Below are 72,089 nucleotides of genomic sequence, written 5' to 3'. Positions count from 1 at the left end.
CAGTGCTCACATCTCCATCCATGTTGTCATGCAGGGGTGGGCTGCTTACTGAAATCAAATTTATTGGATGAAAAGTCCATCTGTAGGGTTCAGAGGAGGCCAGGTGTTGCTTGTTCTGTATCTCAAGTCCAGAAAGATGAATTGATCCTGGAAGGAAATGACAGTGAACTTGCTTCAAATTCAGCTGCTGAGATCTGGCAAGTCACAGAAATTCAAAACAAGGATATAGAAAGTTTTGGGGTGGCATCTGGGTCTCTGAAAAAGGAATGATTCTGCAGCCTGATGAATAAGACCTGGGTACTATCCAGTGACACCGACAAGATGCTAGATGGTTTCTAGACTTGTTTGTGGTGTTTGAAGGGTACAGGAAAAGACCTCCTTTTGAAAAAGGGAAAAAAGAAGTGATGGGGATTCAAGATGTACATGATGGAATTTTCTAATGGGTAAAATCTAGAATGTAAAAGAAAATCAAGGATAGTTACTGTGTTTGGTCTAAGAACTGGAGGGACAATGGTATATTTATACACACGGTGCATGGTGAGGGAGGTACAATTTGGGAGGCAGAAGAGAACTGGGAGGTCTGTGGCTGTGTTAAATTTGAGATGCTTCTATAGATTTCTGTATGGAGATGTCAGGTATGCAGCTAGAAACACAAGGCAAAGTGAACTGAAGCCATGTCACAGAAGACGTCAGAGACAAGCTCTGTGCCTGGGCCTTGGGCTCACCAGCAATCAGAGGACTGAGAAGAAAGCAGTGCCCGGTGGCTGGAAAGGCCCAGAAGAGCAAGTGCCAAGTAAGGAAAGTGTCTCAGGAAGAAAAAGAAAGCATGATCGGTTCTGTCAGTGCTGGGGAACTCTGGCAGGCTGAGAACCATCATTTGGGCATGCCAAGAGGGGCCCCCAGCAGGGGACAGCAGCCTCTGTGAGGTGTTCAGGAAAGCAGGGTGGAAGGCAGGAAAGAAATTCCATGACTGTTAACAACCTTTCAAGGAGTGTGCTGTGAAAAGCAGCCAGCTGGAAATGTCTATTTCCTCAGCTTGCTTATCTGCAAGGTGAGAGGTGATAGATGACTTCTAAATTCCAGTGTATTGTGTTTCTAAGGCAAAAGAAGTAAGTCTTAGCACAAAAGCTTGAAAGGCTAAATTGCAAAAAAAAATCATGCACTGGGGTGGCGCCTGTGGCTCAGTCGGTAAGGCACCGGCCTCTTATACCGAGGGTGGCGGGTTCAAACCTGGCTCCGGCTGAACTGCAACCAAAAACTAGCCAGGCTTGTGGTGGGCGCCTGTAGTCCCAGCTACTCGGGAGGCTGAGGCAAGAGAATCGCTTAAGCCCAGGAGTTGGAGTGCCATGGCACTCTACCAAGGGTCATAAAGTGAAACTCTGTCTCTACAAAAAAAAAAAATCATGCACTGAATCACTGATGACCTGGTTATGATCATTACTGACTGGGTAGCATATTAGCACCCTTGCCTCAGATGCCCATGTGATGATTTGGAGTAAAATGGAAACTTTAAGATGTGATGTAAATATTCTGTTATGAGAATGACTTACATTTATTAGTTTACTTATTGCCATTTCTGTGATTCAGACAAGCGTCGTTATCTTTTGTTGATAGAAAGAAGTCGGTCTCAGGACAGACAAGAGGTGCCTCTGCAGGCCAGGCCTCACGAGGCGCAGGAGGGACCCGCCTGCCACTGCTGCTGATGGTAGTGAGGATTTAAGTGGTGGCAACAGTATGAGCAGGAACTGGTATCATCAGAACTTTTCACAAACATTATTTCATCATAGGGGCCATTTACAATGCACTTTCAGCTACATGCAATTCATTCTCTAACTGGGACCCTTTGAGTAAGGGTAGCTCAACTATCCTGATGGCTCCTTCCTTCCATTATTTTATTAAAAAAAAAAAAAAAAAGTTTGCAACTCATCTTTCCAGGCTCAAAAGCTGTTGCTGTGAAGAGGATTTGAGTAAGTGCCTGAAACTGTTGGCTCAGACACTGATCCAACTGGAGTGTCTGAAGCCGCCACCAGAATGCTTTTCCCGCAGATCGCAAACGAGTGTGAGGCTCTGCCTGCCCCTCATGCTGGTTCTCCTCTCCCTGACATCACTTTCTCTGCAGTGACCCCAGGTCAGGCAGCCTCTGTGAAGCATCTGCTGCTGTCACATGTGTGCTCTGTGACTGCATCGTGGCGTATAGGGTCCTCAGCATGAGTCATGCAAGTGCGGTGAGCTGTAGGCCTTCCCCGTGGATATCATTTGTTGGTATTTTAGTCTGCTTGGAAACAGTCTGAGAAACGTTAAAACCCAGCTTTCTTGAGGTTAGTCCAAACTATTTTTTTAGATTAGAGAAAAGAATATCATATCTCCCAAGGAAACTTGTAACCATGAACAGTAAATTTAAAACATTTTTGAATGTTTTTTCCCTTCTCACATCCCCCACTTGTGTATATGTGGAATCTCTCATCAGAAGATACTGCAGGTCAGTGGGCCAGGCCTGTGCAAATGGGTTTCTCAGGTCAGAAGATTGAAAACACACTTCACTTCTCTCTAGCTCTCCAGTTCAGTAATGCCCTAAGTGTTCATGTATAAATAGGTTTTTAAGGAAAGTGCGCAGTGCCCTTCGTGCGCAGAAAAGCACCTTGGTGCCTACCTGTTCAAAGTTGCAGTCTCAAGCCTTTCCTGCTGTGAGGGAAGAAGTAGTTTACTTTTTCATACGGAAATTTTTGAAGACACATTTCCATGGAATATGTTTTTCCCACAGAGTTTTCCAAAGCCCCCATCTTTGCTCTCAAGTAGAAGCATCTCTTCACCCGAGAGTTTCACCAGCGGGTCCCCATGCTCCTGAGGTCGCTGCTTCATTCCCTCATAAGATGTTGGGATTCTTTGCCTCTAGTTAAAATCCTATGCACAGGTTTTATGAATTATGATTTTACATCTGGCACTTTTCTCTATAAGGTATGTGGAAATGGACTCTAGTGTCAGCAGAGGAGGGTGGCGGGGTCTCTGTCTCTTCCATCGCTCTCCAGGGTTCCTCAAACTGCAGCCCGCGTGATTTTTATTTGTTCCCATTTTGTTTTTTTACTTCAAAATAAGATATGTGCAGTGTGCATAGGAATTTGTTCATAGTTGTTTTTTTTTTTTTTTTTTTTTTTCCAAACTGTAGTCTGGCCCTCCAACAGTCTGAGGGACAGTGAACTGGCCCCCTGTTTAAAAAGTTTGGGGACCCGGAATGGATTAACAAGCTGTGGTATATGTATACCATGGAATACCATTCAGCTATTAAAAAAAATGAAGACTTTACATCCTTCGTATTAACCTGGATGGAAGTGGAAGACATTATTCTTAGTAAAGCATCACAAGAATGGAGAAGCATGAATCCTATGTACTCAATCTTGATATGAGGACAATTAATGACAATTAAGTTTATGGGGGGGGGAAGCAGAAAGAGGGATGGAGGGAGGAGGGTGGGGCCTTAGTGTGTGTCACACTTTATGGGGGCAAGACATGATTGCAAGAGGGACTTTACCTAACAATTGCAATCAGTGTAACTGGCTTATTGTACCCTCAATGAATCCCCAACAATAAAAAAAAAAAAAAAAAAAAGTTTGGGGACCCATGGAGAGTCGGGTCTGCCTTTCTTTCCTAACAAGCCACATGCAGGAGTTTGTATTTGATCACTTATAATCTGAAATAACCTCAAGTTGTTGACTTAATGATTTTGTTCAATCAAAATAATTTAGACCCCAATTTGTACCAAGCATCACTGTCTTGTAATGCCTGAGGTAAGGAACTCCGCATTTTGGGAGGGAAAGAGGATGTGAGGACAGGGACAGACCAGGAATTCCACCCAAGAGGGCTCATGGTAACACAAGTGAGAACAGGTACTTGGGGGCGTGGGATGACCCGTAAGTAAAGCCAGCGTCATACCCTGGTACCAGCCATGTAGGGCCTTGGCCTGTATTAGCTTAGCCGCAGGTTCAGAGCCAGCTCACACTGCAGAACTGGGTTTGGGTTCTGTAGGCTGACTTCCTGCTCACTACAGGTCATAATCTCCTTCTCAAAGAACGGACACACCCAGAGCCAGAAAAGAGCTTTGAATTAATGAATTTGCTGTCTACGGTTCTCTGGCGATGAGGGAAATCCTGTACTATACATTCTTCTAAATGGATTTTCAGGATCTAGATAGGAATGGTGAGGTAAGCAATTCCGCCCTTTTCCTACGATTGTCGGCCACATAAACAGCTGAATTCCTAAAGGGCATATAGGATTTTTAAGTGTGGCGGGTGTAGGTGGAGGGAAGAGAAGCGGGTGAGTCTTTTCTTGGCATAGACCAAAGTGAATGAAAATGCTGTGAGTTTATTATTATAATCTGCTCTGAGACAGTTTCCAGGTGCAGGAAACTGTCGTGGCTCTGGTGCAGGAAACTGCTGTGGCTCTGGACACACCCATATGGACTTAGTGCCTTTCTGTGGGGACGTCACAGTTTCTAGTTGGCAGGGTAGGAACCAAAACAGAAAGGAAGCTTTGTCCCCACCCAACATGCTCCTGTCTCCTGCCACCATGAGGTGTGGGAGCGAAGCCCCAAGACGGTGGCAGCAGTGGTGACACGATGGATTCTAAAGAAACCATGAAGCTTTCCCCGCCTTCTTCTCATTCCAGTCATTGTTCCTGAATTTCTAGACTTCTCTCTAGTGAATATTAGAGCTCTACTTTCCACAGACCTAATTTTCTTTTTCTTTTTCTTTTTTTTTTTTTATTGTTGGGGATTCATTGAGGGTACAATAAGCCAGGTTACACTGATTGCAATTGTTAGGTAAAGTCCCTCTTGCAATCATGTCTTGCCCCCATAAAGTGTGACACACACCAAGGCCCCACCCACCTCCCTCCTTCCCTCTTTCTGTTTCCCCCCCCATAACCATAATTGTCATTAATTGTCCTCATATCAAAATTGAGTACATAGGATTCATGCTTCTCCATTCTTGTGATGCTTTACTAAGAATAATGTCTTCTACGTCCATCCAGGTTAATACGAAGGATGTAAAGTCTCCATTTTTTTTAATGGCTGAATAGTATTCCATGGTATACATATACCACAGCTTGTTAATCCATTCCTGGGTTGGTGGGCATTTAGGCTGTTTCCACATGTTGGCGATTGTAAATTGAGCTGCAATAAACAGTCTAGTACAAGTGTCCTTATGATAAAAGGATTTTTTTCCTTCTGGGTAGATGCCCAGTAATGGGATTGCAGGATCAAATGGGAGGTCTAGCTTGAGTGCTTTGAGGTTTCTCCATACTTCCTTCCAGAAAGGTTGTACTAGTTTGCAGTCCCACCAGCAGTGTAAAAGTGTTCCCTTCTCTCCACATCCACGCCAGCATCTGCAGTTTTGAGATTTTGTGATGTGGGCCATTCTCACTGGGGTTAGATGATATCTCAGGGTTGTTTTGATTTGCATTTCTCTAATATATAGAGATGATGAACATTTTTTCATGTGTTTGTTAGCCATTCGTCTGTCATCTTTAGAGAAAGTTCTATTCATGTCTCTTGCCCATTGATCTATGGGATTGTTGGCTTTTTTCATGTGGATTAATTTGAGTTCTCTATAGATCCTAGTTATCAAGCTTTTGTCTGATTGAAAATATGCAAATATCCTTTCCCATTGTGTAGGTTGTCTCTTTGCTTTGGTTGTTGTCTCCTTAGCTGTACAGAAGCTTTTCAGTTCAATGAAGTCCCATTTGTTTATTTTTGTTGTTGTTGCAATTGCCATGGCAGTTTTCTTCATGAAGTCTTTCCCCAGGCCAGTATCTTCCAGTGTTTTTCCTATGCTTTCTTGGCACAGACCTAATTTTCAAGTCATTCATTTAAATGGCAGCATCATAGACTGAGAGCAGCCTTAGAGACCATGCATGCCAACACCTGGCCGCCACAGACATTCCCTGGAGCATCCAGACAGGCGGTCACCTGGCCTGTGAGTGGACGTGTCCAGAGACCCACAGCCTGCTCCTGAGATGGCCACAGTGTTGCTGGGCACCTCTTGTGGCTATAGGACTTGGAGGCAGGAGGATTGGCTCACCCTTGTTCTCACACTAATCAGTCGACGGGTCTTGGGGATTAGTCACTGCTCCTTAAAATGAGTCAACTTTTATCAGCCACAAAGCTGTTGGATATTACCTCAGTGGCTTCCAGGTATAACATTGTGATTTGGGGTCGTTCTTTCTCCTACAGTTACTAGGCTAGGTGTCAGCTCTGACCATGAGGCCTATGCAGGACGGGGCTTACCTCAGCTCCAACTGTGAGGCCCGTGCAGGACGGGGCTTGCCTCAGCTCCAACTGTGAGGCCTGTGCAGGACGGAGTTCACCTCACTGGAACAGCAGCTCATCAAGCATTTAGAGGTGGTCAAAAGGACCTGTGAGTTATCTCCTCATTTTTTCAGAAAATATGATTTCAGCACATACGGTTTTCCTTACAGGCTGAGGTTGGCGTCACTCTTGCCTCTGATTTTGTTGCATCACTTCTCATCCCCAGCAGAAGCTCTCCGTCCAAGCTGATGTCTACCTCTAGCTACTGCCTGGCTGTTACCCTTCCCCACCATGGTTCAGATTTCCTTACCCCCTATAAGCGCCTAGATCTTCCCTATCTCCTCCACTTGATCTTGTGGAAAACTCCTATTCATCCTGCAAGACATAGTTCAAATGTTACCACCTCCATGAAGTCTACCAGGCTTTTTCTCCCATCATCTATCAGAACTCCCCATTTCTGTATCTCTGTTGATCTTTGACTCTGCCCTTTTGTAGCAGACAAGATTATTATCAGTTGGAAATGCCTGACCAAGATCGAGTCCTGACCTGGGAGTCAAAGTATCAACCAACAAACATTGGTCTGCTCAAACTGTAGCATCAAGAAATGGTGTCACAACAGGATGGACTCAGGCACTCCCACCTGCCGTGATGCCTCTTTTGATGTTTGCATTAGTGACCCAGTGCCTGGGACAGTCTGCTCTAAGACATGCCAGATCAGATATTAGGATAAAGGCCAAGATTAAGAGTAGAGGGAAGAAACAAAAATACTCTATTTGATAGGCCCAGAGCAATAGGTTTCAGAAAAGTTTCTTACAATTCATGTGCTTCTGTGTCTGTGGTTCATATTCCTGTGTCTGTCTGTTAAAACTGCTTTCAGTAGGCCTGGGCAGCATAGACCTGATTTATTTGGGGGGCAGCATAAGACTAAATATAGAAATGAACCTGGTCAAGGCAGCTGATTTTAATGGTGTGCATTGTATTTGAGTGTGTCTTGGTGACTTTTCCAATGAAGAACATCTATTTTTAACCCAATTATTAGAAATGAGCTTGTTCTCCTTGCTGATGTGAATCAAGCCTTTGAGCACACAGTCCTGGAATCCTGGGCATGTGGACGGACCTGCTGGCCAGTGTGAACTCAGCGGCTGCATTAAAACTGTCCTTATGGGCGGTGCATGTGACTCAAAGGAGTAGGGCGCCGGCCCCATATGCCAGAGGTGGCGGATTCAAACCCATTCTCTGCCAAAAATCGCAAAAAAAACAACAAAAAACTGTCCTTATGAGGACTGAAAAACTGAAAAATTTGCTTTGTGTTAACTCCATCTTCATGGACCAAATAAAAGAAAAGGATTGGGAGTTTCAGGCTTAAGATTCTCAAGGGGCAAAATTCTCAAGGCGGTAGCACTCGGAGCTGTGCTGTTTCAGGGTTCTGGAACGGTTTCTGTTCCAGACTGTCTGAGAGGTTCAGGGAATTCTGAAAGGAAGCCTTCTAAGTCTGTTTTTCTTAAGAATTCCAAATCTGCAAGAGTTGGCCAGATATCACCATGGGTCCCCTTTGGTGGTGACTCAGAAATCTCAAGGAGCACTAATAAGGCTGGAGGGCCGGGGGCAGAAGGGATGAAATCTGTATTTCCAATGACGGGTGATATTTTTCATTTTAAAGCTTGATGTAAAACCTTGCTAATTTTTCGTTATCTGCAGACTGGGGTTATAAACACTGCTCTTAAAGTATTTCATCTCCCCCAATGTGGTCCTGCACAAATTCCTGTCTGTGTGCAGAGTGCAGGCAGAACCCAAGACCTATTCTGTCTCAAGTGAAGCCTCGCTGTGTCTGCAGGAGACGGGCTGGGGTCAGAGCAAGGGCCGAGGGCCAATAGTGAGCTGAGGGAGAGGGAGAAACCACAGAGTAGGAAAGGCGGAGTAATTGTGCTGGTTCCTTTCTGTCACCTGCTCTGGAGTCGGCTGTGTGAAGTTAGGTCCTTTCTGCTGATACCAGACTTGGGTCACACACTAGCTCAGTTAAAATAATTTGGTCCCGAAGCACAACTTATTTGCTCATGGGGCCATGCATGCAGCTTCTCCTCCAGGCGGGACCCTGCTGTGTGCTTCTGTCTGCTCCACTCTGAGAGGTTTCCAGTCAGTGACTGTCGAGCAGCTCAGCGCTACCTGGCCAGTCGACAGGTCCTTGTAGAGATGGCCTGAGACTGTGTCATACCTTGTAGAGATGGCCTGAGACTGTGTCATAGGGGGTGTCCTCCTCAGAGCCATCCCGTGAGAGCAGAGCTAAGCTTGGCTTTTCACTTTCTGGGAGAAGGAGGCGTCTCTGAATTGCTTGGAGCTCTCACATACTTCCGGTACTCTTTTTCCTCTTCCATGGGAGCAGGTCACTCCACTTTTCTGAGAGTCAGCCCCGAAACAAGCAGTTTTCCATGACTTCCTGCGTGAACATCTCTGGAGTCCCACAGAAGCCCATAAATAGCAGACACAGCCAGAGCTGCAGGGACCAGTTAATACGTTCTGAGAATTAAAGCTTAGTCTCTGAAACTGTAATGCAAATGGATATTCCTCCCAAGCTCTCAAAATTCTTACCTTAAAATACATTTGGGACACTGATTGGCATATCCCTATGTGTGAATTTGCCTAAGTCCCTGAATGTAACCATGTAAAATACAATAAAAACAAAAATCTGTGAGCACCCCCTACTTCAGAGGCCATCAAGTCTAATACCCAAAGCACAATGCACCAAATATTTCAAAGGCAGAATTAGATCACAAACACGTGTGTCCTTCTCTGCCTGAACTTCAGAAATGCAGGGTTGTCTGGTGCCTGCAGCAGAAGTTCAGGAACTGGGCCTGGAGGCCCGAGAGGTGTGGTCCTGCCTATCCAGTCATTATAGCTTGGTAATGTTTCTTCCCAGGAGAAGCGGAAGGCAGGCATTGCACATCCACATGTGGAAATATCACCTTGTTCTCCTTAGATGCTGGCCCACACTGGTCCTCCTGTGACAGTGTGTCAGTGGTGCAGTCCGGCTGTCAGAGGGGGAATCATTTCTAACTTTGGGTGGCTGCACTCGCTGTCCCTCATCATCCCCCCCGACATGCCCAATCCCTCAGGGCCACCCTCCTTCCCTCTGCCAACTCCCCTCAGAGGTAGCCTCTGTGCCCTTGCATGCTTTAAAGTTTCATCCACCAGCTCATGCTTTAAAGTCTTGTCCTGAGAGCAGGGAAGCAGCTGAAATGCCAACTTGTCCAATTTGCCAGTTGAGAGCGAGCTCTTAAAGTAGCATTTGGGGGGGATGCAGGGGAGGGCTGTGCATATTTTTGAAAATGGAAACATATTTTCTATTAATAATTAAGTCACTTCTGATGGCAAACCCACAACATACTCCATAAGTTTGTAGCTGGCTGAAAATAGGCTTTCTTTGCCTGGCTCACAGCGGCCCAGTGATTTGGGGATGCTTTATTCCTGTTTTACAGACAAGGAAACAGACACACAAAGGAGTAATAACTTACCCAGAATTATGGAGTGAGCAAGCTACAGGTGACAACGAGGGCTAGGAATCACACCACTGCCAAGTTAACACCAGGTGGTTCCAGACAAAGGACGCTTGTTGTTTTCTCTCAATTTCCATATTATCTCTGCTCTAAGTTCATCTGTTGTGCACCTCTTATGTGCAAAGCAACTCTCTGGCTTTGCAAGATGAGGCTGATAATTACTAAACCTCCTCTAAAAAAGCACTGTTGATGGCCAAGATGTAAATGACCCTATTTAATTTGCACATTTCATGTCACCTCCCCCGCCCCCCCACATCATAGGAAAGCAGGGCAGAGAGCAGACATGAACCCAGACTCTAGAACCTCCACTCTAACCCTAATCAAATACTGGCCCAGGATGAGGTTTGTCTGGGAGATGCCGAGGCCTGTGGACTTTGCTTATTAATGTCTGTTCCTTGGCTTCCCTGGCATCTGTGGGTCCCACCCTGCCTCCCCGCCCACCTCACCGCCTGTTCTCCCAATGGTGTCGGAAAGGTCACAGGCACACACCCAACTGCAGATAGCATTTAGCTAGCTTCCCCTCAAATGTGTAGGAAATGTTCATTAAATGCTGCAACCATTTAACAAGTCTGTTTAACTTCATTTTCAGTTTAGCCACATATCATTTCAGTTTCCTCTTCCTTGGTATTGTACAGTCCTGGGAATACAAGTTGGAAGCCTGCCTATCACAAGTCCAGTCACATTGTATGTGTCCCCTCCTCTCAAGCCAGTGTTTTCTTAACTTTCTTTTTTGGTTAAAAAAATGTTTTTATTGTAAAAGCACAAATACAGAAAACTATGTTTAACAAATAATTCATTATATACTCTGCGTATATAATGAGTGAAATAAATAGAATTTTGCCACTAGACCCAGAAGCCATGAGCCCTGTCCCAGCCACAGTTAGCATTATTCTAATTTATGGTACTCTAGTTTATAGAACTCACATTTTTATTTTCTAGAGACTTATATAAATGGAATAATTTAGTACATACTTTCTTTTGATCTGACTTATTTCATTCAGCCTGATTACTTTAAAATTCATCCATGTGTATTACGTGTATAATAGTTCATTCCTTTTTATTGCTAAATGATATTCCATTATATTATACATGTGTACATGATGCATCTACACTTGTATGTCACATTCAAGGGGACTTCAAGAAGTTCATGGAAAAATGGAATTAAAAGATAAAAAAAATTATTTTTCAACATAAGCTCCTTGCCTTCATTTCTAACCTACTGTATATTTGTAAAGTAGTTTTGTTACACTGTCTGACATAGCATTTTCTCTGGCCATCTTTCTGCTTGAGGCAGAGCAGGTGCGGGGGGGGGGTCTCTTCCTCCTCACCCTGCCTCCCTGCAACCCTTGACTGTGTGACTTTAAAGTCACTCAGTCCCTGTCTGAGACTTTAAAGTCTCCTAAGTGACATTTACTTAGTTTCATTAACTAGATACATATTTTGCTATTTCTTATTCAGATTTATATTCTTCGTTATATTCTGTCTTATCAGTCTGGATCATTTTCTCTTCACACAGAATTATCCAGTTTTCTCTCCTGGCCCTCTTCATCCTTTCCTTTATCTGTGGTCAGTTGTCATGAAAAGATTAACTGATAATAGACCCTATGCTTAGCTGAGGGACTGGTCCACAGTCCGACGTCAGGGTCTGTGAGTCCCACATATGTGTGCATGTGTGCCTGTATGTGCATTTTTTAAAAGGGCTGTAGATAAGAGTCTGCATTTGAAAACAGGAAGAATGAAACATTTTTAAACGTCAATATGATAATCAGAAAAAAAGAGCCACAGTTACTTGTTGGCATTTTTTCTCTTTTTTTTAGTTGTTGTAATAATAAAATTGTTGGATTTGATTTTTGAGTAATAATCAGTTTGTCCTGTAAAAACACCAACATGGAATAAAAATTAGGAAAATGACATAGAATAAAATCAGGAACAAAATTAGGAAAATTAGGACAATGGCTTTGGCTGTGCTGATACCGGCTATGATTGCTAAGCAGTGTGGTATTTGAGATTTGTCGAGGGCTCAGGGCTAAAACTTCCGTTTGTCCAGTTTCAAGTCAGAATTAAAAAAAAGCACAGGGAAGGGCAGTGACAGCAAACTGGGACCAGGAGGGTGGCAGGCGAGCCAGCACTGGGAGGACGCTGTGGGGACCACAAGGAGCATGGTGAACAGGATGACCACAGCCCGTGGCAGGCTGTGTGGATGGTGAACAGGATGACCACAGCCCGTGGCAGGCTGTGTGGTGACTTGATGACAGGAAGCCAGGAGAGAACGAGCCCAAGGCATGGGGAGGTGAGGAACTGTCAGCAGGCGGGGCCAGTCAGCCGCTGGGCTGTGGTCAGGGCTGCTGGTCCTTGGCAGGTTCCATTATGGCAGGCCATCTGTAAGGCAGGTCACCAGGAGAGGGGCTCAGAAAGGAGGAGGAAGACAGGAGACTCAGAACTGTGGGCTTCAGAAGCCAAGAACAGCTTTCAGTAAAAGCTGAAAGTCATCATCACATTGAAAGCGTGTGATGAGAAAAGTAATCCATCCATTGGCCGATCTGTGTCATCATATGGGGCCCTGAGAAGGCCCATGCACCCTATCACTGTTCTGATAGAAAAAGCAACTCTGGTGTCTCATAGGTTCACCCAGAAGTATGAACTTCTTCACACAAGAAAGTTGTCATAGCATTTTGTAAAAGTGTTCTGTGTGGCTCTCTGTCCAGGCTGGGTGGTGAGAGTCTCAGCCATATTGTCAGACAGGAGCCTGCTGACCTTGGCGTGGCTTGAGGACATCAGCATCGACAAGCTACATGTTGTCAGCAGAAGCTAATTCACACCCTGGCGGGACTGACCTGGCTGTGCGGAGCTATTTCTCCCCTGGTTGGAGGGTCCCTGAGAATCCCCCTCAGGCGTCCAGCTGACAAGGTATGGGAACAGCGTGTGCCAGTAGCATGCGTATTACTCCCCAGAGTGTGGCCTGGAGCAGCAGGACGTGGACTCCCCACCACAGATTTTATTTTCCAGAGGAAAGAATGAAGTGCCTCAGTTCTGTGTGAAGTAAACTGGAAGCACATAAACTCTGACACTAACAGGCAGCACTCCACAGCTCAGAGCTGAGGCCTGACACCAGCTGCTTTCTCACCCCTCAGGGGAGGACTGGGAGGCCAGCTCAGGTAGGACAAACAGAATTTTTTTTGGCACAATCTCCAGGTTTTCGAGTTCAGTCTCTTTGTACACGGTGGCTTAACAGAGTGTGAGATACAAGGAGGTTTTTACCTTAAGGCAGAAGGGACTTGAGCACTGGTACTGGTTAGAAGGAAACACAGAGCTGCAAGTAGGAAAAATAAGACTATTTAAGAATTTTTTCCCCCCATTTTGGGCCTGAAGCACTTTTCTTTACTCCTTCGATCCAATGCTGAAACTTGCCTGAATTCCCTCTGGGGCTGTGTTCAGACTGTCACTGTCATGAACGTGCAGGGCTCTTGCACAAGCGCATGCTTCATGCTGGGTGTCTCTGCAAGTTGGGGTGCTCCTGCCTGTCCCGCCCCTCAAGCCCTTCCCACTTATCCCTGTGGAGGCCTCTGTGGATCCCACTTATCCCTGTGGAGGCCTCTGTGGATCCCACTTATCCCTGTGGAGGCCTCTGTGGATCCCACTTATCCCTGTGGGGAGCTTCCTTCTACCCCCTTGTCACAGGGGCAGTTGCTTTGGCCTTATCTGTTCCCTGCCTGATAAGTTACAGCATTTAGCACCTTATTATGACAGAAGATGGCCTCTCTCTGCTTTCCTAGAAGGCAGAATTCAGCTGTATGTTTCCTGCACTCAGACTAGGGGCCAGCACAACACAGTGGATGTTCGGTAAATGTCCCTTGTGTGGTCCTTTGAAATCCAGCCACCTGTCAGTCATTTTTAACATACAGAATCAGGCTACCACTCACTTATTATCATTGGTCTTAAAGGAGTAAAAATTTAATGTAGACAGCCTCCCTTCTGCTGTGAGAATTAGCCATCTAACGTAGATCATTTCTATCAAGCACTAGATTTGAAGAACATTTCTTTAAAGTAAACATTTCTTTGACATTGCTCTTATTTTCCTGGCTCTTACAGGAAGATTGGCAGTATGTGTGTCTGTGTACATGTGTGTATTTGTATAGTTGCACACACATGTAGATGCACACATACATATACACACATGTGTGTACCTATAGTCACATGTACACATGTATCTACATATAGGTGCCCACGTGTATGTATGTCTCTATACACATAGGTGTGCATGCATACACACATATATATATGTGTGCCTATACATATACACTCACACACGTGCACATTATGTACATGCCTATATGCCACGTGTATGGGTGTGTACCTATAGGTTTGTGCACACGTGCACACACACAGTTCCACATACCCTCAGCAGGTGCACGCTGAGACTACACATATGCCTGCAGCTCTTGACACTGGTGGCTGAGATGCACTTGCCCAGTGCTGACCCTCAGCAGGTAAACCCAGTGCAGGGTGGTGCCCAGTGGGATCCGAAAACAAAACCAGTTACCTTACTCTTCAGTGAGTAGAAGGAAGGGATGAGCATTAGAGGAAGAAACACAGACCGAGCAAGAGTCAGAGGAGAAAACAAGCGTGGGCCTTGCAGGGGCCAGTGAGAAAGCCGACAGGTTTGCAGAGAGAGTTGGGGCCCCGGGAAGCTGGGAGCCCCATGCTGTCCTCTGCCATGCTTGTGTTCGGGAGGCCACAGACTAATTAGGGGATATGTATAGGGGAGCCGCCCAACTCAGCAGGCGTTCTCTGTCTTTCTAACTCAGCAGGTGTAGAAAGTGTGCACAGGAGGGACACGTTCAGACGTGTTTTCTTAAAAGGGAGGTTTAAGGTTTCAAGAGCTCAAGGGCAGTGGGAAAAACAAAACGTGTCTGTAACATAACACAACTCCAGTAAGACCCTAAGAACAGAAGGGGAAATGTGTTAACATATGTGAAAACACAAGGGGTGAGAAGTGACTGTAGGCGAGTGCCACAGGAGGCACATGGGGTTCAACCAAGACTTTTTGAACCAGGCAATGAAAGGACAATAGTCTCTCCTTTCTTTAAGCACAGTGTTGTTTTTACATATCCTCAGTCTAGTAAGTCCAGTATCTGAAGTGTTTGTGGGTCTCTTTGGTCATTACTCTGCTGTTTGGTCTTGGAGTCCTTAGGGATTTTATTTTATTTATCTACTTTACTGTGAGCCATTAGTGTTTCTTAGGAAACTAATGTTTGTGAGAATTCTTGGAGGCCTGTGATGAGGGGAGAATTCACTTATTCTGCCTGAAGTCTAAAGAAATACCAGTCTGGGACTGTTCTAAACTAAATTCAAGGACTGGGGCTGGTTGTTTCTGGTTATTCGCTTGTTTAATTATCCTAAAGATGGGAAATTGGGCTGTAACTCTGTGAGTGGGTCTCTTGTCCTTCACCTTCTCGGGACAGGTTTTCTCTTCTGAACTGAGGTAACTTCCCCTGTGCCCCAGCTGTATGTGGGTGGCTTTAGCTTCGGGCCTGCCCTGCAGTGAAGAGCCCAACATTATGGGGAAGGTCTGTGATCAGACGCCTCACCCTGGCCAGCCCGCATTTCCTCTTCTAACGCTTGTCTTTGTGAAGTTGTGAAAACTGAAGCTCATTCTCTAGCTTCTGGAATGTTCCCTGAGGGCAAAGCAGCTTTCCGTGCCTTGTGTCCCTACCTTTACTTGAACTTCCCCTTATAGATACTTACTTCTTGACAGTATTTCCCTGTTTAATTCATCATGCGCTTTTTTATTCTTTCCAGTGAAGGAGCAAGACACGTAGACACCTCTACAATGTGAAACAGGAGTTATCAAACAGGGTTCATATTTTAGGGAACTAGCTCCGTATAGGAGTTAGGGGGTGAACAGAAATGAGTGAGAGAGTAATTGTAACAGTACAGATATTGAGTAGGCGTTCAGGCCAGAGCACTCGGAGTGGAATCAGGGGAAGAGGAGTTCAGTTTTGAGCTTGCGTTCAGGGTGCTGGGTGGACATACTCAGTACATGTTTAGAAAGATACTTCTGGAACTCAGCAGAAAGGTTAAGACTAAATACATATTTAGTGTTTAGTCATCCTCCTAAGGAGAAAGATCCAGTCCCTGCTTTCCTTTTGCCTTTTCATGAAGTTGGTTTGTCAAACGCTATGTACATAGAACTTACGGTGAATTACAGAGTCTGGGGCACAGAGCTGATTTGTGCGGATAGACCAGGAGGGTGGCATCTGTGATCAGAGTATGGCAGGAATTTCAGCAAGGAAGTATTGGGGACAGCAGCCAAGTCCTGCCAGATGTTGGGGGAATACAGATGACTGAGGTCACACCCTCTCTCCTGTGTGCTAGTTTGCAAAGATTTTACATCTCAGGGAACATTTCTGCAGCTCTTCTCAATGGTTTCAAAGACCTGTTAAAATGAAGATCGGGCATGTTTTAGATTAGGCCTCCTTGCTGAGCATTTAGGGTCAGAGTCAAGTTCAGGAATCAGCTTTCAGTTACACATATTCACTTGAGCTTGTAGGGTGAATGTGTGTGTCTGCATTTCTTTTTGCATTTAAAACAAATGTGGGGACACATATGGCAACCATTTCCATTCTTTCCTCATCTAAACCTGGAGTATAAATATGGACATGGAAATAATTTGAGTGAGGCCTAAGACTTGCCCTGATTCGCAACCACCCCACCACACCCCCATAGATGGACCAGTGAATGCCAGGCTCTCAGAAGGAAAGAATTGCCTGGCAGGGAGGGGCCTCCCCAGAGGAATGCAGTGCACACAGGTTCATTTCCCTGCAGTTCTTTTTTTTTTTTTTTTGTAGAGACAGAGTCTCACTGTACCGCCCTCGGGTAGAGTGCCATGGCATCACACGGCTCACAGCAACCTCCAGCTCTTGGGCTTACGCGATTCTCTTGCCTCAGCCTCCCGAGCAGCTGGGACTACAGACGCCCGCCACATCCCTGCAGTTCTTTAAGTCTGCATTTTTTTTTTTTCTTTCGAAAAAAGTAATCTGAGGCAGGCAGGTTGCTTGAGCTCATGAGTTCGAGACCAGCCTAAGCTAGAGTGAGAGCTCATCTCTAAAAATAGCTGGGCGTGGTGACAGGCACCTGTAGTCCCAGCTACTTGGGAGGCTGAGGCAAGAGAATTGCTTGAGCCCAAGAGTTTGAGGTTGCTGTGAGCTATGATGATGCCAGAGCACTTTACCCAGGGCAACAAAGTGAGACTCAGTAATCCTTTTGGAAAAAAAATGAATTAGAATCTGTTTCCTACTTCATGTATGCAGATCCAAACAATGTATTTTTTTCCTCAAATATTCTAATGCCGAGTAAAGATTCAGGCCTGTAAAAGATAAGGAAAAGAAGACATGATGAAAATATTGTCAATTTTAGTGGAATCACAGAATTTAATCTGCCTTCTCACTATCAAGTTATTGCTCTCCTCACTACTTAAGGTCCAACATTTTCCTGGGTACACAGGGATATAAAAAGAAGGTCTTTCTACGGGAAACTTTCCTGCTTCTCTGCTTCAGAGCAAGGCAGTTATAACAAAAAAGGTAATGAAGGGGCGGCGCCTGTGGCTCAGTTGGTGAGGCGCCGGCCCCATATACCGAGGGTGGTGGGTTCAAACCCGGCCCCAGCTGAACTGCAACCAAAAAATAGCTGGGCCTTGTGGTGGGCACCTGTAGTCCCAGCTACTTCGGAGGCTGAGGCAGGAGAGTCGCTTAAGCCCAGGAGTTGGAGGTTGCTGTGAGCCGTGTGATGCCATGGCACTCTACCGAGGGCCATAAAGTGAGACTCTGTCTCTACAAAAATAAAAAATTAAAAAAATTAAAAAAAAAGGTAATGCAGTGGAACCTCCATAGCTGATCACCTCCTCCAGTTGACAGAATTAATGTTCACAGACTGCACATGCACCCTGTGTACATGTCAGCACAGTAGGCCTAGTTCCTTATGTGACCACCTCTGTATGTTGACCAGTTTGTTACAGCCCCTCGAGTGGTCACCTCACAGCGGGTCTGCTGTAGTACAATCATGTATACTATATTTTAAATGGTAAACTTGATCTAGATAATATTTGGACTTCTGTCCCCCTACATCATTCCTTTAGCTTTGTAAAAGCTGTTGTCATAACCAATAGCATGTACCTCAGAGCCTGCTCCCACAGCTCAGAGACCCACCTCCCTGTGGAACCTCATAGCATCCCTCAGCTGCCCCTGAGCCGAGGGAGGAAGAGGAAGCAAAGATCCAAGTTAAAGAAAACTCCAAATTGAGTACAGTGAGAGTGGCATGAAGCAACAACAACAAAAAATGTGTTTAGAGCCTTCAATAATAGGGTTTGCATGCATTTTTGAGATGTTCCAAACCAGTCTCAGAAAGTTTGGCAGTGATCCCAAGAACACTAAGAGAAAGGTTGGGTCTGCGATTCTGGCTTAGTTTGAGAATTATTAGTATAAAAACCACAAACCAAGAACATAAGAACCAGTAACTCTCCTTCTAAGAGTTTATGAGTTTAGATTTGGGGAAATTATTTGAAACTATTTAATTTAGCTGTTCCTGATTTTTTTTTTCCCACTAAAAACTCAAATTCCAAGTCCCTCAATTCATGAACCCAGTTTGTCTCCCAGCGCAGCATGGCCAGCGAGTGTGGAAAGGCATTAAGTAGCAGCTTGAATGGTTGGTTTTGGGCAACTGCACAGTTTCTGTTAGGATTGTTGGGAATGTTGGTCACTAACCACATTGGGATTCTGATTTAAAATGAGGTCTGCACATTATAGACGTGGAAAGTAAGAGTCATAGGATGAGATGCCTTCCTCAGAAGTGGCATAGCTGGCCATGCACAGCAGCTCACACCTGTAATCCCAGCGCTTTGGGAGGTTGAAGTGAGAGGATCTCTTGGGGCCAGGAGTCAGAAGCCGGACAGAATAAGAGCAGGACAGAATAAGAGCAAGACATAGTATCTACAAAATCCCCCCCAAAACAGAACAAACACGTGTTTTGGCAGGCATCTGTAGTCCCAGCTACTCGGAAGGCTGAGGCAAGAGGATTGCTTCAGCCCAGGAATTTGATGACACCATGACACTCTAGCCTGTGTGACAGAGGAAGAGCCTGTCTCTAAAAACAAAAACAATTTTTCTTCAATAAAACAACACATTTTTAAGTTTTTTGGTGACTGCTGCCACTTTTCTTCTCAATAACAAAATGAATGAGTAAATATAAATATGTTTAAATTAACTCAGGTGGGATTTGCTCAGTTTCTCTTCTCAGATGTGCAGGGGCTGGTGACTGTGTCTCAGTTTTGCAGGCGTACATGCAGTAGCACTTGCTTTTTTTTTTTTAATTTATTGTTGGGGATTCATTGAGGGTACAAGAAACCAAGTCACACTGATTGCATTTGTTGGGTAAAGACCCTCTAACAATCCTGTCTTGCCCCCAAAAGGTGTGGCACACACCAAGGCCCCACCCCCTTGCTCCGTCCCTCTCTCTGCTCTTCCTTTCCCCACCCCTACCTCCTTCTTTCTTTCTCTGCTATCCCCTTCCCCCACCCCCACCTTGTCCTTAATTGTCCTGATATCAAAATTGAGTACATAGGATTCATGTTTCTCCATTCTTGTGATGCTATACTAAAAATAATGTCTTCCACATCCATCCAGGTTAATACAAAGGATGTAAAGTCTCCTTTTTTTTTTGCAGTTTTTGGCCACCTCTCGCATACGGCCGGTGCCCTACCCCTTTGAGCCACAGGCGCCGCCCAAGTCTCCATTTTTTTTTTTTTTTTTTACTACTACGGAATAGTATTCCATAGTGTACATATACCACAGCTTGTTAATCCATTCCTGGGTTGGTGGGCATTTAGGCTGTTCCCACATTTTGGCGATTGTAAATTGAGCTGCAATAAACAGTCTAGTACAAGTGTCCTTATGATAAAAGGATTTTTTTCCTTCTGGGTAGATGCCCAGTAATGGGATTGCAGGATCAAATGGGAGGTCTAGCTTGAGTTCTTTGAGGGTTCTCCATACTTCCTTCCAAAAAAGGTTGTACTAGTTTGCAGTCCCACCAGCAGTGTAAAAGTGTTCCCTTCTCTCCACATCCACGCCAGCATCTGCAGTTTTTTTTTTTTTTTCCAGTCAAAGTTAGCAGTGGGGGGGGTTGAATACCGACTTTATTGACACTAATGTTAATAAGCTCTGATAATCCACTACCATCGGACCAGCCTCAGAGTCTTACTTTATGGCCCTCGGTAGAGTGCCGTGGCCTCACACAGCTCACAGCAACCTCCAACTCCTGGGCTTAAGCGATTCTCTTGCCTCAGCCTCCCGAGTAGCTGGGACTACAGGCGCCTGCCACAACGCCGGGCTATTTTTTGGTTGCAGTTTGGCCGGGGCCGGGTTTGAACCCACCACCCTCGGTATATGGGGCCGGCGCCCTACTGACTGAGCCACAGGCGCCGCACCATCTGCAGTTTTAACATTTTGTTATGTGGACCATTCTCTCTGGGGTTAGATGGTATCTCAGGGTGGTTTTGATTTGCATTTCTCTAATAATTAGTGATGATGAACATTTTTCATATGTTTGTTAGCCATTCGTCTGTCTTCTTTAGAGAAGGTTCTATTCATGTCTCTTGCCCATTGATCTATGGGATTGTTGGCTTTTTTCATGTGGATTAATTTGAGTTCTCTATAGATCCTAGTTATCAAGCTTTTGTCTGATTCAAAATATGCAAATATCCTTTCCCATTCTGTAGGTTGTCTGTTTGCTTTGGTTGTTGTCTCCTTAGCTGTACAGAAGCTTTTCAGTTTAATTAAGTCCCATTTGTTTTTGTTGTTGTTGCAATTGCCACGGCAGTCTTCTTCATGAAGCCTTTCCCCAGCCTGATATCTTCCAGTGATTTTCCTATGCTTTCTTTGAGGATTTTTATTGTTTCATGCCTTAAATTCAACTCCTTTATCCATCTTGAATCAATTTTTGTGAGTGGAGAAAGGTGTGAGTCTAGTTTCAGTCTTTTACATGTGGATATCCAGTTCTCCCAGTAGCATTTATTGAATAGGGAGTCTTTCCCCCAAGGTATGTTCTTGTTTGGTTTATCGAAGATTAGGTGGTTGTAAGATGTTAGTTTCATTTCCACGTTTTCTATTAGATTCAAAATGTGTGTGTCTCTATTTTTGTGGCAGTACCATGCTGTCTTGACCACTATGGCTTTGTAGTACAGCCTAAAATCTGGTATGGTGATCCCCCAGCTTTGTTTTTATTACTAAGAACTACCTTAGCTATATGGGTTTTTTTCTGGTTCCATATAAAACGCAGAATCATTTTTTCCAAATGTTGGGATGGCATTGAATACATAGATTTCTTTGGTAAATACAGACATTTTAACCATGTTGATTCTTCCCAGCCATGAGCATGGTATGTTCTTCCATTTGTTAATATCCTCTGCTATTTCCTTTCTTAGGATTTCATAATTTTCTTTATAGAGGTGCTTCACTTCCTTTGTTAGGTATATTCCTAGGTATTTAATTTTTTTTGAAGCTACGGTAAAGGGAGTCGCGTCCTTAATTAGCCTCTCATCTTGACTGTTATTGGCATATACAAGGGCTACTGACTTGTGGACACTGATTTTATATCCTGAGACATTACTGTATTTTTTGATGACTTCCAGGACTCTTGTGGTTGAGTCTTTGGGGTTTTCTCTAAGTATAAGATCATATCGTCTCACTCAAGAGGGTGAGTTTGACCTCCTCGGCTCCCATTTGGATGCCCTTTACTTCTTTGTCTTGCCTAATTGTATTGACTAGAACTTCAAGCACTACATTGAACAGTAATGGTGATAGAGGACAATCTTGTCTGGTTCTAGTTCTAGGAGGAAACGCTTTCAATTTTACTCCATTCAGTAAAATATTAGCTGTGGATTTGTCATAAATAGCTTTGATCAGTTTCAGAAATGTGTCACCTATGCCTATTGGTCACAAGGGATCATATTGAGTATTACCCTTAACAAATATGAAGTGACCATTCTTATCCTTCCTTAAGGGGCTATTTTGGTTACAAAAAGGGGGACTGCAAGCTCTTAACAAAATGAAGTAAGTCTGGTTCACTTGCTCAAAATGGATGGAATTAGGGTATCACAGTTGGATTGCTGGAGCTCAGGATTTCAAGACCAGCCTGAGCCAAGACCAGCCCGTCTCTACTAAAAATAGATAAATTAGCTGGCGGTTGTGACTTGCACCTATAGTTCCAACTACTGGGGAGGCTGAGGCAAGAGGATTGCTTGAGCCCAGGAGTTTGGGGTTGCTGTGAGCTAGGAAGCCACAGCACGCTAGCCTGGGGCAACAGAGTCAGATTGTCTGAAAAATAAACAAACAAACGAAGTCTAAATGAGTGACCCTGTCTGCCTTTTTTGGGGGTGCTGGACAGGACCTTATCTTGGAGGTTGACTGTAGCCCACCTGACATAGAACCCTGCTCCCAAGGAGCCCCTGGGGGGTGGGCAGGCCAGGCTGAAGCCCGGCCCTAGTGTGAGAAGAGGGAAAGTGGGGGTGGTGATGGAGTGAGCATGGAGAGAGGGAGGTGCACACGGGGTGCAGGTGGGCCTGCATTGCCTGGCCCCCAGAAGGTCAGGCAGCTCCTTGAGATGGCCCTTGTGACTTGAAGCCAGCAGAATGTTGGTTCCTCAGTTCCTTCATCTCTGCCGAAGCAGGATATCTTTTTCCGTCTGGTTGGTAAAGAGCAGGCAGAACACAGTGTGGCTGTCCTGATCTTTCATGACAGCAGGGATCACCTGCAGCATTGGGGTGATGGTTGTTCCTCCTGCAATTGGCTGACGGATTGCAGGGTGTTGCTTGGTAGACCAGCAGCCAGTTCAGGCCCAGATTGGTCCCCAATCTGCATGCTTCCCAGGTACCTAGACATCCTCCCTCCAGTGGGAAACTTGGGTGGGTATCCTTTTTATTTATTTATTTATTAAGTCTTTTGCACATAGATCATAAATACATTTATGCCAATTTCAGTGTGTTGATTATTTGTACAAATTGGAGTGTTTACACCATGCTAATCAATATAGCTTTCACCTCATTTACCCAATTATAACATTAGGACATTTGTGCTCTACACATGATAGATCCAACTTGTACTTGCAATGTGCTGCATAGTTGTGGTCCCCCTACTATCCCACACACCCCCTCCCCATCCCTCTCCCTCCCCTTCCCTTCTTCATCTTGGGCTAAAATTGTGTTTCATTTTTCATATGCAAGTGTGAGTATCCTTGAAGTGAACCTTGATGACTGGGTCCATGAAGCCCTTGTCATCATTGGAGAGGGGTGTGCAGGGCCAAAAGATCAGCTTTCCATTCACTGGAGCTGAGAGATAGATGTGCTGGCCACAGGAGGCCCTGGGTGTGCTGGGGTGTTGGCAGCTGAGCTGGGCACCACGTGTCATGGTGGAGGACCTCCCTGTAGATGAGCCAACACAAGCACTAGATGTCCAGGCTCTCTGGAGGGTGCTGGCCAGCAGGAGTACTGCAAAGGGGCCAGGCTGCGGAGGGCACCGCGTGCGCCCCATGCTTAGCTGGGCCCCTGGGTGCTGCTGCTGAGCCTGCTCTCCCACCCACACGTCCTTCCTTTGGGTGGTGACTGTACTGGCTTTCCTCTTCTTTCCGTTTCGTCTTCTGTCATTCTTTGCTGTCTCCACTTTCTCCGTATCTCAGTTTCTCTTCAAACCTTCTGTTCTTCTCCCTCCAGGCCCTTTCCTTGTGCCACGTCCCCGGCTCTCTGGCCTGTGCCCAGTCTGTACGTTGAAGACTCCGAGTGGAATCTTTATCTCCAGCTGAGCGCTCCTGGGACTTGTCCTCAGGAACATTTTCAGTGTCCTTGAGGCACTGCGAACTGAAGGAGTCTGAACCCAGCGCACCCTCCCTGTGACTTGCTTTGCTCTCACCCTGTCTGCACCCTCTTTAGGTTCCGGACCTGAGGGCGGTAGCCCCGCGAGTCTCCTGCGGGCTGCCCCGGTAGAGGTGCAATTCCAGGGGAGCAGGGGAGGCGCTGCCCCGACCTCGCTCCCCGCCTCACCCGCGCGCCTCCTCCCTCGGCTGCAGTCCGGGGCGGTAGCCGCGTAGCCTCCTCCAGGGCGGGATTTACTTGCAGACGTGACTAGTGGGAGCGACGTCTCCTCAGCGCGAGGCTCTGAGGGTGGACGGGTCGCGACAGGAACCCCAGAGGGCAGCAGGGCCCTACCGTCCGCGTGGCCTCCCCCGATCCCCGCGGCCCGGGGCCCCCATCGCTAAGCCAAGAGCCCGCAGGCCGCGGGACCGGCTCCTGCTCACCGGCCGCGCCACCGATGTAAGCGTTTCCCGCATTCTCCCGCCCTGACTGCCGGCCAAGTTTAGATCTCCGCGTCGCTCCGGTGTTCTTGACTTGTCCTGGCGAGAGCATCAAATCGAGAGTTTTCTTTCTTCTGGAAAAGACCCCGCGGCTTTCCACCCGTTACGTGCCCCGCCGGAGCCGCCGCCGGGCTCCTCCCTCCGGGTAGCCCGGGCTGGAGGCTGGTCGCCTGTCGCTGGTCCGTACTGCGCCGGCACTGGAACCCCGAAGCGTTCTGGGCGCAGCTGCCCGCCCGAGGCCGGCTCCAAGGTATAGTGCGGGTCGCGGGGTCTGCTGGAGGCAGGTGCGGGGCGCAGGGTCTGCTGGAGGCAGGTGCGAGTCGCAGGGTCTGCTGGAGGCAGGTGCGAGTCGCAGGGTCTGATGGAGGCAGGTGCAGGACGCGGGGTCTGCTGGAGGCAGGTGCGGGGCGCAGGGTCTGCTGGAGGCAGGTGCGGGTCGCGGGGTCTGATGGAGGAAAGTGCGGTGCGCGGGGGTCTGATGCAGGTAGGTGCGGGGCGCGGGCTCCGGCTCACCTGGCGCAGGTCAGTTGGGGATTCAGTGGCTGGGGGTCCTGGGACCTGGCGCAGAAGTTTGGGATGACTGGGGTCTCAGAGGTGGTGGTCACGTAGGAGGTTCCCACAGGGGTGCGAACTGTGGTCACCAGGTTAGCTGGGCTGGACCCGGGTGGCTGGGGGTCGCTGGGCCGAGGCGGTCGGGCCCTTGGCTGGTCTGTGGCGCTGGGGCCCCAGAGGTCAAGAGGGTCCAGGGGCAGGTCCCTGTCACAGCTGGGAGGGGGACGTGAGAAGGACTGGAAGGGTCCCCTTCATATAAACAGCCGCCAAGCGGCTCAGCTCCACTGTTTTTGACCATATCGTTAGTTTTACGCATGTATCTCTAGCTGCCATTTTTAGAGGTGTTTAAATATATAAGATGAACTTGAGTAATTATCTGGGTAATTCAAGTCGAATAAAACCAATTTATCGCATATTGTAAATCATTGGAAACAGAACCTAAATTATATGTATATACCACTTAGGAAAAAAATGTTTTTTATGTTACAGTAAAAAATAAAAATCTATTTGGAGTAAGCGATTCCCAAACGTGTAAACATTTAAATTTAAAACAAAACGAAAAGGTTCGTGAAACTTTTACTACTTGAGAACTAGTCTCTGTGCCTTTGCTTTCATTGTTTTTCTCCCCTTTACTTGTGTTTCCCTGAAGGCCAGTTTGGGACCCATCCTGCCCACGAAGCAGACTAGAGCCTACTGGGTTGACACTTTGGGGTAAACATAGGAGCATCCATATCTAGCCTTCAGCACAGGGACACAAAATTAGCACTAGTTATGGTGATGATGGTGTTTTTCCCAAATACTCTTACCAACATTTAACCTCTTTATTCTCTGACCTTATAAAATACTCTGACAACCTATGTTGCTTTTTCACACTTACTATTTTACTTTTTTAGACTTTTTCTATTTTAATGAAATAGTAGGCACTTATATATGCAAAGATAGGCAATACAAAATTTGTTGAATTGGACTGAATATCAATATTTGCTTACTTTACAAACCACATCGTCTTCATTTATTTATTTTGCCTTAACAGAAAATAAGAGCACTAGTAAAGACAAGGAGGGTGTCCACCATCTCTCCTTCCAGATGAAGCTCTGCAAGAGCAGCCTGGCATCGCAGGAAGGGCAGGGCGCTGTGCTGCACACGTGGCAGGTGCTTCAAACATTTTTTGTGTTTTTAAATGTTTATTTTATATTAGAGCAAGGGGAAATAGTGGTGAGATGACCCAAGAAAGAGGGAGATAGAAAGGATAGCCGAGAGCCGGGATGGGGGTGGGGCACGGGGGGGGGGGCGGGAGAAGACAAGGGCGGGGGAGACAAAAAGCTGGAGAGAAAGGTGCTACCTGGCCTGCCAGCCTGTGTTTGGAAAGTTATATTAGGTGACAAGATTTTCAGATCTTTTTAAAAATATGTGGATTTTTTTGTTTGTTTTCCATTAGCACCAGCATTTTCTGTTTAATAATGGAATATATGAGTTCTCTCGTGAAGTTATTCTTTGTAGGAATCATCAAGCCTTTTAGAGCTACTGCATGTGTCTGGTTGGTTTAAAACTGATGGAAAAGTGAATCTCACATCACAACCTGCACACAAACATGCAGGTTCCACGGCTTATCAAAGTTTATTTATAGAATCAATTAGAAATCAGAATAATTGGCTCAGCACCTGTAGCTCAAGCAGCTAAGGTGCCAGCCACATACACCACAGATGGCGGGTTCAAATCCAGCCCGGGCCTGCCAAACAATGACAACTACAACCAAAAAATAGCTGGGCGTTGTGGCAGGCATCTGTAGTCCCAACTACTTGGGAGGCTGAGGCAAGAGAATCCCTTAAGCCCAGGAGTTGGAGATTGCTGTGAGCTGTGATGCCATGACACTCTACCCAGGGTGACAGCTTGAGGCTCTGTCTCAAAAAAAAAGAAAAAGAAAAATAAATCAGAATAATCTCTGGAAATTATTCATCAGGAAAATGAATGTTTTGTTATGCACAAAAGTTGGCTTTTTTTTTTTTATCGTAAGGTGATGCTTGTGCATGGATAAGGTGAATTACCTGCCATGTTTTAGATATGAAGAGAGGTATATCAAGACACATAATTCAACTGTGGTATGTGTATCCCATGGAGTATTATTCAGCCATAAAAAGATGGTGACTTTACATCTTTTATACTAACCTGGATGGAGCTGAAGAACAGTCTCTTTAGTAAAGTATCACAAGAATAGAAAAGAAACTATCCAGTGTATGAATACTAATGTGAAACCAGTATTTCATGTACTATAGGTAAACAACTACATGCAAGTGAAAAACACAACTGCATTCAATAGAGGGGAGGAGGAGGGAGAGGGTTTGGTAACTTTGACTCACTTTCTGGGTGAAGAGCTCAACTACGATTTGGACTCTACCTAACAAATGCAAACAAAGTAACCTCGTTGTACACATACATCAATCTGAAATTTATTTATTTTTATTTATTTATTTATTTTTTTGTAGAGACAGAGTCTTACTTTACGGCCCTCGGTAGAGGGCCATGACGTCACATGGCTCACAGCAACCTCCAGCTCTTGGGCTCAAGCAATTCTCTTGCCTCAGCCTCCCGAGCAGCTGGGACTACAGGCGCCCGCCACAACGCCCAGCTATTTTTTTGTTGCAGTTTGGCCGGGGCCGGGTTTGAACCCGCCACTTTCAGTATATGGGGCCGACGCCCTACTCACCGAGCCACAGGCACTGCCCACATCAATCTGAAATTTAAAAAAATTTTTAAAAGAGTTGAGAAAAAAAAAAGGACACATAATCCAATATACAGGTAGCTGACCTTTCCCCAGGTTTTATTTTTGCTTTTGTTTTGTGGATGAAGCATCCAAATATAAATGGACAGATTTTTTTTTTTTTTTAAGAAATAAATTCATTGGCTCGGTACCTGTGGCTCAAGCGGCTAAGGCACCAGCCATATACACCTGAGCTGGCGGGTTCGAATCCAGCCCAGCCCTGCCTAACAACAATGACAGCTGCAACCAAAAAAAAGCCGGGAATTGTGGCAGGCACCTGTAATCCCAGCTACTTGGGAGGCAGAGGCAGGAGAATCGCTTGAGCCCAGGAGTTGGAGGTTGCTGTGAGCTGTGATGCCATGGCACTCTACCCAGGGCGACAGCTTGAGGCTCTGTCTCAAAAAAAAAAAAAAAAGAAATGAAATGAATTCGCTTATTTCTGTTGTATGTTTTTGCCCCAAAGGCTTTCCAGCACTTTGGATAGTGGTGATAATTTATTGCATATACCTGATATGGAAGACTTCGATTCTGATATTGAGGTAAAGGTGTCTCCTGTGAAATTAATTTTCTCACTATGAATCTAGTTTTGTATAGTATTTACTGTTAAAATTTAGCTGTGACTCACCTGTGATCATATTATGTTTATAATCGAAGGTTGGTCAGAGAAAAAGATTTCATACAAATATGACTTCTGGAATGTTTTTAAATTTTTTTCCCATTGGGAAATAACAAAGGATTGATAATTAGTTTCATGGGGTTAATGCTGAAAAAAAATGCATAATGATAAGAATGATATTAGGAAACATTTCCACAATTGAGGTAATGTGAAATTTAGTCAAGGTTTTTTTGGATAAGTATACTTACTATGATTTTATATGCTATTAACATGACATAATACTTTTACCTAAATAAATCTCTAGTGGCTACAACTACTTATTATATTAATTCTGGAATCTGCCTATTGATTTTAAATTTCCAAATTGTACAACACATAACATACAGTTTTCCTTTTTCTCGGACATGTATTATAATCTTTTAATGGGTTCTAGGAGAGAGCTTTTTTCTCCATTTCTATCTTTGGTTCTGTAATTAGAGTAAAATAATATCAGAAATTGTGAAAATTTAGCTGGGTATTACAGCTTTTTCCACTATTTCCAAATGTTTGGGAGGGTGTTGTGGGAGGATAACAAACTCAGAAGTTTGAACCAGCCTGAGCAACACAGTGAGACCCCATTTCAGATTTCAAAACAAGAGTGGAAAAAGAGAAATTTAAATTATCTTTCTCAAAATCTATATTACAATGGATTTCCATTGTGTTTTCTAAGTCATCCCAATAAGAGTATATTTAATACTTTGATTGAATAATTCAACCAATTCTAAAAGCAGAGACTATTAATAGTCATATGGTTAAATTTTAATTTTGGAAGTATTTTTGCATCATAGTTTAAAAAAATATTCACTCTAAGTCTTTGTATTGCACTCTAAAATCTCAAATTTTAGAAGTCTTATATTTAGTTATTTAAATAATTATTTTAAAGGTTCCCAATTATTATGAGGAAATATGTTGGAGTGTATCTTGGAGTACCTAGAATAAAGTTTAGCATTTAAGAATCTTTAAAAAAATTTTTTGAGTATGAATAAATGAATAGGCCAATGGATTTTTATATAATGTAGTGATATAAATGGTGTTATATACATAATATATGGCTAAATCTGTTGCATTTCTAAATTTACGGCTTAAATTTATTATCCCATTTAATGCTTAGAATGCATAAGTTCAGGGAGTTTTGTTGACAAAATATGTCATAAATAAGAAGAAAATAGTTTAGACATATATCATAAATAGGAAAGTGGGCTGCTATATGTTTTTTAGTATCCTCCAACAGAAATCTTAGAGCAGGATTTTAGATTAAAATGTCTTAAACTTATTTTAGCCCCAACCCATGTTCTCATAAATATATCTTTTCAAGGCATACATTCCTCTTTAAAATTCTGATTACCAATTCTTCCTCTAAGGGGAAAGTTGGTGGAACATTTTTTCCCCCATTTGATCCCTCTCTGTTGTAATAATGTCACAGCTTTCAGAAAGTGGTAGATGACCACGTTTCACTAATTGAATGACTTATAGTGATAAAATTAAGCTGTATCACAAAAGTATTTACATAAAACAAATTGTAAATACTAATTGGCAAGTATCATTTAGGATGTATTGTGAATCAAAGTCTGTTATGTATCTGTATTTCTCCATGTACCTTATTGTAGTTAGTCATTTCTCTTCCCTTCCCTGGCCTAAGCTCATACTCAATTTACAGGTCATGTCTTCTTTTTTGTTTCTCCCTCATCCTCCACCTTTTAAAAATGATTTACCCAGCTTAAATTTTTTCTTGCTCTTTTAGTCTGTCTCTGTCTCCACTGTCAGCATATTTAACTGCATCTTTCTGTTTCACTGCTATGAGTGGTCTTTTTCTTTCTTTCTTTCTTTCTCTCTCTCTCTCTCTCTCTCTCCCCTTCTTTCTTTTCTTTCTTTCTCCCATTATGTTGCTCTTGGTAGAGTACTGTGGCATCACAGCTCACAGCAACCTCCAACTCTTGGGCTTAAGCCATTCTCTTGCCTCAGCCTCTCAACTAGCTGGGACTACAGGCACCCGCCACGACGCCTGGTTATTTTTGTTGCAGTTGTCATTGTTATTTAGCTGTCCCGGGTGGGGTTCGAACCCGCCAGCCTCATTGTATGTGGCTGGTGCTGTAACCACTGTGATACAGGAGCTGAGCCTATGTGTGGTTTTTCATTCATCAATTGTTGGCCCACAGGTTTATCCATTTTTTTCTTTTTCTTGTAAAGAGCTGAATCCATACAATCATTTACCTTTAGGTTTTGACCTACAGAATAGAAGCAACTTATACTTTTTGCATAAATAACTATTTAATTAAAATATCACTAAAAACTAAACTCTCACACTTCCCCCTGCAAGAGGTAACTCATGCAAATACAAATCATGCAGACACATTGGGAAATATAACATGGAATGAATTTAAAAGCATTAATGTTAGATTTTTCAGTAATACTCTAAATTCCCTTGGGATACATTTTTGTTCTAGGTTATATTGATTTAAAAAAGTCTGTTGGGCCGGGCGTGGTGGCTCACGCCTGTAGTCCCAGCGCTGTGGGAGGCCGAGGCGGGTGGATTGTCTGAGCTCAGAGGTTCAAGACCAGTATGAGCAGCAGTGAGCTAGATTAAGACCCTGTCTCTACTAACAACATCAAAAACAGTCAGCACCGCCAGAGGAAGAAGAAAATGAACAAAAAAGGAGTACTTCAAACAAAGAAGAATGAACAAGCAAACTGAAATTAAAAAAATAAAAATTAAAAAAAAGTCTGATGGAGGGCATCGCCTGTGGCTCAAAGGAGTAGGTCGCCGGCCCCATATGCCGGAAATGGTGGATTCAAACCTGGCCCCAGCCAAAAAACTGCAAAAAAAAAAAAAAAAAATCTGATGGGTATCATAGTATTTGTATAATAATCACCTAGCTGGGCTCTGCACCTTTAGCACAGTGGTTAGGGCGCTGGTCACATGCACCAAGGCTGGTGGGTTTGAACCTGGCCTGGGCCTGCTAAAAACAATTACAACAACAACAACAAAAATAGCTGGTGTGTGGCAGGTGCGTGTAGTCCCAGCTACTTGGGAGACTGAAGCAAGAGAATTGCTTAAACCCAAGAGTCTGAGGTTGCTGTGAGCTGTGATACCACAGCACTCTACCGAGGGTGACAAAGTGAGACTCTGTCTCAAAAAAAAAAAAAAAAAGAAAAAAAAATCACCTAGCTGTAAAGAGAGGATTATGAGGATTTTGGCATCATTTGTCATAAATCTCACTCCACGAGAAGAGGTAGGTTAGGAAATGGCAGTCTCGAGGGCTGAATCTACATCTGAGTCACTCTGAAATCTGTGCTTGTACATATTGTTAAGTATTTTATGAAATTTGATGCTCATCATCCTTAAAAGCACTGTTTTGCAGAATGTACCTGAGCCAAGTTTAAAACGTCTATCGGCTGCTTCTTGGCAATCCAAGATAAACTGTGAGTTGTTTGAAGACAGCCTGTTCTTGTATTATCCATTGAGTCTTAATTACAAATATTTTCATGTACTCTTTACTTTATGTTTTCTGTAGTAGAAGCACAGTACGTCACTGTGAGGACAGAAAGTGCAACCTTCATTAAGGACAGGAATTCTGACACCAAAGATGTGACTGAAACTTCCTTCAGCCTTGGTGGAAGTCCAGTCTTTGCTCGCCCTGCCTTTGCACCACCCAGCCCTCATTCCAAGTCTTTCCTCTGGTCTTTAGCCAACTCTGGCCTGACAGGGGTCAGTTATTTTCATAAGGTATTTCTACCTATGCCTTTTTCACACACAATTCCCCTTTATCCTTATAATGGTGAAAAGAGATGAAAGTCCTCACAATCATAGGAGAAACCATATGTAATAACATGACAGAGACATGCACGAGATTGAGAATTATGAAAGTTTGTAGGAATAAATAATGCTTAGGTTTGTCATTATGAAAGGAAAGAATTTGAAAGCAACCATTAAGAACAGCTCAATAAATACGGAGAAGAGGAGAGGGATGGTGGGGAAGAATCCTCTGAAGATTGAACAAGGCAGTCTAGACAAAAGAGGTTATTATAAAACACAACAGAAATAGTGGGGCTAAATGAGAGCAGGAACAGTACATTATAAAATACGATAGAGATTATTTTAAAGACAACTTAGAAAAAAATCAGGTAATAAAAAGACCCTCAGATAACTTGTGAATATCTTCTAATTAATTTTAATTAAAAGTGAAAGAAGGGCCATGCAATCAGGCCTGTAATCCTAGCACTCTGGGAGGCTGAGATGGGTGTATCCTTTAGCTCAGCTGTTTTGAGACCAGCCTGAGCAACAGTGAGACCCCCGTCTCTACTAAAAACAGAAAAGAACATCGGGGCATTGTCGTGCATGCCTGTAGTCCCAGCTGCTCAGGCGACTGAGGCAAGAGGATTGTTCAAACCCAAGAGAGCCATGACCCCTTGGCATTCTACCCAGGGTGACAGACTCAAAAAAACAAAACAAAACAAACAAACAAAAAAAATGAAAGGAAATGTACGGGTGTGGCGGCTCACGCCTGTGATCCCAGCACTCTGGGAGGCCAAGGAGGGTGGGTCACCTAAGCTCAGGAGTTCCAGACCAGCCTGAGCAAGAGCGAGTCTCTAAAAATAGCTGGGTGTTGTGGCAGGCACCTGTAGTTCCAGCTACTTAGGCGGAGGCAAGAGAATCACTTGAGCCCAAGAGTTTGAGGCTGCTGTGAGCTATGACCCCCATGACCCTCACTCTACTGAGGGTGACAAAATGAGACTATGTCTCAAAAAAAAAAAAACAAAAACCACTACAGTAACATCCAGAAATAAATATCTTCATATATTAATAAAATATTTATTATATACTTGAGAAATGTTAAAATATAAAATTGAAAAATTGGATTTTTTAGGCTTGTTCTCTTCTTGTGTTTTTATTTTCCAAATTTCACAGCATAGATTTGAATTATTTAATTTCACCAGTTCAGTATATTTTATAAATATTTATGTTCTTTACACCATAGCTTTTTCTGAGTAAGGTCATCTATTACTAGTTCGAAAGTATTTATCCAGGTCTAGCTTCTATGTCTCCTTGGTACCTCAAATCTGATCTGTTCCAAACTGAAGATGCTGTTCTTGACCCTTTCCCGACTCTGCCCTGATTCTCTGTGACCTGCTCTGTCATCTGTTTTCCCCATCCTAGTAAATAACACCTAGGAAGTGTTATGCCCCAACTGCATCTTGCAAAGGGCTTTCAACCCTCCCTCTTTAAGACAGAAAGCTCAGCTGAAAGAGACTATTAATAACTGCAAAACCCCAGCTTCCCCTTGTGAAGACTCCCCTTACCAGGTGTTGGTTCTTGTCAAATTCAGCTTGCATTAAGGACTCCCCCTCCCCCACCCAAAGCCCCTTATAAAAGGTTTCCACCTCTGCTTCGAGAGACTTGGAGGCGTGAGCCTGCTCTTGGCCCTGCCAATCAGTAAAGGACCCCTGCATACTTTGGACTCAGTGTGCTGGCGTTACTCGCTTCTGGTATAACAGAAGTAGCACTGAAACACTGAACTGGGACAAGTCCTGCACTCCGGCCCTGCCTCAAATCAGTGCTCCAGTTACTCATCAAGTTCATCCTTCCTATCTGCTCACCAGACCTTATTACCATAATTCACTTTCTGACCTATGATTTTACAATGCTTTTTTCTGGTTTGCCCTCCCTACCTTAATCTATCTTTATGTTACTATCAAGGTGACCTTTCTAGCAGATACTTGTTATGATCTAAATCACCTGATATTGAGTGGATCCCGTCACACGACGGGAAAGTTCATACCCTGTCGTGACACACGTCTCTTGGGGTTTGGCTTGATTCTCCCACTGTGTGCCTTGGTCTGATTCCTTAAAATCAAGTCGCAGTTTGACCACATGACTTTTGTAGCCCTCATTTTCCATGTGGTTTTGTGCCTCATCCTTTTGCTCACATTCCCCTGTCTAGAAACCCTTTGTTCTCACTGTGCACTTTGTTTTTCAAAATATGCCCTTATCTTTGCCACATTTCCTGAGCTTCCCAAGCAGAACTGATTCTTCTCTCTTTTGTGACCTTACTGTGTTTTACTTACTATAACTGTAGAACTCATTAATTTTACATTTCCAATTTGTTTTCATATGTTTCATGTATGTTGACCACCTAAAGGACTATAACAAAGTTTTCAATGTGCAGAGGTGGTGAACATAAGGAAGGAGGCCTTATGGGTCCGGTCTAGGAAACTTAGGTCGACTCAAGGAGGTGGTCAATGTGCGGAGGTGGTCAACCGTGGAGGTTTACTGTGTTTTGAACATAGGATGGAATCTGTCTTCTATACCTATTTTCAGATCCTCCCAGGATAGTATGTGTGGTTAAACACAGTAAACATTTGTAGTCTTACTGAGTAGGTATATAAGTGAGTAAATACATTTTCTGAAGGTTTTTTTTTCTTTCTTTCTTTTTTTTTTTCTTAATAGGAGAGAGCTAGAGAGTCAGCAATTAGAAGAAAAGAAACTGGTATTGGTATTACAGAAAGGGCTCCACAATAGCAAACAAGTAATGACCATTTTACTTTTTTTTTTTTTTTTATTAAATCATAGCTGTGTACATTAATGTGATCATGGGGCACCACACACTGGTTTTATAGACCGTTTGACACATTTTCATCACATTGGTTAACATAGCCTTCCTGGCATTTTCTTAGTTATTGTGTTAAGACGTTTATCTTCTACATTTACTAAGTTTCACATGTACCCTTGTAAGATGCACCGCAGGTGTAATCCCACCAATCACCCTCCCTCCGCCCATCCTCTCCCCTCCCTCCCCTCCCTCTCCTCCTTCCTCATATTCTTAGGTTATAACTGGGTTATAGCTTTCATATGAAAGCCATAAATTAGTTTCATAGCAGGGCTGAATACATTGGATACTTTTTCTTCCATTCTTGAGATACTTTACTAAGAAGAATATGTTCCAGCTCCATCCACGTAAACATGAAAGAGGTAAAATCTCCATCTTTCTTTAAGGCTGCATAATATTCCATGCTGTACATATACCACAATTTATTAATCCACTTGTGGATCGATGGGCACTTGGACTATTTCCATGACTTAGCAATTGTGAATTGGGCTGCAATAAACATTCTGGTATAAATATCTTTGTTATAATGTGATTTTTGGTCTTCTGGGTATATACCCAGTAGAGGAATTATAGGATTGAATGGCAGATCTATTTTTAGATCTCTAAGTGTTCTCCAAACATCTTTCCAAAAGGAATGTATTAATTTGCATTCCCACCAGCAGTGTAGAAGTGTTCCCTTTTCTCCACATCCATGCCAACATCTCTGGTCTTGGGATTTTGTGATATGGGCTAATCTTACTGGAGTTAGATGATATCTCAAAGTAGTTTTGATTTGCATTTCTCTGATGATTAAGGATGATGAGCATTTTTTCATATGTCTGTAGGCCGTGTGCCTGTTGACCATTTTACTTTTGTGTACAAAAATAATAGAGGTGGTAAGTTTGGGAATATTGCTGAAAAATTTTCAGTGCTTAAATGCTGTTATGAAAAAACCTGTTGGTGGGTAGATCCAGATATAATATACACTTCTTTTAACTATTTCTCTTTTGCTATCTTTCTTTTTTTTTTTTTTTTTTTTTGAGACAGAGCCTCAAGCGGTCACCCTGGGTAGAGTGCTATGGCATCACAGCTCACAGCAACCTCCAACTCCTGGGCTCAAGCGATTCTCCTGCCTCCCCCTCCCAAGTAGCTGGGATTACAGGCGCCCGCCACAATGCCCGGCTATTTTTTGGTTGCGGCCATCATTGTTCGGCAGGCCCAGGCTGGATTCGAACCTGTCAGCTCAGGTGTATGTGGCTGGTGCCTTAGCCGCTTGAGCCACAGGCGCTGAGCCTGCTATCTTTCTTTATACTATGAAATTCTTCCTGAAACTGCTTGAACATTCTGAAATTCTTTTTTATTTTATTTTATTTTTTTTTTTGAGACAGAGCCTCAAGCTGTCACCCTGGGTAGAGTGCTGTGGCATCACAGCTCACAGCAACCTCCAGCTCCTGGGCTCAAGCGATTCTCCTGCCTCCACCTCCCAAGTAGCTGGGACTACAGGCGCCCGCCACAACACCCAGCTATTTTTTGGTTGCAGCCGTCATTGTTGTTTGGTGGGCTCAGGCTGGATTCGAACCTGCCAGCTCAGGTGTACGTGGCTGGCACCTTAGCTGCTTGAGCCACAGGCGCCGAGCCTGAAATTTTTTTTTTGCTATGACTTTTATTTTATTGAAATAGTCATGAGTGGAGATAGACTTACGTATGTCTTTGAAGTTCACAATGATAAGTTAATATATCTGTGAATAACACTTTATAGATGTAATGTCCACATTAGGCTCAAGACAAGAGGAAGACATTGAATCAAGTTGGCATTTGGAGGTATTATCTCTTGTTATTAAATATAAGCATTGAGCGATGTTACGCATAAAGGGGATTCTTTGATTTTATCACCTGTGCATATGGCCATAGGGAGTATTTTCTCACATTTTCATCCCATAATTCTAGAGTGAGTATGTGTTAAGAATGGTTCTGCAGCATAGTCCCATTCTGCTCATTTCAGGGTTCATCACAGAAGCCAGCACAGTAGAGTACAAAGGAGTCAGGCCTAGGTCACAAGGAATCGGTTTCGCTTCTGATGTTAAGTTGATGAAAAAACTAAAGAAGTATTTCAGTCCAAATGTATGATTCTATGGTAAATAGAAATGTATAAAAGTCCTAATAAGATTTGGAGAGAAGCAGTTTGGACTATAGCTTTTTGTAACTTGGCACTTGAAAAGATAGTGCCTCGGACTTGAAAGTATTGATGTATTTGAATTGTCTAGCATAGATCTGCAACAAGCATTCTAGGAGAAGGAAAATTGTGGGGAATAGTCATTATGTGCGACTATAATAGCAACAGTTTTGTTGAGTAGCGCTTTAACAATAAGTAGAAGTCCTTTTCCAAAATAGAACACAATAGGTTGGTACCTGTAGCTCAGTGAGTAGGGCGTCAGCCACATACACCAGCCAGGCCTGCCAAACAACGACAACTACAACAAAAAAATAGCCAGGTATTGTTGCGGGCACCTGTAGTCCCAGCTACTTGGGAGGCTGAGGCAAGAGAATCGCTTAAGCCCAAGAGTTGGAGGTTGCTGTGGGCCATGATGCCGCGGCACTCTACTGAGGGCGACATAGTGGGATTCTGTCTCAAAATAGAACACAATGAGTACCTCGTGGTATTCATGCTTCCAGTAACCCGAGTATGCAGTGATGATGTTGTCTGAGGTGACAACAGGGGAAAGGGATGGGAAGGCTCTACCCTCTTAGCAGCACTGGCTGCACAGCAGTACCAGGATCAAGTGGAAGCCACCTGCTATGAAACCCTGGAAAAGTTATTTAACCTGTTTGAATGTCTGTGGCTTCATTCATAAATATCCACCTCTTAGGTGTGTATAATGAACAGATGTGGAAGAAATGTGAAAACATTCTGTACTCTGGAAAATATGTGTATCAACGAAGAAAAAATAATCTCAGCGTTGTTTAATGACTTAATTAGCAGTGGGAGCAGTTTTCTCAGAGTTGAAGGTAGTAATGTCAGGGAATGAGTGGGAAGGTTGGGAAAGTCAGAATGGGCATGGGGATTTCTAACTGGGGTATGTTAAGTTTCAGCAGACTATTACTAGAGATTTCCCATAAGAATATAGAGATTTTTTTGCTTCAGAACATCCTGATGAGATTTTACTTGTGTTGATCTTGAACAAATTTTTGATATTGAGAACCGACTACGTGCTAAAGAGTTAGATGAGGGCTTATGGTGTAATAGGATGAGCAGAAAAACAAGTGAACCACCAACATCTCTAACTCGCTCTTGGCGCTTCATAGGAAGAAAACAGAACTTTAGGTTTGAGAATATTGAGGAAGATTGTAGTTAGGATGGGGAAGGAACTGGGAGTGGAATTCTGCAGTCAGAGACCTTTCTGAGGGTGACGTCCACGTTGCCAGCTGAAGGACGACAAGAACCCGCCACGTGGCAGTCCAGGAAGAGGATTTGGGGCAGAGAGAACAAGGGTCACAGGTGTTCATCATTTCACTCTGAACACCCTGGAAAGACCAGGAAGAAGGACATCGGGTAACTGTGATCATCAATTGTATTTTAATTATTATAATGTGCAGAACAGAAAATGTGCAGATAACTGCCTGGCACACTGTGGAATATGCTTCAAATACAGATGTTCTTATTCTTCCCTTTATAGTAATGCTTGCTATGGTTCTTGAAGTTATTTTCTAACTGAGAAAGAGTTGCATACTATGCATATATAATATTTGTATGCTTGTATTTAAACATAACATAAAGATGAATATTTTCTAATATTGTGATATTTTATTCAACCACTTTTCTATCAGTAAAATTTTATCAAAATCTATTAACATTTTCCTAAGCTCTTGTTTACCTAAACAAAACAGCTTCAATAATGTTCCATTTATAATCAATATGAGATGCTCCAAAGTTTATCATGACCAGTATCAAACTCTATCACTAAAAATTTCTATAATTAGAAATATTTAAAATTTTTAATGCTGCAAATATAATGGCAGGTATATTGTATTTTCTAAAAATGTTCTCTCATTTTTGGAAGGGAATGCAATGTAGAGTCCTATTTTGAAGTGAGTTCCTATTGAAACGTGCATATATGTTAATATTTTGTGAATATGTTTTCTTTTTTTTTTGAGACAAAGTTTCACTTTGTCACCCTCAGCAGTGCCATGAGTCATAGCTCACAGCAACTTCCAACTCTTGGGCTCAAGCGATCCTCTTGCCTCAGTTTTTTTATTATTAGTAGAGATGGTGGGTGGGGGGAGTGGTGGTGTCTTGCTATTTTGCTCAGACTGGTCTTGAACTTGTGAGCTCCAGCTGTCCACCCGGCTCAGCCTCCCAGAGTGCTGGGATTACAGGCATGAGCCACTGTGCCCAGCTTTGGCCTCTAAATTTTTTTGTAATCCGGCTCATCTCACTTGTTAAGTCTCAGGTCAGGCATGACCTTCAGCAAAGCCATCCTTGACACCTTAACGTTTACATCCTTTACCCGAGTGCAAATAATTTTTGAATGAAATAGATAAAGAGGGTTTGTACTAAGATGTTTTGAAAGATTATCCCCTACAGTCTGGGAGCAGAGGGGATAGACATGGAAAGAAGTAACTCGAAGTTCAGGTGGGAAAGGTGGAGTAGAGAAATCAGTAAAGTAGAAGGGCAGCCCCAAGGAAGGAGATCCTAGTTTACCTGAGGAAAGAGCCAGACTGAAGGGGGACTTCACGTAGCAGGAAAGTCTCACATAGTCTTAGAAGTTGGAAAGAGTTTTGTCAGAACAGTAGATGAAAGCATGTCAGATATGAGGGACAGGGTGCACACTGGTAAGGGTTTAAAAAAATAACAATTTCGTGAATGACTTAAAAGTGTGCTATGAAGTAGAGACTGGTGTGCGGTGTTACCGTTCATGTTAGTAGTGTATTTTATCATTCTATTTTGTTTCTGAAGGTTGTGTCCATTCATTTTGGGTGGGTGAATTTGTGAGTGACTCTTTGACATGTTTGTGTGCCTTGTACCTGGCGGCAGCTGGTGCCTCCCCAAGGGGTTTTTTGAAGTTTTGGATCATTAGAAGTATTTTTCAAGGAAGTAAATCGTCCGCTAAAGATCAAGCTCTATTTGAAGCTCTCAATGTATAAAATAAAAGCAAATTTTATTTTGTATTTTTATAAAGACTAAAGCTCGTATCAAACTGTTATAAACAGCCCATTTTTTTCTGCTGATTTGTCAGCAGAACAAGACACTGTAGTGACCTCGGAGGGAGAGCAAGAAAAGCTTGAAGTAAGTGAAAAGAAGCAGCCAGAGGTATAAAAACAATTAAGTTTAAATTTCTTAGTATTGTTTTATTTGCATTAATAATGTAACATCATCCAAAGAGAAAACATACTTTCTCATTTAAATACATTTAGTATTAATTAAAAAAAAGCCTCAACCATTTATAAAACTTTAACCATTCTTAAAATGAATAGTAACTTATAACTAATCTAAGCTACTATTGGTTGCTCTTGGAATAGAAGCAAACGATTTCTGGGATTTTGTTTCTTCTTTAACTTAGTACATTTCTCTTTAAGAAGCACTTTTTTCATGTATCTGTACACCTATTTATCTGAAATCTGGGATATATTTCTTAATTATGTTCTGTATAAGAAAAACATCTAAAATTATTTGAAGGCTCGGTGCCTGTAGCTCAGTGGCTAGGGCGCCAGCCACATACACTGGGGCTGGTGGGTTCAAACTCGTCCTGGGCCTGCCAAACAACAATGACAACTACAATAAAAATATAGCCGGGTGTTGTGGCGGTCTCCTGTAGTCCCAGCTACTCTGGAGGCTGAGGGAAGAGAATCACTTAAACCCAAGGGTTTGAAATTGCTGTGAGGCGTGATGCTGTGGCACTCTACTGAGAGCCACATAATGAGACTCTGTCTTAAAATAAAATAAAATAATTTGAAGATAAAACCTTTCTAAATCTATGCATATTTGGGGAAGAATTTTGCTGCTCTGTACATAGCAATAAAAGTAAAGATAATTTTGAGATGAGAGACTAAGGATTATTTCAAAACATACATATCTGTGGTCAGTGTTACAGAAATGGTTTTTTTTTTTTTGTAGAGACAGAGTTTCACTTTATTGCCCTCGGTAGAGTGCCATGGCGTCACACAGCTCACAGCAACCTCCAACTCCTGGGCTTAAGCGATTCTCCTGCCTCAGCCTCCTGAGTAGCTGGGACTACAGGCGCCCGCCACAACGCCCGGCTATTTTTTTGTTTCAGTTTGGCCGGGGCTGGGTTTGAACCCGCCACCCTCGGCATATGGGGCCGGCGCCCTGTATTTTTAAAGCTTTAATTAAACTATGCATAATTACTTGTACGCAAAAAGGCTATGTCTTTTTGATTTTTAACTTTTTGCTTCTAAATGCCTAATAGAAAAATTAGTGAGGGTATGTCATCCAAATCAGTAGGGAAACTTAACATTGCAATACACTGCTCCTCTTGCGAAGTGCTGCTGTGTTACTTCTTTTTTTTTTTTTTGAGACAGAGCCTCAAGCTGTCTCCCTGGGTAGAGTGCCGTGGCATCACAGCTCACAGCAACCTCCAACTCCTGGGCTCAAGCGATTCTCCTGCCTCAGCCTCCCAAGTAGCTGGGACTACAGATGCCCGCCTGGCTATGTTTTGGTTGCAGCCGTCATTGTTGTTTGGAGGGCTCGGGCTGGATTCGAACCTGCCAGCTCAGGTGTATGTGGCTTGAGCCACAGGCGCTGAGCCGCTGCTATTACTTCTTAAAAAAACTATTGATTATGCATAAAGTATGGAAAATATTAAAAAGCATGTTAAATGAAAGTCACTCATAATTTGCCTTGCTCAGGAATAATATTCACATATTATATTTTCCTCCAAGACTTTAATGTGCATGTATAATTTTTAAAAAATTAGCCAGCATGTGATTGTGAGGCCGTTTCCTCGTAGGTGTGGTGGGGAGAATAGGGCCCTCTCCATGGGATGAGTAGGAGGGCAAATTGAGAATGTTCCTGTATGGCTAACATTATGTAATGGTGACGATGATATTCTTGTGACCGTGACTATTTCATTATTTGTTATTGTATCTTTAAAATAAATTCATGTGAGCATTAAGCCAGAGCTCTTAATGTCCTATAGAAAACATGATTTGGGAGGTTAAATCGTATTTTGTCTTACATGCAATCTGATTAGGCCAACTCCTTATTTTTCATCTTCTTCACAAAAAATGGAGAAAAATAAATGCGGTAACTATTTTCATTGCCAAATAATTCCTTAAATCAGAATAAATTATTTAAATGTTAAGGAAAATAGGCTTGGCGCCCATGCTCAGTGGTTAGGGTGCTGGCCATATACACCTGGGCTGGTAGGTTCAAAACCGGCCCCAGCCTGTTAAACAACAATGACAACTGCAACAAAAAAATAGCCGGCTGTTGTGGCAGGCGCCTGTAGCCCTAGCTACTTGGGAGCCTGAGGCAAGAGAATCACTTAAGCCCAAGGGTTTGAGGTTGGGACTGTATACCCACGGTGACATAGTGAGACTCTGTCTCAAAAAAAAAAAAAAAAAAAAAAATGTTAAGGAAAATAAAATTTTATTTTTATTTCATTTGCTGAAGTGTCTGCTCTTGTCTCCTCACTGGATTTGGAGTCATTTGAGTAATAAGTGGTTTCTAAAATTCATTCTAAACTTTTCTTAAAACTAGTAAGAAATGTAATTATTTAAGTGATTTGCCTTAAGCTATGATTTTTTCAATATTTGGAATCATAGAGAAGTGATTACATGGATATTGGTGTTTACTTTTTCTTTAAGAGCCAGCATTACCCTTAATCCCAGTTATGAGGATAATGATTTGAATGAAAACAAATATGTGGGTTGTCTTTAACTTGGAGGGGGGTGGGTTTAAAATGGTGTCTCATCAATATAATCAGCAAAGGTATGTATCTAGCCATAGGTATTTTTAAGTGTCTGTATTTTTTGTTAAGACCATTCATATTTTAAAATAGTTGCTTTTTAAATCTTCAAATTTTTAAAATTCACTAAAGAATTTAGTTTTTGTATCTATGCTCCTAGGATTCTACCCAATGCGCTCCAGGTTTTTAACTGAAAGCAGCACAAAGAAGTCTTCTTGTTCAACAATTGTCAGTATTTTCAATGTAAAATACATATAAATATTCTAAAAATGAAACCTTTCTTGACCAAAGAGTTAACATGTTAAAAATAGACAAGTCTGACATTGTGCTCCCAGCAGGGCCTCCCCAGGCCCAGCGTGCCCCTCCCGGCCAGCACTCCCGTGCCACTCCTGGCTGCTCTCCAGCAAGTGCCGGATCTCTGCTATTCTCTAGCAGAGGGTCTTATTTCCAGTTGGGAGGGTGTGCTGTGGGGGGCAGGGTGTGTGTGTGTGTGTGTGTGTGTGTGTGTGTGCTGTGGCCCCGTGTGGACCCTGTGGACCCTGGCTTCTGTGTGGCCCTGGGCAGGGGATCTGTCAGGCTCTTCGTATGAGGCACTGGATTGGGCTGCTTGTGGGTTCTGTGCTTGGGGGAGTCTGAGGCCAGCCCACCACGATGGGAGCTAGGAGCAGCTCAGATGATAAAGTAACAGTGCACTTTGCTAACATGAAGGGGACACAATAACAGCCACAGGAAAAGTTAGTGATTCTCTGCCAGCTGTCCTGGTTGAAAATCATCTAGATAGCCACTGTGCTGGTTCAAGGGAGGGAACCTTAGGTTGGTCTGTCACCTTTGAGAAGCACGTATTTGAGAAGGTAGACACAATTGCTGATGAGGACAATGAAGGCTTGGTCTGGCATAGGACTAACAGATCACTGCTGGGCTGCCAAATCTGTTTGACAGAATCTATGGATGATGTGACTCTTGCAGTACCTGAAGGTGTGACCATGCCAGACAATCCCTTGATATGGGCAAAATCTAAGCTGGAATAATAGGAATATTTTCACGAATCTTTACCTATTTTATAATTATTATTGATGTAATAAAATGGGAAAGCGATGAATGGAGTTACTGTGACTAGCTTCACTATTTTAATTCACCATAGATAACTACTGAATTTTGTAGTTCAGAAAGTATGCCATTTTTATTTTGATTAAATTGTAAAAATGTTAATCATATATTAGCAAATAGTTAATACACTTGTTTGGCAAATATGCCTGTTTACCTAAAACGTAGGTTTACACAAAGGCATTATTATCCCTCTTTGATGTGAGTGAAGGCAGAGATTTAAAATGGCTTGTTTAGGGCCATACCACCAATTATGAAATTTGTACTAGAACCTGCATCTTGATATTAGAAGTTCAGACTGAAACTACAGAAAGTATTAAATCTGAATGTATATAGACAAAAATATTTAATTGCTCAGTGACCTACCTAGCTTTAGTTATTGACTTCATAAATACTTCCAAACTTTGATTTCAATGAGAAGTATAAGTCTGACCATGGATAATATTGCACTGTCAAAGAAATCTGATCTGTTTTGAATAAACAGGAGGAGTAAACTAAAATTAGATGTCTTTATTCTTTTCTGTATTTTTTTGTTTTTGTGACTCTGTGCCCTGGGATGAGTGCTGTGCTGTCACAGCTCACAGCAACCTCAAACTCTTGGGCTTGAGCAGTTCCCTTGCCTCAGCTCCCAGAGTAGCTGGGCCTATAGGTGTCCACGACAACACCCTACACCCTGCTGATTTTATTTAGTAGAGACAGGATCTTGAGGTCCTGAGTTCAGGTGTGAGTCACGAGTCACTGCGCCGGGCCTATTCTTTTCTGATCTAAGCACAACAGTCTATCTTTGTAATCTTTAAAAAACAATGCTGAGAGGGTCGTCTTCGGGAGCGCCTGGAGCGGTGGGTTGGGTGCTCTGGTTGCCTCCCGGAGTCTTGCAGACGTGTTGGTCGCAGTCCCTGAGAGCGGGGCCGCCCGCCTCCTCCCGCGCTCCACAGGAGGGTCGTCCGCTCCCTCCCAGACTGCAGCGCGGGGTTACAAGGCCTGGAAGCTGGACGCGCAGCCGCGCGAGCACAAGGGGAGAGACCGTGCGTTACCGGCCGTGAAGGGCGACTGCGGTCCGAGCCGCCCCTCCTGATGCACGCTGGGGGAAAGCCATTCGTCTGCAAAGCTATTGGCTGTGATAAAAAGCGCAACACGAAATCAAACTTGAACATTCTGAACGCCAAGATGCAAATCGGCAAAAACAATACGAATGCAATTTTGAAGGTTGTGAGAAGCCCTTGAAGAAACCCCAGCTGCTGAAAACCCATCAGTGCCTTCACACCAGCGAACCGCTGGGACCTGCTCTCAGGGACTGCGACCAACACGACTGCATCCCTGGAAGGGCGCGGGAAGCACTTTCCCTCGCCCAGCAAGACCCATCAGGGCTGTATTTGCCAAAAAGATGTTCATTTGCGGTGAAAACATGGACAGAACTTCTGAGACACGTGAGAGAAACTCATAAAGAGGAAATAACGTGAAGTATGCCAGAAAACGTTTAAATGCAAAGATTATCGGAAGCAACGCCCCGTAAGGGGCTGTGCGCGGATGTCCCGGAGGAGGCGGCGGAAGAACCTGCACAGCCGGGTGAACCTCCCGCACCGCACCCGCGCCTTCTGCAGGGAAGGCGCTCCTTTGTGTGCGAACACGGCTGGCTGTGCGAAAACATTTTCAGTGAAACAAAGGGTCGCTAGGCATGCCTTTGTGCTTGATCCTGACAAGAAGAAAATGAAATTCAAAGTGAAAAAATCTCGTGAAAAACGAAGTTTGGCCTCTCGCCTCAGTGGCTAAGTAGAGCAGGACTCATCTTTGTCTGAAAATGGAGAGTCGCTGAGCTGTATGGAAGACCAGGTGCTCTCGACAGTTGCAATACTCAACTAAATATCGCATTGCTTTGTTTAAAGAGCTATAGACCAGTGAGCTGAGTTATTTTCCTTCAGAAGCATATTTTTCTTTTCTTTTTTTTTTTTTTTTTGTAGAGACAGAGTCTCACTTTATGGCCCTCGGTAGAGTGCCATGGCATCACACAGCTCACAGCAACCTCCAACTCCTGGGCTTAAGCGATTCTCTTGCCTCAGCCTCCCGAGTAGCTGGGACTACAGGCGCCCGCCACAACGCCCGGCTATTTTTTGGTTGCAGTTTGGCCGGGGCCGGGTTTGAACCCGCCACCCTCGGTATATGGGGCCGGCGCCTTACCGACTGAGCCACAGGCGCCGCCCCAGAAGCATATTTTTCTTTATTAAAATCGCAGATGTAGAAAAAATAATGCTGATTTATAAATGTCTGCCTATAATGGAATGGACATCTTGCAGATTAGGTTTCGCTGTCCTGAGCTGAAGGGAATGCGCAAGCTGCTTCACCGCACAGCCCCGGGGGCGCCGCTCCCTCACACTGCACCGCGTTGCAGAGGGAGCAGCGCACAGCAGTGCAGGGCAGTCTCAGGAGGGAGGGGATCGTCTGAGCACCAGATTGCCAGTCATGTATGGAACATGTTTGTATTCTTATCTTTACTATATAAATTCATAAAAGTTAATGGAAAAAATAGCCAAGTCTGGGCGGCGCCTGTGGCTCAAGGAGTAGGGCGCTGCTCCCATATGCCAGAGGTGGTGGGTTCAAACCCAGCCCTGGCCAAAAAAAAAAAAAAAATAGCCAAGTCTGATTAAAGTTCATTACTGCATTAATTCAGAAAGTATGGGAAAGACAGGGGAAAATAGTTTTAAATAATTAAAACACTGAATTGTTAGTACTGCTGGGTCTTTTGCAAGCACTTTATCATTAACGTGTAACTTATGTTTTATCCCACTTCATGTGCATAGCTCAGCAAGCCAAGTAGCAGAGAACATGGAAGAAGTTGAAGAGTATGAGAGATTGTTTTTTGTTTGTTTGTTTGTTTGTTGTTTTGCTTTTTTTTTTTTCTTTTTTATTGTTGGGGATTCATTGAGGGTACAATAAGCCAGGTTACACTGATTGCAATTGTTAGGTAAAGTCCCTCTTGCAATCATGTCTTGCTCCCATAAAGTGTGACACACACCAAGGCCCCACCCACCTCGTCCTGCCCTCTTTCTGTTTCCTCCCCCATAACCATAATTGTCATTAATTGTCCTCATATCAAAATTGAGTACATAGGATTCATGCTTCTCCATTCTTGTGATGCTTTACTAAGAATAATGTCTTCCACGTCCATCCAGGTTAATACGAAGGATGTAAAGTCTCCATTTTTTTTTAATGGCTGAATAGTATTCCATGGTATACATATACCACAGCTTGTTAATCCATTCCTGGGTTGGTGGGCATTTAGGCTGTTTCCACATTTTGGCGATTGTAAATTGAGCTGCAATAAACAGTCTAGTACAAGTGTCCTTATGGTAAAAGGATTTCTTTTCTTCTGGGTAGATGCCCAGTAATGGGATTGCAGGATCAAATGGGAGGTCTAGCTTGAGTGCTTTGAGGTTTCTCCATACTTCCTTCCAGAAAGGTTGTACTAGTTTGCAGTCCCACCAGCAGTGTAAAAGTGTTCCCTTCTCTCCACATCCACGCCAGCATCTGCAGTTTTGAGATTTTGTGATGTGGGCCATTCTCACTGGGGTTAGATGATATCTCAGGGTTGTTTTGATTTGCATTTCTCTGATATATAGAGATGATGAACATTTTTTCATGAGTTTGTTAGCCATTCGTCTGTCGTCTTTAGAGAAAGTTCTATTCATGTCTCTTGCCCATTGATCTATGGGATTGTTGGCTTTTTTCATGTGGATTAATTTGAGTTCTCTATAGATCCTAGTTATCAAGCTTTTGTCTGATTGAAAATATGCAAATATCCTTTCCCATTGTGTAGGTTGTCTCTTTGCTTTGGTTATTGTCTCCTTAGCTGTACAGAAGCTTTTCAGTTTAATGAAGTCCCATTTGTTTATTTTTGTTGTTGTTGCAATTGCCATGGCAGTCTTCTTCATGAAGTCTTTCCCCAGGCCAATATCTTCCAGTGTTTTTCCTATGCTTTCTTGGAGGATTTTTATTGTTTCATGCCTTAAATTTAAGTCCTTTATCCATCGTGAATCAATTTTTGTGAGTGGGGAAAGGTGTGGGTCCAGTTTCAGTCTTTTACATGTAGACATCCAGTTCTCCCAACACCATTTATTGAATAGGGAGTCTTTCCCCCAAGGTATGTTCTTGTTTGGTTTATCAAAGATTAGGTGGTTGTAAAATGTTAGTTTCATTTCCTGGTTTTCAATTCCATTCCAAGTGTCTATGTCTCTGTTTTTGTACCAGTACCATGCTGTCTTGAGCACTATGGCTTTGTAGTACAGACTAAAATCTGGTATGCTGATGCCCCCAGCTTTATTTTTGTTACAGAGAACTGCCTTAGCTGTACGGGTTTTTTTCCGGTTCCATACAAAACGCAGAATCATTTTTTCGAAATCTTGAAAGTACGATGTTGGTATTTCGATAGGAATGGCATTGAATAGGTAGATTGCTTTGGGAAGTATAGACATTTTAACAATGTTGATTCTTCCCATCCATGAGCATGGTATGTTCTTCCATTTGTTAATATCCTCTGCTATTTCCTTTCTGAGGATTTCATAGTTTTCTTTATACAGGTCCTTCACCTCCTTCGTTAGGTATATGCCTAGGTATTTCATTTTCTTTGAAACTATGGTGAAGGGAGTTGTGTCCTTAATTAGCTTCTCATCTTGACTGTCATTGGTGTACACAAAGGCTACTGACTTGTGGACATTGATTTTATATCCTGAAACATTACTGTATTTTTTGATGACTTCTAGGAGTCTTGTGGTTGAGTCTTTGGGGTTCTCTAAGTATAAGATCATGTCGTCAGCAAGGAGGGAGAGTTTGACCTCCTCTGCTCCCATTTGGATTCCCTTTATTTCCTTGTCTTGCCTAATTGTATTGGCTAGAACTTCCAGCACTACGTTGAATAGTAAAGGTGACAGAGGACAACCTTGTCTGGTTCCAGTTGTAAGGGGAAGAGCTTTCAGTTTTACTCCATTCAGTAAAATATTGGCTGTGGGTTTGTCATAGATAGCTTCAGTCAGTTTAAGAAATGTGCCACCTATGCCTATACTCTTCAGTGTTCTAATTAGAAAAGGATGCTGGATTTTATCAAATGCTTTTTCTGCATCTGTTGAGAGGATCATGTGATCTTTATTTTTGCCTCTGTTAATATGGTGGATAACGTTTATGGACTTGCGTATATTAAACCAGCCTTGCATCCCTGGGATGAAGCCTACTTGATCATGATGAATGACTTTTTTGATGATAAGCTGTAATCTATTGGCTAGAATTTTGTTCAGAATTTTTGCGTCTATATTCATGAGTGAGATTGGTCTGAAATTCTCCTTTTTGTTTGGGTCTTTTCCTGGTTTTGGTATCAGGGTGATGTTTGCTTCATAGAATGTGTTGGGGAAGATTCCTTCTTCCTCAATTTTTTGGAATAATTTCTGCAGTACAGGAATAAGCTCTTCCTTGAAGGTTTGATAGAATTCTGGAGTGAAGCCATCTGGACCAGGGCATTTTTTGGTTGGAAGCTTTTTTATTGTTTCTTTGATCTCAGTGCTTGAAATTGGTCTGTTCAGGAGTTCTATTTCTTCCTGGCTAAGTCTAGGGAGAGGGTGTGATTCCAAATATTGATCCATTTCTTTCACATTGTCAAATTTCTGGGCATAGAGTTTCTGGTAGTATTCAGAGATGATCTCTTGTATCTCTGTGGGATCAGTTGTTATTTCCCCTTTATCATTTCTGATTGAGGTTACTAGAGATTTTACTTTTCTATTCCTCGTTAGTCTGGCCAATGGTTTATCTATTTTATTTATTTTTTCAAAAAACCAACTCCTTGTTTCATTAATTTTCTGAATGATTCTTTTGTTTTTAATTTCATTGATCTCTGATTTGATTTTGGATATTTCTTTTCTTCTACTGAGTTTAGGCTTAGATTGTTCTTCTTTTTCCAATTCCATAAGATCTCTTGTGAGATTGTTGATGTGCTCTCTTTCTGTTTTTCGAATGTAGGCATCTAAAGTGATGAATTTTCCTCTCAAAACTGCTTTTGCAGTATCCCACAGGTTTTGGTAGCTTGTGTCTTCATTGTTGTTATGCTCAAGGAAGTTAATGATTTCCTGTTTTATTTCTTCCTGTACCCATCTGTTATTCAACAGAAGATTGTTTAATTTCCATGCCTTTGGGTGGGGTCGAGCATTTTTGTTAGAGTTGAGTTCCACCTTTAGTGCCTTATGGTCTGAGAAGATACAAGTTAAAATTTCAATTCTTTTGATTCTGTTGATATTTGTTTTGTGTCCCAGGATATGATCAATTTTGGAGAATGTTCCATGGGGTGATGAGAAGAATGTATACTCTTTATCTTTGGGATGGAGTGTTCTATATGCGTCTATCAAGCACAGTTGTTCTAGGGTCTCATTTAAATCTCTTATATCCTTGTTCAATTTCTGTTTAGACGATCTGTCCAGCTCTGTAAGAGGAGTGTTAAGGTCCCCTGTTATTATGGTATTATCAGATATCATATTGCTCAGATTGAGTAAGGTCTGTTTCAACAATCTGGGAGCATTTAAATTGGGTGCATAAATATTTAGAATTGAAACGTCTTCTTGTTGTATTTTTCCCTTGACCAATATAAAGTGACCGTCTTTGTCTTTTTTGACTTTAGTTGCTTTAAATCCACATGTATCTGAAAATAAGATTGCAACTCCTCTAGCCGGGCGTTGTGGCGGGCGCCTGTAGTCCCAGCTACTCGGGAGGCTGAGGCAAGAGAATCGCGTAAGCCCAGGAGTTGGAGGTTGCTGTGAGCTGGGTGAGGCCACTGCACTCTACCGAGGGCCATAAAGTGAGACTCTGTCTCTACAAAAAAAAAAAAAAAAAAAAAAAAAAGATTGCAACTCCTCTTTTCTTCTGAATTCCATTTGCCTGAAAAATTGTCTTCCAACCCTTGACTCGGAGCTTTAATTTGTCTTTTGAAGCCAGGTGTGTTTCTTGCAGACAGCAAATGGATGGCTTGTGTTTTTTAATCCAGTCAACCAATCTATGTCTCTTCAGTGGGGAATTCAAGCCATTAACATTTATTGAGATAATTGATAAGTGTGGTAGTATTCTATTCATCTTATTTTGTGCGAGTCCATTGCTTAGTTTTATCTTTTGCATCAGTGTGGAGGTTAGGTTCTGTCCTTTAATTTCTGAGTTCTTACTTTGCTGCTGATCCATTGTGGTGGTCAGTGTGCAGAACAGGTTGAAGTATTTCCTGTAGAGCTGGTCTTGTTGTGGCGAATTTCCTCAATGTTTGTATATCCGTAAATGATTTGATTTCTCCGTCAATTTTGAAGCTTACCTTAGCAGGGTACAGAATTCTGAGCTGGAAATTGTTCTGTTTAAGTAGATTAAAGGTAGACGACCATTGTCTTCTTGCCTGGAAAGTTTCATTAGAGAAGTCTGCGGTCACTCTGATGGATTTGCCCCTGTAGGTCAACTGGCGCTTACTCCTGGCAGCTTGCAGAATCGTTTCTTTTGTCTTGACTTTGGACAGGTTCATCACAATGTGTCTTGGAGAAGCTCGGTTAGAGTTGAGGCGACCTGGGGTCCGATAGCCCTCTGAAAGCAGTGTGTCAGAATCTTTGGTGATATTTGGGAAATTTTCTTTTATAATATTCTCTAGTATGGCTTCCATTCCTCTGGGGCATTCTTCTTCCCCTTCTGGAATTCCTATAACTCGTATGTTGGAACGCTTCATAAAGTCCCATAATTCTGACAGTGAACATTCTGCTTTCTCTCTCTTCTTTTCTGCCTCTTTTACTATCTGAGTTATCTCAAAAACTTTGTCTTCTACCTCTGAAATTCTTTCTTCTGCATGGTCTAACCTGTTGCTGATACTTTCCATTGCATCTTTAAGTTCCCTAATTGACTGTTTCATTTCCTTCAGCTCTGCTATATCCTTTTTATATTCTTCATATCGTTCATCTCTTATTTGATTCTGTTTTTGAATTTCCTTTTGGTTATTTTCCACTTTATTAGCAGTTTCCTTCATTGTTTCCATCATTTCTTTCATTGTTTGCAACATGTGTATTCTAAATTCCCTTTCTGTCATTCCTAACATTTCTTTATAGGTGGAATACTCTGCAGTAGCTACCTCATGGTCCCTTGGTGGGGTTGTTCTGGACTGGTTCTTCATGTTGCCTGGAGTTTTCTGCTGATTCTTCCTCATGTATGATTTCTTTTATCTGTTTCCTTGCCCTAATTTTCCTTTCACTTCCTCTTGCTCTTTAAGTTCTCGTGCCTGTGGACTAAGGGTTATAGGACCAGAAGGGTGAGAAGGTTGAAGAGCAAAAAAGGGATGAAAGAAAGGAGGACCGAGTGATAAGTGAAAAAAAAGAAAAATAGAGAAAGGAGAGTGGATGGGTAAAAGGAATATTGACAAAAAGAAGAGAGGCACAGAAAGAGGGAGACAGAGCAATATAGGTGTACAGTAGGGTACTTTGATACAACCTTAAAAAGAAAACCCACCTTCTGGGGGTGCCCCTTGGGTGGTTCCCTTGAGGTCAGCATCTCTTTGCTAACCTGATCAGACACAGTACCCCACCTCCACCAAGTAGAGAGGAAAGACAAAAATGCTATAAATCAAACCAAAACAAGCAAACAGAAAACTTTACGGGATAAAATTGGGTGGAAAACCAAATAATAGCAATAGAAACACTAACAAAAATGAAGTTCTAATTATTGAAATAGGCAGCAATGGGAAATTATAATTAAACTAGCAAAATTGAGAAAGAAAAAGGATCTGTATGGAAAAGGTTGAACTTGAAAAACAAGACAACAATCTACAACATCAAAATAAACATGAAAAACAACCAAACCAAAAAAAAAAAAAAGACCACAACCAAAAACAAAGCAGTATATATATGTTATTGAATATTGTCTGGGCAACACGTGGTCTTCTGGGGTATGAGATGTTAATCACAGTTCTGATACGACTGGAGGCTGCTAGTTTCTCAAACCCCGGCAGGTAGACACCCTAAATCTCTCTTCAGCTCACTTAAAAGGCTCTTTGAACTTGTTCACTTGCTGAGCAGAAGCTTTCCCAGGGAAGTGCTTGTCACTGGAATCACTGCTGAAGTGGCTATCCACTTACCCTGTGTGCCAAAACTGGTCTCCCTCTGCCCCCGAGGGTTAGGGCTGCAAGGCGGCTCAGACCCCGCCCTTAGGCTACTTGGTCGCTGGGTTACCAGTTCCCACCCAATTCTAGCTCTGCGACCCTGAGGGCGGAGCTTCCCGGGGCAGATGGCTCACAATGGCTGCCTGTGACCCAGAGCCAAACACTTTTAGCTCCGTCTGGCTCAGCGGCTCAGATTGGGGCCCTAGACAAAGGCCAGAGTTCTCTGCACTCCCGCTCAGGCTCTCCCCAAGGCAGTTCAGCTGAGTGCCAAGTCCAAAGACACCAAAACTGTTCACAGATAAGGCCTTTCTGGTTTGCAGTCTCGCTGCTACTGAACTTACAGTTGCGGGCGGGTTTAGACGGATTGAACACACGCGACCACTTGCCGGTTTTCCACTGTTTTAGTCCTCCTCTTGGGGTCCAGAAGTCTCTTGCTGACTCCCTGTATCCTCTCAGGGGTGATGATAGGCAGATCCCACCAGCCAGAGATGCCTGGAGTCCTATCTCTCCAGACTCACGGTGCCCAGATGCAAGGAAGCTGTTACTCGGCTGCCATCTTGCTCCGCCCACCGAGAGATTGTTTACAGTACAAGAACTCAGAGAACTTGATCAAATAGATTCAGAAAAGGGACACATTGTCAACAAAGTAAGACAGAGAGCCATCCTTTTTTCTCTCATAGAAAGGAATTTTTTGGTCTTATTCTTTGTGGCAATTTAGGATTTTATCATTTTTTGTTTATTTTATTTCGCTTCATTTCATTTGTTTTTATTATTTTTTTTATTTGTTAAATAGTTTTTTTGAGATAGAGTCTTGGACTATTACCTACCCTAATGTGCAGTGGCACCATCATAGCTCACTGTAACCTCCAGCTCCTGGCTTCAAAAAATCTCCTGCCTTTGAGTAGCTGGGATTATAGGTATATGCCACCACACCTGGCTAATATTTAATTTTTTTTTTTTTTTTTTTTTGTACAGATGAGGCCCTGCTATGTCACTCAGTCTTGTCTTAAATTTCTGACCTTGGGATTTTTTTTTTTTTTCATTTGTAAGCATACCATCCCTAAGGGTTATCAATTATGAAAAAAACTTTGCATTTCCTGATAAACAGTTTTATGAATGCTTATCTGTGTTGCTACCCAGTTCATTTTATGTTGAACGTTTGAAATCAACGTGTCATATAGATGTTACATGTTCAGGCATTTGTTACAGGACACCTCACAAAGGTTAACAATGCATTTGGTGGAAGAGCATTCAGCAGGAGATCCGACATTCATAGAGGACTTCCTGCTGACCTACAGGTCATTTCTTCCTAGCCAATAGAAGTCAGCAAAAAGTTACTGGAGTGGTTTAATGACTCAGGGATAAGGTTGGAAGTATGCTGTTTTGGCTCTTAATTTTGAAATATTAAAATGTAAACCTGAAAATACCTTCAATGGATATTTTGTTACACCAGTTATATTCAGATTAACTTAATACAAGAATGTATGTTTTTAACCAAAAAAAGATAATACAAATATTAGCTCCTGTTATGCATTTCTAAGTTCAGCCCTAGAAATGTCTTTTTTCTTTAAATGCCAAGGCCAGTAAATTAGCCACCAAATGTTTACACTGTAATTCTTTCAGGAATATGTCAAAACATAACCAAATATCTGGATTCCTTGAGAATCTGGATCTTCTACTTTGGTAGCAAGAGTATGCCAGATCGGAGTTACAATTTTTAATTTGGCACCAAAGTAGCATTTGCTTACAGACATTGCTGGCTGTCAGCCTCAGTGATGGAATTGAAAGGAGACTGGAGACCATCTCTAGCAACTCTTGAGAGCTCTGTCAGGGTGGCCAGAGTGGATGGTAAACTCCATAGTCTCCTTTACTTCCTTTCACAGCCTGTGCCTGCGTGGATCTTTCTAGGCTTATTAATACTACTCATTCTCTTTATCTAGTCTGTTCTTCTACCTTTATTTCTTAGTGTCTACCTTCTTCTGTATTAACTTTTTCTGGTTTTATTATACCCTTGCTTTTATTTTGATCTGTTTCAAATGTGTTTTAAAATGTAAAGCAAGATGTAGGTTAAATAACTTCATAGATTTAAAACCCTTCCTGGCAAAGCAATGTAGTCAATATTCAAAATAAGTATAAATACATGTATTTTCAGGTCATTTTTTACCTAAATAAAATGCTTGTTGAAGGTTTTATTGTTAGATAAGTTGTTTGAAAGTTACCGTTTTTTGAAATGACTTCAATCACATTTTCACCACTTACGTAAAGAAGAAAACTACTTGAAAACAATTGATTTTTCAGGTTACACGGGTAGTGTTATTGTGGGTGAGGAATCACTTCAGTGACTTTGAAGGAGAACCTGCAATGACTGAATTTCTAGAAGAATTTTAAAATGATCTTGGAAGAGAGGTAGTATTTGTGGTTTTTAAAAAAGAATCATTTGCTCATTTCTTCAGCCTGTGTTTGAATTAACGGCAGTCTTTCAGACTCATACAGAGAATGGGTGGACCTCTAAGGCTGTTAAATGTCGCACGTGCAGCTAATGCAAGAAGCAGATGGATGATGTTAACAAAACCATCCCGAGAATCTCCTTTGCTTCTCATCTTACCTGGAGGCTCTGAGATGGGGCTTGGAATCTTGGTTGACAGTGTGTCAATTCAGGGAGCAAAGGCTCTGGAGCAGGCTTGACACATGGAGATCCGGTACGGTGCTTCCAAGTCCAGACTTAAGGGTGAGTGTGTCTTTTTTCTCTTGTTTGTTGTAATGCTGACATTAATTCTATAATTTCTTTCTTTTTTTTTTTTTTTTTGTCGCCCTCGGTAAGGTGCCGTGGCGTGCCTAAGCTCTTGGGCTTAGGCGATTCTTTTGCCTCAGCTTCCCAAGTAGCTGGGAGTACAGGCGCCCGCCACAGCCCCGGGCTATTTTTTTGTTGCAGTTTGGCCAGGGCCGGGTTTGAACCCGCCACCCTCGGTATATGGGGCCGGCGCCCTACCCACTGAGTCACAGGCGCTGCCCTATGATTTCATTTTTTGATATTAGAAGAAAATGGTCAAAACTTTGAAAATATTCAGCTGTCAAAAGCCATGGAGAGTCTTAGAAATAACTCATATTTATCCATGTGAAAACCAATTTATTTGGAAAGTATTTTTACCTACTTTCATTTTCTCCCAGATCCTTTTTGTTTATTTGTTTTACATTTAGTCCTTGAATGAAAAATAGTCATTTTTATAAGTAATATTTCAAACACCATTAGAAACAAAGCATTTATAGTAAAATGCATAGATTAGATCTAGGTCAAAAATCTCACTTGAAGATCACAAAAATTATTTTTAACCTGTTTTTATTGATAAATGAAATCTTTTATTGATAACTAAGTATGTATAGATTAAAGCATATAACACTCTTTTAAAACTTATTCTGATAGAGAAACATACAAAACAGATGCTCAGTCTCATTCATTCCTGCAGTAGTGTTTTTCTATGGGATTGCAGTTTTGATCATTGAAATTGGTACTTCTCATATATTTCCAAGTCTACCATTGCCATGGCTTTATTTAGATTTCTTATAATTGGCATTTTGTGTTGTTTCTATGTATCCTAGCATATAAAGAACTTCTAAGAAGATTGTCAGAAGAGAAAAAAAACTGGTGCCCCTCACCATCCTAAAATTGGTGACATGGAAATGGCCAATTATGGATCTATTCCAGATCTTGCTGTAGATGTAGAACAGGTGATAGGACTTGAAAAAGTGAATAACAAAAGTAAAGCCAAATCTGGTGGAGGTAGGAACAAGCTAAAAATGATACTCAACAAGCCTTGGGTCCGTATCTTGCCACAGAAACCATGTAAGTGTCTGTCTAAGTTCTCTGTACATTATTTCATTGTGTTAAAATGATACACAAATATAGTGATGTAATTAATGTCTGCATGAGTGTAGTAAGTGTGTTAAGCACTTACAACTGAGCTATTTTAGGGAAGTATCATTAAACAGTCAAGTTAGTTTTAATCCAATTTTTGCTACTTTAACTTCCCCACTCCCAGTCTTCATCAGAGACAGTTCAGGGCTTCCCCATTTGACCCGTTTTGTTTTCTCTTTTGGACGTTTTCAAAAGAAAATGTTAAGTATGTGTTTCCTTTCATTGTCTCCAGGATGACTTAGAAATGTTTTTGCTTCTATACATTTCTTTCTGGGTAACTTCTCTGCTGTCAGGATCTGGTCTTTACCAATCAAGCCATTGCCTCATTCAGTCGCCACTATGCATCCCTGCCATTTTGTGTTGTCCCGCATTCTTCTATGAATATTTTCAGTTATTTAACCGTTGCTGAGACATCGACACCCAAGCGCAGAACTCCTTGCATGCTTTCTAGTCTACGCCATGCTCACAATGTCAGGTGTATATATATATATATATATATATTTTTTTTTTTTTGCAGTTTTTGGCCGGGGGCCGGGTTTGAACCTGCCACCTCCGGCATATGGAGCCGGCGCCCTACTCCTTTGAGCCACAGGCGCCGCCCGTCAGGTATATTTTTAAATATCTTCTTGGCCAGAAGCTCAGGCTAGACAAAGTTGCACACGTCTCTGATACTTTTTTAGCTTTTAGCTTTGCTTATTTCTTCATTTTAGTTCCTTGTCGAGTCTTTGGGATGTTTGTTTGTGTTTTTGGTGGAGACCTGGTTGCTCCGTGTTGCTTAGGCTAGGCTTCCCGCCTGGCCTCAGGTGAGCCTCCCACCCTGGCCTGTCAGAGTGCCGGGATTACAGGCATCAGCCACTGCCCACAGCCTGTCAATTTTTCTTCTAATGTTAAGTAACTTGGTATGCCACATTTAATTATATAGCCCTCAGACTACAATGATATAAGAGAACCTGGACGTGGTGACTCATGTCTGTAATCCCAGAACTTTAGGGGGCTAAGGCGAGAGTTGAGGCCAGTAGTTTAAGACCAGCCTGCGCAACAAAAGGTGACTTCATCTTTACAAAAATTAAAAATAAAAAGAGTGAGGCATGATGGTCACACCTGCTGTCCTAGGTATGTGGGAGGATTGACTGAACCCTCTAGTTTCAAATTATAGTGACTATGATGAAGCCATGACCCTCAGTCCTGGAGTATAGAGTGAGACCCTCTTTCTCAAAAAATAAAATAAAAATTAAGTTAAAAAAATATATACTCATATGAGAAAACTTTCAAAACATGTAAGTTTATTTCTTTCTTTGATAATTTAATGAGTCTCAAGAGAAGTAGTATATATAAATATTCAGAACTACATCAACTATTTATTTATTTATTTAGTGAGACAGAGTCTCAAGCTGTCGGCCTGGGTAGAGTACTGTGGCATCACAGCTCACAGCAACCTCAAACTCTTGGGTGTAAGTGATTCTCTTGCCTCAGCCTCCCAAGTAGCTGGGACTACAGATGCCCACCACAACACCTAGCTATCTTTGTTGTTGTTGTTGTTGTTGCAGTTGCCCTTGTTGTTTTAGCAGGCCCGGCCTGGGTTTGAACCTGCCAGCCTCGGTGTATGTGGCCAGTACCCTACCCACTGAGCTGTGTGTGTCGCCACCATTTTTTTCTTTTATACAAAAAATTGATTTCAGGCTGGGCAAGGTGGCTTAGGCCTGTGATCCTAGCATTTTGGGAGGCCGAGGCAGCAGGATTGCTCGAGGCCTGGAAAGCAAAGCAAAACCCTGTCTCCACAAAATATATTAAAAAAAATAGCCAACCATCATGGTGTACACCTGTAGTCCCAGCTTCTCAGGAGACTGAGGCAGGAGGATTACTTGAGCCCAGGATTTTGAGGTGGTGTCACCTCATTCTGGCTTAGGCAACAGGGGAGAGTCTGTCTCAAAAAAGAAGTAATTCCTTGTTAGGTAAAATTTTCATTCACAGATTAGAGAGATGATATTTAAATATATTATTGATGGACCAAGTTCAGACTGGTGTTGTGTCCACTGAACTGTAGAATAATGACTGGTAGTTTTGTGTCAGGTAAAGAAGACCTCTACAGCAGAATCCTGAAGATAAGAAATGAGTATGATGGCTTTATGAATAACATCGAGGGCATGTTTATATTTAGTAAGTTTCTAAGAGATGATGGATTAGGGCAGCTGGTAGTTATGGAAAATTGGATTTTTTTTTTTCTAAATTTCAAATATTAAGGGGGTACAATGTTTTGGGTTACATGGATCACTTTTGTAGTGCTTGAGTCCTGGCTATAGGTGTGTTCATGACATGAATAATGTTTTGTGTACCTATTTGGTAGGTTTTTCCCCTCCCCTTTCCCCTCTCCCCCATTTGATTCCCATTGAGTTTTATTTCTCTCTGTGCACACATGTGCCCATAAGTTAGTTCAAATTTAAGTGAGTACATGTGGTGGTTGTTTTCTATTCCTGGCATACTTTACTTAGGAGAATGGCCTCCAGTTCCATCCAGACAGTTGCAAAGGTATTAATTCCTTTTTTTTATGGTTGAATAGTAAGTACTCCATGGTATACACATGCTGCATTTCATGAGTTCACTAATGAATTGATGGCCACTTGGTTTGATTCCACATGTTTGCAGCTGTGAATTGTGCTGCAATAAATATTCAAGTGAAGGTGTCTTTTTGATGAAAAGTCTTTTCCTCTGGGTAAATTCCCTGTAGTGGGGTTACTGGATTGAACTGTGGGTCTATTTTCAATCCTTTGAGGAATCTCCATAATGTTTCCCATAAGGGCTGTACCAGTTTGCAGTCCAATGAAGAGTGTACAAGCAAGCATTCTTTCTCTCTGCACCCACACCAGCATCTATTATTTTTGGACTTTTTAATAAAAGCCATTCTAAGTGGGCTAAGGGATTTATCATTGTGTTTTTTGTGTGTGTGTGTGGTTTGTTTTAATATGCATTTTCGTCATGATTAGTGATGTTGAGCATATTCTAGCATATTTATTGGCCATTTATGTTTTTTATCTTGAGAAGTTTCTGTTCATGTCTTTTGTCCACTTTATAGTAGGGTGGTTTGTTTTTACCTTGCTGATTCACTTGGGTGCTTTGTAAGTTCTGGATATTAGCCCTTTATCGGATATGTACCTTGAGAATAATTGCTCCCATTCTGTAGGTTGTCTGTTTGCTCTGTTGATTGTTTTGTTAGCTGAACAGAAGGTTTTTAGTTTAATCCAATCTCATTTATTAATCTTTGTTGTTGCCATGATTGCCATTGAGGTCTTAGTCCTAAATTCTTCGCTAATATCTAGAAAGGGTTTTTCTACATTTTCCTTTACAGTTCTTATTGTTTCATAACTTCAGTTAAAGTCTTTTATCCATCTTGAATTAATTTTGTGAGTGTTGAGAGGTAGGGTCCTGTTTCTTTCTTCTACGTGTGGCTGTCCAGTTTTCCTAGCACCATTCATTGCACAGGGCTTCTTTTCCCAGTGAACCTTGTTCTCCGGTTTGTTAAAGATCATTTGGTTGTAGGAAATGATTTTATATCTGGGTCCTCTGTTCCATTGATTTATGTCTCTATGTTTGTGCCAATACTATGCTCTTTTGGTTACCATAGCTGTGTGGTATAGTTTGGAGTCTGGGAATGTGATGCCTACAGCTTTGTTCCTTTCCTTTCTCTCTCTTTTTTTTTTTTATTAAGTCATATACACATAGATCATGAATTCATTTATGCATATCTGGTGTGCTTAGATCAAACCAATCAACAACATAGCTTTTGCATCATTTACTTGATTATTGTGTTAAGACATTTGTGTTCTACACTTGACAGATTTGACTTGTACCCTTGCGATATGCTCCATAGGTGTGGTCCGCGCCCTTTACCCTCCCTCCATCTAACCTCCCCTTTCCCCACCCTTCCCACTCCATTTCTCTCCTTCATCCTGGGCTATAGTTGCATTCTATCTTTCATTAGAAAGTGTGAATAAATATGAGTTGGTTTCATAGAAGTACTGAGTACATTGGATACTTTTTTCTCCATTTTCGAGATACTTTACTCAGGAGAATATGTTCCAGGTCCCTCCATGTAAACATAAAAGAGGTATAGTCTCCATCATTTTTTTTTTTTTTTTTTGAGACAGAGCCTCAAGTTGTTGCCCTGGGTAGAGTGCAATGGCATCACAGCTCATAGCAACCTCTAACTCCTAGGCTCAAGTGATTCTCCTGCTTCTGCCTCCCAAGTAGCTGGGACTACAGGCGCCCACCACAAGACCCGGCTATTTTTTGTTGCAGCCATCATCGTTGTCTGGCGGGCCCAGGCTGGATTCGAACCCGCCAGCTCAGGTGTATGTGGCTGGTGCCCTAGCCTCTTGAGACACAGGCGCCAAGCCGGCCCCTCATTTTTAAAGGCTGCATAGTATTCCACGGCATACATATACCACAATTTATTAATCCATTCCTGGGTCGATGGGCACTTGGGCTTCTCTTCAAATTGCTTTTGCTATTTGGGCTCTTTTCTGATTCCAAGAAAGGGTAAAATTACTTTTTCTGGGTCTGTGAAGTATGCCATTGGTAATTTGATAGGAACTGCATTGAATTTGGTAGTATGGACACGTTGACAATGTTGATTCTACCTGTCCATGAGCATGATGCGTTTTTCCGTTTGTCTGTGTTCTCTGTGGTTGTTGATTCTCCCCCATCCATGAACATGATGTGTTTTTCCATTTGTCTGTGTTCTCTGTGATTTCTTTCCTCAGTGTTTCATTGCTCTCCATGGAGAGATCTTTCACCTCCATGGTTAAGTATATTCCAAATTTTTTTTTTTTTTTTTTTTTGTAGAGGCAGAGTCTCACTTTATCGCCCTCGGTAGAGTGCCGTGGTGTCACACAGCTCACAGCAACCCCCAACTCCTGGGCTTAGGCGATTCTCTTGCCTCAGCCTCCCGAGTAGCTGGGACTACAGGCATCCGCCACCACACCCGGCTATTTTTTGTTGCAGTTCGGCCGGGGCTGGGCTTGAACCCACCACCCTCGGCATATGGGGCCAGCGCCCTACCCACTGAGCCACAGGCACCGCCCTTTTTTTTTTTTTGTAGCTATTGTGAATAGTATTAAGTCTTGATTTGAACCTTGGCTTGACTGCTTTTGGTATATAAAAATGCTAGTGATTTATTTACACTGACTTTTTAATGCTGAGACATTTGGTCCTGAGACATCCTGAATTTATTTATCAATTCCAGGAGACTTTCAGTGGAATCGTTGATGTTTTCTAGATAGAAGATCATTTTGTCAGCAAAGAGTGGTTTGACCCCCTCTGTCCCATTTTGGATGCTCCTTATTTCTTTTTCTTGCCTGATTGCCCTGGCAAGGACTTTAAGCACCGTGTTGAATGAAAGTGGTAACAGTAGATGCTCTTGTCTTATTACATTTCTTAGAGGCTAATACTTTCAACTTTTTCCCATTCAGAATGTTGTTGGTTATGGGGTTTGCCATTTTATGATAACTTTACAATTCTGATCTATATTCCTTCTATGCCTACATTATTGATGAATTTTATAATGAAAGGGTGCTGGATTTTGTTTAGTTTTTTTTTTTTTGTTTGTTTTTCTGCATCTATTGAGATGATCACGTGGTCTTCATTTTTGCTTTTGTTTATGTGGTGAATCACATTTTTGGGCTTACATAGGTTAAATTATCCTTGTATCCCTGGGGTGGATTATTTTTGGATGTGCTGTTGAATTGACTTTGCTAGTATCTTATTGAGGACATTTGTATGTATATTCATAAAGGATAATTGTCTGTAGTTTTCTCTTTTTTGTTGTATCCTTTGTGGCTTTGGTATCAAGGTGATACTGGCTTCACAGCATGAGTTGGGGAAACTTCTTCTCAATACTAAGGGAAATTTCTGTGTTACAGGTACCAGTTCTTCTTCGCAGGCCTAATAGAATTTGGCTGTGAATTTCATCTGATCTAGATCTTTTTTATTGTCGTGAGGTTTTCCATTATTGTTTCAATCTTTTTTTTTATTATTAAATCATAGCTGTGTACATTGATATGATCATGGGGCATCATTCACTAGTTTCACAGGCCGTTTACCGAGTTTCACATATACCCTTGTAAGATGCACCGCTGGTGTAATCCCACCAATCCCCTTCTCTCTACCCACCCCCCCCTTTCCCCCTTCCCCCTCTTCCAGGTTGTAACTGGGTTATAGCTTTCATGTGAAAACCCTAAATTAGTTTCATAGTAGGGCTGAGTACATTGGGTACTTTTTCTTCCATTCTTGAGATACTTTACTAAGAAGAATATGTTCCAGCTCCATCCATGTAAACATGAAAGAGGTAAAGTCTCCATCTTTCTTTAAGGCTGCATAATATTCCATGGTGTACATTTACCACAATTTATTAATCCATTCGTGGATCGATGGGCACTTGGGCTTCTTCCATGACTTAGCAATTATGAATTGGGCTGCAATAAACATTCTGGTACAAATATCTTTGTTATGATGTGATTTTTGGTCTTCTGGGTATATGCCCAGTAGAGGGATTACAGGATTGAATGGCAGATCTATTTTTAGATCTCTAAGTGTTCTCCACATTCCAAAAGGAATGTATTAATTTGCATTCCCATCAGCAGTGCAAAAGTGTTCCCTTTTCTCCACATCCGCGCCAACATCTCTGGTCTTGGGATTTTGTGATGTAGGCTAGTCTCACTGGAGTTAGATGGTATCTCAAAGTAGTTTTGATTTGCATTTCTCTGATGATTAAAGATGATGAGCATTTTTTCATATGTCTGAAGGCCACGTGCCTGTCTTCTTCAGAGAAGTTTCTCTTCAAATCCCTTGCCCAGCCTGCGATGGGATCCCTTGTTCTATTCTTGCTAATGCGTTTGAGTTCTCTGTGGATTCTGGTTATTAAACCTTTGTCGGAGACATAACCGGAAAATATCTTCTCCCATTCTGAGGGCTGTTGGCTTGCTTTACTTACTGTGTTCTTGGCTGTGCAGAAGCTTTTTAGTTTGATCAAGTCCCAGTAGTGTATTTTTGAAGCCGCTTCAATTGCCCGGGGGGTCCTCCTCATAAAATACTCGCCCAGACCAATTTCTTCAAGGGATTTCCCTGCACTCTCCTCTAGTATTTTTATAGTTTCATGTCTTAAGTTTAAATCTTTGATCCAGTGAGAGTCTATCTTAGTTAATGGTGAAAGGTGTGGGTCCAGTTTCAGTCTTCTACAGGTTGCCAGCCAGTTCACCCAGCACCATTTGTTAAATAGGGAATCTTTTACCCACTGAATGTTTTTAATTGGCTTGTCAAAGATTAAATAACGGTAAGTAGCTGGATTCATCTCTTGGTTCTCTATTCTGTTCCAGACATCTACTTCTCTGTTTTTGTGCCAATACCATGCTGTTTTGATCACTATCGATTTGTAGTATAGTCTGAGGTCTGGTAGCGTAATTCCTCCTGCTTTGTTTTTATTTCTGAGTAATGTCTTGGCTACTCCAGGTTTTTTCTGATTCCATATAAAATGAAGTATTGTTTTTTCAAGATCTTTAAAGTATGTATGACATTGGAGCTTTAATAGGGATTGCATTGAAATTATATATTGCTTTGGGTAGTATGGACATTTTAGCAATGTTGATTCTTCCCAGCCATGAGCATGGTATGTTTTTCCATTTGTTAATATTTTCAGCTATTTCTTTTCTTAGAGTTTCATAGTTCTCTTTATAGAGATCTTTCACGTCCTTTGTTAGATAAACTCCCAAATATTTCATCTTCTTTGGCACTACTGTGAATGGGATAGAGTCCTTTTTTCAACTTGACTGTTGTTGGTATATATAAAGGCTACCGATTTATGAATGTTGATTTTGTAACCTGAGACGCTGCTGTATTCCTTGATCACTTCTAAGAGTTTTGTAGTAGAGTCCGTAGTGTTTTCCAGATATACTATCATATCATCTGCGAAGAGCGAAAGTTTCAGCTCTTCTGACCCTATGTGGATACCCTTGATCGCCTTTTCTTCCCTAATTGCAGTGGCTAAAACTTCCATTACAATGTTAAAAAGCAATGGAGACAATGGGCAGCCTTGTCTGGTTCCTGATCTGAGTGGAAATGATTCCAATTTAACTCCATTCAATATGATATTGGCTGTCGGGTTGCTGTAGATGGTCCCTATCAGTTTAAGAAATGTCCCTTCTATACCAATTTTCTTAAGTGTTCTGATCATGAAGGGATGCTGGATATTATCAAAAGCTTTTTCTGCATCGATTGAGAGAATCATATGGTCTTTGTTTTTTAATTTTTTTATGTGCTGGATTACATTTATAGATTTACGTATATTGAACCAGCCTTGAGACCCTGGGATAAAACTGACTTGGTCATGATGTATAATTTGTTTGATGTGTTGCTGGATTCTGTTTGTTAGGATCTTGTTGAATATTTTTGCATCTATATTCATTAGTGATATTTTCTTTTCTTGTTAGGTCTTTTCCTGGTTTGGGGATCAGGGTGATGTTTGCTTCATAGAACGTGTTGGGTAGTCTTCCTTCTTTTTCTACCTTTTAGAACAGGTTGAGTAATATAGGTACTAATTCCTCTTTAAAGGTTTGGTAGAATTCTGATGTGAAACCATCCGGTCCCGGGCTTTTCTTTTTGGGGAGGTTTTGTATGGTTGATATCATTTCCGAACTTGATATGGGCCTGTTCAACATTTCCACTTGATTCTGGTTAAGTCTTGGAAGGTGATGAGCTTCCAACTATCGGTCCATTTCCTTCAGATTTTCATATTTCTGAGAGTAAAGTTTCTTGTAATATTCATTAAGGATTTATTTGATTTCTGAGGAGTCTGTTGTTATTTCGTCTTTGTTGTTTCTGATTGATGAGATTAGAGATTTTACTCTTTTTTTCCTGATTAGGTTGGCCAAAGGTTTATCTATTTTGTTGACCTTTTCGAAAAACCACCTTTTTGCTTTATTGATCTGTTGTATTATTCTTTTGTTTTCAATTTCATTTAGTTCTGCTCTGATTTTGGTTATTTCTTTTCTTCTACTGGGTTTGGGGTTGGAATGTTCTTCCTTTTCCAGTTGCTTGAGATGTCCCATTAAGTTGTTAACTTCCTCTCTTTCCATTCTCCTGAGGAAGGCTTGCAGTGCTATAAATTTCCCTCTTAGAACTGCCTTTGTGGTGTCCCAGAGGTTCTGATAGTTTGTGTCTTGTCACTTTGTTCCAAAAATTTGGCAATTTACTTCTTGATCTCATCTCTGACCCAGCTATCATTCAGCATGAAGTTATTTAACTTCCATGTTTTTGTATGAGTATGCAGATTCCTGTTGTTACTCAGCTCAAGTTTTATTCCATGGTGGTCCGAGAAGATGCATGGAATAACTTCTATTCCTTTACATTTACTGAGGTTAGACTTGTGAGCTAAGTTGTGATCGATTTTGGAGTAAGTTCCGTGGGCTGATGAGAAGTATGTGTATTCAGTTTTGTTGGGATGAAATGTTCTGTAGATGTCTGCTAAATCCAAATGCTGGATGGTTAGGTTTAAATCTAATATTTCTTTGCTCAGCTTCTTGTTGGACTATCGATCCAACATTGCCAAAGGAGTGTTGAAATCTCCGACTATTATGGAGCCGGAGGAAATCAAGTTGCTCATGTCTGTTAGAGTTTCTCTTATAAATTGAGGTACATTCTGGTTGGGTGCATAGATATTAATAATTGAGATCTCATCATATTGAGTATTACCCTTAACAAATATGAAGTGACCATTCTTGTCCTTCCTTACTTTTGTTGGTTTAAAGCCTATTGTATCTGCAAATAAAATTGCAACACCTGCTTTTTTCTGATTACCATTTGCCTGAAATATGGATGACCATCCTTTCACCCTGAGTCTGTATTTGTCTTTTAAGTTAAGATGTGACTCTTGTATGCAATAAATATCTGGCCTGAGTTTTTGTATCCAGTCGGCTAACCTATGCCTCTTAGAGGACAGTTTAAGCCGTTCACATTAATGGAGAATATTGATAAGTCTGGTGAAGTTTTGGGTATCGAGTTTTTCAAAAGTCCAGTGGGCATTTTTAATCCTTTCGCCAGTGTGGAAATTGGAGTTTGATCCAAAGTTTCTGAGTGAGTTTACTTTTGTGGTATAGAATTGGATTGGTCATTATGGAGGATAGGTCTGAGAATATCCTGAAGAGCTGGTTTGGTTATGGCAAATTTCTTGAACATATGAATGTCATTAAAGTATTTCATTTCTCCATCATAAGTGAAACTCAGTTTAGCTGGATACAAGATTGGGGTTGAAAGTTATTTTGCTTTAGGAGATTAAAAGTCGGTGACCACCCTCTTCTGGCTTGAAAAGTTTCAGCAGAGAGATCTATAGTCATTCTAATTTTCTTCCCTTTGAAGGTAATGGTTTTCTTTCTCCTGGCAGCTTTGAGAATTTTCTCCTTCATATTAACTTTAGTGAAATTAATTATGATATGCCTGGGGGATGTCTTATTGGGGTTGAGTCATGCTGGGGTTCTGAAGCTGTCCGCTATCTGAATTTCAGCATCTCTAGGCATGTCTGGAAAATTCTCTTTCATAATTTCATGCAGAAGGGCTTCTGTGCCCAGCGAGGCCACTTCATCTGTTTTTGGAACTCCAGTGATTCGGATATTGACCTTCTTCGAATTATCCCAGAGCTCTCGGAGAGAATGATCCGTTTTTGCTCTCCATTTCTCTTCCTGTTTGAGAGTTTGGGAGCATTCAAAGGCTTTATCTTCAATGTCAGAAATCCTTTCTTCTGGAGAGCAGCTGATCGCAGTCCCGTGGTGGTACATTATGGCTGACATGCAAAATTTGGTAGAAAGATTGGAGAGGGCAGTGGGCCGCCTGGAGGCAGTATCCCATACCTCTGACATGCACTGTAGATATGGAGACAGTTCATCAAAAGGGGCAATTCCATATGTGCAAGCATTTGACTCACTGCTTGCTGGTCCTGTGGGAGAGTACTTGAAGATCAGTAAAGAAATTTGGGGAGACGTGCAGAAACATGCGGAGATGGTCCACACAGGTCTGAAGTTGGAGCGAGCAGTCTTGGTTACAGCCTCTCAGTGTCAGCAGCCAGCAGGTAATAAGCTTTCTGATTTGTTGGCACCCATCTCAGAGCAGATCCAAGAAGTGATAACTTTTTGGGAGAAGAACCGAGGCAGCAAGTTGTTCAATCACTTGTCAGCTGTCAGTGAAAGTATCCAGGCCCTGGGCTGGGTGGCTATGGCTCCCAAGCCTGGTCCCTATGTGAAAGAAATGAATGATGCTGCCATGTTTTATACAAACCGAGTCCTCAAGGAGTACAAAGATGTGAATAAGAAGCATGTAGACTGGGTCAAAGCTTACTTGAGTATATGGATAGAGCTGCAGGGTTACATTAAGGAGTTCCATACCACTGGACTGTCCTGGAGCAAGACAGGGCCTGTGACAAAAGAACTGAGTGGATTACCATCTGGCCCCTCTGTTGGATCAGGCCCTCCTCCCCCACCGCCAGGACCACCTCCTCCCCCAGTCCCCACCAGTTCAGGCTCTGATGACTCTACATCCCGTTCAGCATTGTTTGCGCAGATTAATCAGGGGGAGACCATCACACATGCCCTAAAACATGTATCTGATGACATGAAGACTCACAAGAACCCTGCCTTGAAGGCTCAGAGTGGTCCGGTACGCAGTGGCCCCAAGCCATTCTCTGCACCCAAACCCCAAACCAGCCCATCCCCCAAACCAACCACAAAGAAGAAGCCAGCTCTACTTGAACTGGAAGGCAAGAAGTGGAGAGTGGAAAATCAGGAGAATGTTTCCAACCTGGTGATTGATGACACAGAGCTGAAACAGGTGGTTTACATATACAAATGTGTCAACACCACATTGCAAATCAAGGGCAAAATTAACTCCATTACAGTAGATAACTGTAAGAAACTTGGTCTGGTATTTGATGACATGGTGGGCATCGTGGAGATAATCAATAGTAGGGATGTCAAAGTTCAGGTAATGGGTAAAGTGCCAACCATTTCCATCAACAAAACAGATGGCTGCCATGCTTACTTGAGCAAGAATTCCCTGGATTGTGAGATAGTCAGTGCCAAATCGTCTGAGATGAACGTCCTCATTCCTACAGAAAGTGGTGACTTTAATGAGTTTCCAGTCCCTGAGCAGTTCAAGACCCTATGGAATGGGCAGAAGTTGGTCACCACAGTGACAGAAATTGCTGCGTAAGCGAAGTGCCACTGGGTTCTTTGCCCTCTCCCTTCACACCATGGGATAAATCTGTATCAAGACAGTTCTTTTCTAGATTTCCTCTACCTTTCTGCTCTTAAACTGCTTCTCTACTCTGAGAAGCACAGCTACCTGCCTTCACTGAAATATACCTCAGGCTGAGATTTGAGGTGGGATGACAAGTCAGTTGATCTTGTGCAGGAAGGTGCAACCTTTCCATATCAGTTCAATCACACCACCAGTCCATTCTTAATGAACTGCGGAGCAGGACTGGTGCCTTTCAGCTTTTGGCTTTGGGGGTGTTATTCTACCAACAGACAGTCCTTTGAGAAGAATAAAACAGTCCTAGGAATTAACAGATCAGAATGTTCACACTAGTTAATCTTTTTTTCTGACAATGAGCATGAGGGTAGTAGAAGCTGGCATTGATTCCAGACAGTTCTTCTAACCAAACTAACTTTTCAATGTTGATAAGTGAAGGCAAGGGTAGAACTGGATGAAAAGCCGAGGCTTGGCCATCTGGCGTTCCAAGCGAATCGTTCCCTATAAGCATTCCTTTTATTCTGCATTCCATCCTGTCTGTTTCAACCATGAGATAGAAGGTTCTTTGGTACCAGCTACTATAGCAGTGCCCTTCATCCAGGGCCATTAAAGGTGTCTTGGACTCTTTCTTTCTCTGGGATCCCTGCCTAGCACCTTCCTACCTTTCCCTAAAGATGTCTTTAAAGGAAAAACAACACATCACTCCAAGATGTCTGGCATTCCTTCCTCTTTACCTGCTAGGTGCCTGTCATCCATCTTCACTGCCTCCTTTTCTCTGTCATGCTCAACAACTTAACAGCTTCTGTCCAGGCACCTGAACCAGAGGACTAAAACCTCCCCTGCAGACTGGTTTTAGGTCTCAGTTTATGTAAGAATCTTACACAGCATTACTAATATAAATTTCAGCCCCACCCCCACCCTGGACAAACAATTACCAAAATATGCAACTTTTTTTGGTGGGAAGAGAGATAGTCCTGTGATTTATACCCATTTCCTGAGGCCTGTGGAAATAAACCTTTATGTACTTAAAGTTATACAGAAAATAGAATAAAGTTAATACTAAAAAAAAAAAAAAAAAAGAAATCCTTTCTTCTGCTTGCTCCATTCTGTTACTGAGGGATTCTACTGTATTTTTCATATCTTTGAGGGCTGCAAATTCTTGCTTCAGTGTGTCTAAGTCTTTGGTGGTTTTGTCTTTAAATTTGTTAAATTCTTGAGACAACTTTTGAATTTCTCCTCAAATTCCTAATTCCACTTTGTTAATCTTGTCTGCAATCCAAATTCTGACTTCGATTTCTGACATCTCAGCCAGTTGTTTATGAATGGGATCTTCAATTACATCTGCCATATCTTTCCTTGTGGGGGGGGGGTTGATCTATTCTGTTTATTCATGTTACCAGAGTTTTTCCTCTGATTCCGCCCCATGGTTGTTTTACTCCCTTTGATTTTTTCCCCTGAGGCTTTGTCGAGGGCCTGTACAGTGTTGTGGCCTGAGAAACTGGGGCCCTGTCTGGTGTGGTGGGGCTAAGTGGTTCTGTCTTGTTTTCAGCTGGTTTCTGTTCCACCCTAGTGAAACAGATACTCTGGATTGAAGTCTCAGCTGGCGAGAAATATCAGCAATTAAGGCACCCCGCCCCCCACCGGCAAACAATTGGAAAAGAAAAATCAAACCTTCCTACCACCGTGCACCCAGGGCACCACCTGATTTGTCCTCAGGCGATTGGTTCAGTTCAAAAGGTCCAAATCAATTGTCTCAGTATGCACCTGTCTTGGGTGAGAGAGTTTAAGAGGTCTCTGGGAACTGGATCACAGGGGTCTGGTGACTACTCTGGTGTGGCTTGCTCCAGTGCTGCGTGGAGTCAGGAGAGCCACCCAGCCAATAGATCAGTCTGGGAAAGTTGCTGCCTCCTTCCCCACCTTGCACCACTGTCACACCCAGTCACTGATAGCCCTGCAGTTGGCTGACCCAGTTGCCTGTAGTGAACCGGTACTCCGGGTGTTTGCACCTGCCTGAATCACAAGGAAGTCTGCCAGGCCGCTGCGCTCTGCCTCTCTCTACCAGGAGGAGGTGAGGCCTGACAACTTTGGGCGCTTGATGAAGGTTGGGGGGTTTTCACTCAGGTCCAGTCTCACCCCTGACTAATGTTACTGACAGAACAACTTTGCGGAAGCTGAATTGAGTTCCAAATCAGCTTGTCTTTGCTCTTGTATTGTCTATAGGCTGACGATCCCCTGAGGGCCAGGTGCGTCTTAGGTTCAGTAAAGCGGACCTCTGGGTCAGCCCCGCCCTGGGAGTTTCCCCGGTTTGGAAGTTGGAGTTGCCTCAGGCAAACTCAGAGTCTCTGGTTGCCCAGGGAGACAGGGGGTGTGGCTTCAGAATATTCGGTAGTGAGCTGTATTGCTAGCAAAAGAGGGCTGCTGTTTTATGGCTCAGGCAACTGCTGCTTCCATGTATGTCCCTTCCGGCCAACCGTCCTCTCTCTGCTCCCGTACCCCAGAGTCTGCACCAACCAGCTGCAGCCCAGCACTGTCTACACCCCTTGAGCAATCGCCCAAGGGTCTGGACCCCTAGGGGACAGGCCTCCAGACCTTGGAGCGAGAGCAGAGGGGAGCATGGGGAGTGCTGGGAGCCTGGGGCTGCGGGCAGAGAACACACACAGCTTTATACAGTTTAATGCCTGGCCATATTGTCACCAAAAGACAGCTGTCGCAGTGTGCCTCTGGGAACTGCCACTCCAGTGCGGTTCCCTCTCCGCCAACCGTCCTCTCGTCACTCCCATGCCCCGGAGCCGGCACCGACCAGCTGCAGTCGAGGCCCCATCCACACCGCTTGAAAAATCACCCAAGACTCTGAACTCCTGGGGGACTGGCCTCCAGACCTCAGTGTGAGTGAAGGGGAGCGCTGGGACCTCAGAATTCCAGGTAGAG

General features: G+C 42.6%; 1 protein-coding gene and 1 long non-coding RNA gene across 2 annotated transcripts; both read left to right on the top strand.

The window, feature by feature from the left end:
* Positions 1-25,828: 25,828 nt before the first annotated feature.
* On the top strand, positions 25,829-31,610 carry LOC128586790 (uncharacterized). Its single transcript, XR_008380298.1, has 3 exons — positions 25,829-25,947; positions 28,017-28,092; positions 31,568-31,610. It is a non-coding gene; the product is annotated as an uncharacterized LOC128586790 (long non-coding RNA).
* Positions 31,611-67,658: 36,048 nt separating this feature from the next.
* LOC128586498 (adenylyl cyclase-associated protein 1-like) lies at positions 67,659-69,186 on the top strand. The gene has a single exon (XM_053592306.1). The coding sequence runs from the start codon at positions 67,695-67,697 to the stop codon at positions 69,117-69,119; it is 1,425 nt and encodes a 474-aa protein (XP_053448281.1). The 5' UTR covers positions 67,659-67,694; the 3' UTR covers positions 69,120-69,186.
* Positions 69,187-72,089: the final 2,903 nt, after the last annotated feature.

Source organism: Nycticebus coucang, chromosome 5 (assembly GCF_027406575.1).
Source record: "Nycticebus coucang isolate mNycCou1 chromosome 5, mNycCou1.pri, whole genome shotgun sequence".
NCBI lineage: Eukaryota > Metazoa > Chordata > Mammalia > Primates > Lorisidae > Nycticebus > Nycticebus coucang.
The sequence above is the reverse complement of the archived record's forward strand: the minus strand, read 5'-3'. Positions and strand labels throughout refer to the sequence as shown.

Bases quoted from the DNA above. Each gene is read 5' to 3' on its own strand.
- LOC128586498 (XM_053592306.1), top strand. From the start codon at position 67,695: ATGGCTGACATGCAAAATTTGGTAGAAAGATTGGAGAGGGCAGTGGGC.